Source organism: Passer montanus, unplaced genomic scaffold (assembly GCF_014805655.1).
Source record: "Passer montanus isolate IOZ18808 unplaced genomic scaffold, ASM1480565v1 scaffold18, whole genome shotgun sequence".
Taxonomy (NCBI): domain Eukaryota; kingdom Metazoa; phylum Chordata; class Aves; order Passeriformes; family Passeridae; genus Passer; species Passer montanus.
In genome coordinates this window covers 12,266,021-12,330,936 of record NW_024365381.1, presented here as the reverse complement: position 1 = coordinate 12,330,936, position 64,916 = coordinate 12,266,021, and the positions used below count along the sequence as shown (strand labels likewise).

The 64,916-nt window shown below is 44.8% G+C and overlaps 1 protein-coding gene and 1 long non-coding RNA gene across 2 annotated transcripts; both read left to right on the top strand.

Annotated features, from left to right (window-relative positions):
* The first annotated feature begins 8,646 nt into the window (after positions 1-8,646).
* VPS18 (VPS18 core subunit of CORVET and HOPS complexes) lies at positions 8,647-17,898 on the top strand. The gene is made up of 5 exons (XM_039705126.1): positions 8,647-8,782; positions 11,658-11,799; positions 11,990-12,081; positions 12,761-14,631; positions 15,335-17,898. Exons 1-5 carry the CDS (start codon positions 8,692-8,694, stop codon positions 16,061-16,063), a joined length of 2,925 nt encoding a protein of 974 aa, XP_039561060.1. The 5' UTR covers positions 8,647-8,691; the 3' UTR covers positions 16,064-17,898.
* An 11,562-nt stretch (positions 17,899-29,460) lies between these two features.
* LOC120500358 lies at positions 29,461-42,108 on the top strand. The gene is made up of 4 exons (XR_005627080.1): positions 29,461-29,588; positions 40,908-41,112; positions 41,442-41,549; positions 42,011-42,108. It is a non-coding gene; the product is annotated as an uncharacterized LOC120500358 (long non-coding RNA).
* The last annotated feature ends 22,808 nt before the right edge of the window (positions 42,109-64,916 follow it).

The following is a 64,916-nucleotide window of genomic DNA, read 5'->3' as shown; positions in this document are numbered from 1 at the left end:
GCTGTTGCTACCTGCTGGCAAAAGCCACAAAGTGTATTTTCCCAGCTGCATGGACAAGTGCAGGAGTTCCCAGTCTGCTGCCTGTTTTTCATATTCACCTCTGGTAGCTCACACACCACACTGTGCCCTTGGCAGCTAAGAAGACAGCTCCATCCCTGCCCTGAGGAGCTCACCGTCTAAAGAAGTATGACTAAACACAGGAGTGGGAACACACCACTTAAAAGGAGAGATACAGCCACACTATCTCAGCCATCACTGCGCACCAGCGTAGCACCTCCAAGTGATTGGAAACGCTGGAGGGAAAGTATTAATGCCTGCAATACCCAATATTGCAACATTAGCTTTGAACGTGGAGCTGCTTCCTAATGGAGGAGCTCAGGCTATCAATGAACAACACTCCTTTAGTTACCATGATGTCCTCCACGGTCCTCTCAGCAAGGCAGACCTGTGTGCACAAGGAAGGTTTGTGCTGCAAGGAGCTGCTGATCAGCAGTTCATGAGTTTGTCTTGCTGCAGTTTGCATCCATGCTGAGAAAGATACAAAGGTGTTCCACCTACAAAATGTTGAACTTGAGAAGAAATCTTTAAGTCAGGCACAGTCCAGAGTGCTTTTCTCTGTGGGTGACAGAAAGTCATAAGCACTGCCACCTTTCAGGTTCAGTGGACAAAGTGTCTCCGCTCTTTGGAGACAGCCAACAAGCTTCCTGGGAGCTGCAAGAAGGCTTTTCCTCTGCAGTGTTCTCTAGCAGTTTGTTTTAATCAACTCCTTATGTGTTTTCACACGTAGCACAGCCTTAAATTTCTACAGCTACAAAAAATGGGAATGGTATTAGAAACTAGGCTGCTGCTAAAACATGTGCCAGGTAGTCTTGCTACAGCAAGAGGCTGCTATCTCAAGGGACTGGCTTGCACTAGACTGGCTTTTTCCAGTGCCATGCTCTTCAGTGCTAGCTCAGAGCCAGCTGACAGCTGAACTGCTCCAGAAAAGGCAGAATGCACTGGGGCAGGCCATGCTCTGCAGTGTGTGAGGTGTGGCAGTGCCTCCAATGGGACCAGCAAGGACACGCTACACTGCGGCTGGGACAGGCAGCACAGCAAGCAAGGCTCTTACAAAGCTCTCCCAGTGCATTTCAGACTCTGCTTGACTTTCTGTGAACTATGACATTTCCATTTAATCAGAAGAAATGAATGTAAGTGAGGGATTCTTCACCAAATTGTTCACTGTTGGCAGGGACAAGAGATGGAGAGGAGCTGACAGTTCAAGTTCCCTATTTGCTGTTCGCTTAGGAATGTATCTCCCTTAAGAAGATACACTGTTGCCCCACTCCACAGATCCAGCCCTTTTTCTCCTTTTCTTTTCCTAAAATCTCTTCCTTCTGGGACTATGCTCCTTTTTCCTTGCACTTTCTGACAACTGTTGGTTGACACACACTTAGTTTGTCAATAAGCTTAAGTGATTTTTAATCTATATTTAAACAAAGTGATTAAGCAAACAAACAGGGCCGCTCCCATGGATTCGTTTCTCAGGTCTTGAGAAAGAGAAAGGTCTTGTCTTGGTCCTGACAGCTAACAGTGGATGCAGATTTAGTTTCACAATGCAGACAGCAGTCAGATATTTTGGGTTTGCTAGATATTTTTTCGCAATTCTGGCTTTTTTGCAGTGAAAGCCTGTCCCATTCCCAGAGCTGCTGAACCAATAGCTCTGGGGACTGCCTACTCTGCCCATGGAGGTAGCAGGTACATTAGGAGAGTCCCATTGAGTGCTGCTTGCCTGACGTGCTCCTCTGCCAAAATCAGTTGTGCCTGAGTGGGAAATACACAGTCTTCAAGGCTGTATTTGGCCTCACTCCCAGGAATTATAATTAGTACAAATTATGATGGTATTTCTCATTATGTGAATTCCTATCCAGGAACTAAGTGCAGAAGATCAAACTCTTTCCAGGCAGATCAAATACAGATTTCAGGTCCTGTTAGTGTTTAACCATTACTCAGCTGGGCTGCACTATCTAGGCTGCACAGAAAAGCTGCGCCATGAAAGTGATTTACAGTGGAAATAGATTTCTATATTCAGGCAGTGTGTGACTGTCACCACCAGTTTGTATGAAACAAACTTCATACATCTGTACAAAGTCCAGATGTATTAAAAAACCCAGTTATTTAGAGGAAGATGCTTTCTGTCTTGCCCATTTCTATCAATTATAATAATTTTTCTCACTGCTGCTGTGGCCAGGAGAAGTCCAACTATGGACCAAATCAATAACAGTACATAAGCCAGTTTGGGTGAGGAGGACACATGGGCTTGTGGGGATGAAACTTGTGGGGATGAAACTACAGATCAGCTCAAACTATTCCATATAATTTCCATTCTGAAGTGCAGTATTATAATACAGGGAAATAGTGACACGGCTTTTTAGCAGATAGTGGTCCTTTCAGTGGCTCCTGAGCAATACTTGACCTCCAGCAACCTTGTATTCTTTTCGTCTGACAACATTGTTTTCTGCCTCCTTGGCTGATATTCTGCTTCCCGGTCTTGTCCGAACTCACAGAGTGGAAGCCATTCTCATTTTTGCAAAGCCTAGCAAATTACTCACGTTGCCTCAGAGAAAGCATTCTGTGTTATGGGAGGTGGCAGTTTTAAAAATATCATGGCTCCCTTCTCACCAAGGGAAAAGAAAAAAAATTATCAGCCCCTTCTAACATGGCAGTGAGCAAACCCAGCCTTCAGCGTTACCTGCATTTGTACAAGTGGGCTGCATTTGTCAATAGGGCTCCTTGGCAAATGGTGCCCTGGGATCCCACTTCTGGGTCTGTTCACAGCGCTGCACAAGAGAAATCTAAACAGTGAGAAAGGGGGGCACAGTGAGAACAGCGACAACGCCAGCACGCACAGGACAGGTGGGTGGGCATCTCGATTGAGAGGGGACCTAAACTGGAGTGCAGGTGCCAGAGCAAACTGGATCCCGTGATGTCAAGAGACACTGAAGAAATCGAGGCACAGCCGCTGCCCAGCTGGTCGAATTCGTAATTGCAAGCAATGACACAACCAGTTCTGAGTCACCCAGCGTTTGTCATGCACCTGAGTGTGCTTCCTCCCTGGGAAAATCAGGCTAACTATAATTACCACTTAAAAGGAGTGACAGACAAAAGGGTGAAGACAAGAGCCCGAGCCTGGTTTTCCCTTGTGGTGTGCCCTGTCTTCCTTGTAGCCTTCAGGAAGTGATGTCAAACGCTTCTTTGTATCATTTTCTATCAACTTCGCAGAGGCAGAAACGCACACAACAGAAAGTCAGTGAAACATCAGGCTGTACCCACTCATAGAAAAATTATGTCAGGAGAAATCCAAGAAAGAATTATTCTAGTACTTACTTTCCTTTATAGAGATTTTGATTGATAGGAACTTCATAGTTCCAGAGTCTTCAGCAATAAAAATGCTTTACAATTCTATAGCAGCTAATGGATACTTCTGTTGTGAACTGGAGATGTGTGCTTTCGAAACGTCTTTGGGGGGGAGGGGGGGTGGGAAACAAACCCACCCCCCCCCCCAAAAAAAAAAAAAAAAAAAAAAACCACCAAAAAGAGAGAGAAACAGTGTTAGAATAGTTAGAATACAGCTCCCACCATCCTGGCCTCTGAACTACTTCATTGCTCTTTGGAAATAAAGGCAATACCTGGGAGATGGACGGAGAGGTTCTGGTTCATCAGTTCACTGCCACTCTGGTTAAATGTGGAGGCAAAGAGCCACAAGAACAGTATTATACTACATTTTCAGGTTAAAGAATAATAAGTTTAAATGATACAACAATGCCACTAGCTTCAAATATATTTTCTTGAATGTTCCAAAGCGAGACAAGCACCGTGTTGCACTAAATCCCTTTCTCAAACTCTACTTCATCCCCTGACTTGCTTAGGAACTAGTCCTACCTCTCAGACATGCTGTGAATAATTTAGAAGTGTGTTGCCATCTGCTGGAGAAAGTACGTATTTTAATACATGAGCTGATGAATGTGAAAGAACAGGCAAAGTTTAAGGCGTTCAAAGACTTTCTTTAAATCTGGAAGAGAAACAGTACATTTCAGACTAAAGACAGGTTGGAAGTCTGAGCTCAATTTCATTATGTCACTCAATCGGACGTTTTACGCCAAAAAGAGGCGCTAATGTTTAACAGGAATGGGTGAGGGAATTAGCAAGAGAAAGGTGATAAAGTTCCTATCCCTCCCTGTGAAATAAGGAAAGGCAGGCAGTTAACACTAAACAGTGAAGGGCTGGGTTTAAGAGGGATCGGAAAACCATAAAATGCCCTAAGATCACTGTCTCTGCCAAGTTATCAGTTTCAGTTCTCAGGCTTATCATTTATGGATCTCCCTTGAGGATCAAAACGGAGGGATTAGCCACAGGGTGCTGGTGATAGGGAAAAGGTTTTCTCACTGCAAAAGCATGTCCCCATCCTGCTTTTTTCACACTCTGGGACAGATGGGTTACGCCCTAGGGTTTCCATGGGGGCACTCGGTGGCTTTACAAAGGGCAGCCTGCTCTGGAATGCTCATGCAGCATCAACAGTCATTGGTAGTTCACCTGTGGGAACACAAAGTGTCAGGGGAACCGCGGTCTGCAGGTCTGCAATTGCTGCTCGGGCAGGACACAGTTCCACCCAGCGCTTACTGGTCTGCGCAGTCTGCTTCTGACAACGGGTTTGAAGAGCTTGGGAGGTTGGTTAATGGTTAGGAGGCGGGCTCTGGCAAGATTTTGAGCTTTGATCTCTTCGAGGGTGAATTCTAATTGTTGTATGGCTCCCCGTGTGGGTTCCAGTTCAGGTTCTCATGGGTAACTGTGATACCCAGGGTACACAGCCACTGTAATTCTGTTTACTGCATTAAATTTGTATACAGCATTCAAAAGGTCACTGACAAACGCTGTTCCTTCTCTTGGGGCAAGGTCTCTTGACTGAGTGGGGGACACAGGTATCTGCAGCATTCTCCTCAATGCAGTTACAGGGGTGTCTCATAGCCTGGAATCTGCTACACCTTTGTTGGTATCTTATGGAGGCCTTTAGGGAGTTACACCTATTTGCCTACATCTTTTAAGAATATAGGGTGCTTTTAATGCTGATCACTCTGAAGGAATATTATATATATATACAGTGAGGTGGAGTGATGATCAATACCATCTGTAGTGGAAATCTGTGAGGAAGTCCGGGGTTTAATTCAAATTTCAGTTGTGTCACTAGATTCTGCCCTTACTTTTTCCTACAACCACATCTTCCTGCCCTCTCCTCTGCACCAGCATTCATGTTTAGATCATGGATCACAGAGTCATTTGCTGCAGGGCAATGAACTGTCTCACTCTGCAGTCATACACACGCTGTTGCGCACCAAGCACCAAGGGGTTGGACAGGGCAGCCGGGAGTGACACAGACAGCATTGAGGAAGCCCAGATTTACACAGGGTTTATCTGCTGGGAGTCTGAATCTTGGGCACATTGTATGTTTGTCAGTGCAGTTATCTAGAATTACCTGTTCCTCTGGGCATTTGAGGAGAATAACAAGCCATGCAACACCTACTTGTTGATAGCTGTGTCCACAGCTTGGAGAAAGTGTTAACTGTTTCAGTCAAAATTACTGCAAATTGCTGCTGTGACCACAGCCATACCAAAGCAACACAGGGATTTAGGTTACCAATCCAAACACATCACCAAAATCTCCAAAATTCTCTCACAAAAGTCCCTCTTATAGACTTATACCACTGCTACACACAAAATGTAATCATCTGATTCTCCACACATTCCTGGTGAATCAAAGAGCTAATAAATCTTTCATCTGCAAGCCTTGCTCTTCCCTTCTTTTCAGAATGCCAAATCTGTGAATGTAGCACTGGGGTATAATTATTGCACATGTTTGTAAATTAAATAATCATAGCAGATGATAATGCAGATGGATGGAGCAGGCTTGTGGGCTTGGGTTAACTTTAGGCTGATGTTTTATTTCCAAATAAGGTGAAAATCTGGCTTCCAATTTAACCACATTAAAATCAGACAGGTTTCTTTCTCATGAGGTATTAGCCTTAACAGGCAATAATATCTGCCAGAATGAGAACAAAAATCTCTTCTATTTCTAGACCTTACCAAGAAAAAAAGAACTTATAAAACATGGCCTGATCTGGGCTTTGAGTGGAAAGAGCCCACCAAGCTGCACACTGAAAGTTTGTGCACAAACGTCAACTTACCCTAATATCTAGATATATTTCAAGACATCTTATTTCCCTCTTACCAAATAACCCTTCCATGTCCTACTGCTAAAAATATGACTACAAAGAGAAAAAGTAGAAACATCATTGCTGAAGACAATGGGGGAGACCTCATCTCAAATGAGAGGTCAACTATGCTCATCCCTGTGACATAAACATGAGCTGAAGCTGCAACCAATGTAGAGAATTGCAGGATGCTCCAAGGAAATAATCATCTCCTCTTTTTGAGAGAAGTCAATAACTTCTTGGTTTGATAAATCCTGGATTTGGTACATCCAAATGAAGGCTATGATTGGTGACGATTTTTGCAGAGGAAATGAAAGCTCAATAATGTCCTGTATACTAGAGATCAGTGTTTGAACAAGAACAAAAGGATTCAGACTAGCCACGGCTTATGTTAGACTGGAAATCACAGCTTGAAATCATGGGAGTGTTTGGAACAGGTATGAGCTAGAGCAGTCAGGGGAAAAATACCCACACTATCAGACAGAGCTTGACAGGAATAGAGAAAGGACTATATGATGTGGTATCTGCAAGAGTGGGAGAATGGATCTGATAGTCCACAAAGTCCCTTCCTACCTCATTACCCTAAACCTCATGTAACTTGTTTGTGCCTTTTGAGGTGCTGAAAGAGAACAGTCACTGCTTATGAAGATCAGGATGATTAGACAGCAAAAGAATGTGGTTTTGCTATTTTGGCTCAGAGCTGCCACATAAAGAGGGTAAACAGCAGAGGCTGGGACTGGTGCTTGCAGGCAGGCTAGGTCAGCAAAAGCCATGTTCTGTTTTTAGCAAAGCAGGCAGAGGTGACCCTGTGGAGGCGTGCCATGGGAGCCTCCAGGAGCCCAGCGAGTGGGACCTGCACGTCTGGCTCAGCACTGGGGAGAAGGCCTGAGGCTGACTGATGCACACCACAGCCCTGGTGTACAGGTAAGAGCTGTCCAGTAAGAGCAGAGAAAAAGGAGGTGCAACTTTGTTTGTGAGAAGCCAACCACATGCAACTGCTGCTTGTGGTGCCTCACTGCCACCTGATGTGCAAACTAAGTTTGGGAAGACCTCTTGTGTCTTGTAATGGATGCCTCCCTGTTGCAAGCTGTCCTGTACCCTGAGAGACCTTTCCCCATTGCTTCCAGAAAGTGAAGCTTGCATCTCATATGCAGGATACAGTATACTCACAGTATGGTGTATGGCACACATAGAGTGTACACATATACATCTCTGTTCATTTTATATAGGATGAAACCCAAAGGGTTGGGTAAGAGACCAGTCTTTTTGTTAATGCCGTTGTTATAAATTCTGCTAGTTTAAGCTAGAGGGTAAAATAGTAAATAACAGTTATTGGCACACCAGAACATAAGAAAACTCCAGGTTATAAATACTACTTAGTGACACAGAAACCTGGGATAAACTTGCAGAGCAAGTCTAGTATAGCTCAAGGACTGCCTTGTGCTGGATCCCCTTATGCTGTGCCTCAATGATCATTCCAATGATAAAGCCAAGATTTTTCCACCCAATGCTACATGAGAGCCACAAGACTGGAGTTTTTACAGAGTGTTTTAAACCAGATAATTCCTAGCTGCAGTCAGGAGAATTGCTCTGGCTACCAGGACTGATTCTAGTAGGGCACACTGCTGCATTAATGAGGTAATTTATTGCGCATGTAGCAGCACTCAACAGGACAGTGTTGCTGAAAACTGGGAAATAAAACCTTCAAACCAGAGCTGGGAAGCTGACACTACTTTGTTACAGTGCCAGGTTAATGGAGGGGAGGGGGGTGTCTCTCTGCCTGTCATGCACACCAAGATTCACACTTCTACTACTTATATACAGTTTTTTTATATGAATATGTATTTACAATCCAAGAAGTTTACGCCTATTTCCAAGCAGCCTCATACGCATGCCAATTAATAGTGTAGGTGTTATTAGACACACTCATGTACTGGGGAACGGTCCCCGGTGGTGACCTGAGGGCTCTCATGCTCCTGTGGGATGGCACCCGCCTCTTTTTAGCCAAATCCGAGTTTTGATGTTTGGCAAGGTTCTGCTTGTTATATTCGACAACTAACTCAGAGCGTAAATCCCGCCTGGAGGAACTTGTGGTTATTACGGGCGTACAAAAATGCCGACTCTGTTTATTCGAGTGTTTGTTTAGTTCGACTTTCTTAATTCGACACAAGCCTTTCGGTATCCGCGGCAGTGAGTAGAACCGGCGGGCACCGCGCGGAGCCCAAGGGCCGGCAGCATGGGCACAGGGTGACCGGCCAGCTCCGGGGGAGCACCGGGGACAGGAGCGCCGGGGACCGGAGTACCAAGGGCAGGAGGCTCGGGACACACCCGGGCCGCCCAACCCCGCCGCCATTGCTGCGAGGCAGCGGCCCCGCCCCGCCCGCGCATGCGCAGGCGCACGTGCGGCAGGTCAGCTGAGCGCGCCGCGCTGGGGCCGCGCTGGGCCATGGCGTCCATCCTGGACGAGTACGAGGACGCCCTGCACCGCTCCGTGTCCGTGCCGCAGAGCCGCGCCAGCGTGGGCATCCCGCACTCCGGTACGTGTGCGCCGGGGGCTCCCGCCTGCGGCCTTCCTGCTGACAGGGGGAGGCGCGGCGGCAGCTGCGGTGGGGAGCGGGGCGCTCCGGGCTGTGCTGCGTGGAAGAGGCGTGTCAGTGTGCGTGTGTGGGGCAGAGCGTTCGGCTGCGCGTTGTTGTTTCCACGGCTCGCTGTGGCAGGTGTTTGGGGACGGGCAGCGCTCGGTTCCCGGCTGGGCAGGAGGTGGTGCAGGCCGGCCCGGCGACACCCGGTGCTGTTTCTGTGGGGGAGGCTGTGGCTGAGGCGCGGTGCGGGCAGTCGCAGGTGCCGGTGGGGTCACAAGTTACACGCAGCCCTGTGCCAGCTAGCCCTGTGCTAGCGCCTGGAGAACATCCCCTGCTTGGCTTCTCGTTTCTGCTCCTGCTGAGGAAGCCGTGCTGTGCTGTGTTAGGGGTGTGCGCACAGCTGTTCTTGCACGGAGTTCCTTTCCCAGCTCAGGCGCAGTTCAGCAAAGACTGCGTTTCTCTGGAGTGGTTCCTTTAGGCTGACTACACCATGGCAAGGTGACCAACAGAGCAGTCTGTATCACTGCTACGTTTTTCTATCAAGGAATGTGAGGCTTTGGTTACTGTGCTGTTCAGGGCAGTGTCACATCAGTGTCAAGTAATGGTGTGATGACCAGTCTGTTTTTCTCTCATGTCAGAGAAATTTATTCTATTATTATTCCATGATAAATTCAAGCTATATTAGGTTCAATAACCATTTTCTACTAGATTTCACCTCTCAATGTTTTTTCAGTGTGGCAGAGAAATGCAGGTTATGGGAGAATTCTACCTGGTATTGTCAGTACCAGCTGCTATGCAGAGCTGGTGTTTTTGGGTTACAAGTTTGGAAATACATGGACACATTCTTTCAAGTTCTTTTCCTTGTATAGTGTTGCCCACTGGTAACCTTTGGGGAAACCAGGTTGTGAGGCTCATATATGTGCTAAGAATTGATAAATTCTGTCATGCTGTGTATACCGTGGAATATAAATACACTGACACAGTTACTCTGAGTCTAGATACTGAAGTAGGTATGTTCCCCTTGTTTGTTTTGACATGCATGGTTATTTCATTGTGCAATGTTAGATGCAGAATAAGTGGCCTGAATAGGTGCTGTGCAGAGCAATGCTAGGACAAGTCATGTAATGGAAAATAATTTTCCAGGACTCAGCTTTTCTTCTTGACTGCTGCAACACTGTCTTCAGTCATGGCTGTCTTAGAGTTGAGAAATCTGCCTGCTTGCTCACAGTTGATATTGGCAGAGGAAGTTTGGGAAACTGCTTAATTGCAAAGGCACAGCCTAATTAGGAGTTCAGTTATTCTTAAATCAGGCCACACAGGCAATTTTTAATAAAATTTGGGTTGGTAAAAGTTGTGGGCAATCTGAAATTTAAGTAAATTTATTTTTTAAAAAGATACAAGAGTTACCTTCCTGAAAGCAGTCCTTATGGTTAGCTTTGCAATTTTGGAAGATGTTGAAACTTACTCCTCAGTTTCAGGGAGTTGTTCCCTGTGCTTGTTAAACTGCAGGTACTTTTTCTCAAACTTGTAGATAAACAAGCAGTGACTCTGTATCCAGCCTAAAGTCCTGCTGCATTGTGAACTTCAAGTACTGTAGCTCCAGCTTTGAAAAGCATACTTTGATCCACTGCATCACCATACTGGTGATCTTCCATCTTTCAAATTAAAAGGTCTGAGGAAATATGCAGCCTTGCCCAGAAATCAGCGTGTGAAATGCTGCAGTAGAATCTTGATTAAACAGAAGAAGGACACTAGGGACAAGATGAGGGAGGAGACTGTTTGAAAGGAATGAATGCTATAAAATAGACATCTCCTTTGTATAGAGAACTGTGTATTAAGGAAGCTCATCCTTCTATTAGGGGCAATAGCTAAAATCCTCATGTTAACAGTGATGATCCTGTGGGTGTTATAAATGTAATGGATACAGGCCTAAAGAGCCCAGAATGCTGAAACCCAATACTTTGGCTTGAACTACGATGGAATAAACCATAAACAGCTTCTCCTTAACACTAAACCCTTACCTCTGTACATGTGCTATTTGTTCCCTTTCCTTCCTGCTTCTGAGTTTCCTTGCTGAGGAAGCTTTGCTTTGCCAGATGACAGTCTGAAAAAAATTTGAGATCACCTGCATGAATGTGACTTGATGATCTGGTAACATGTGGGTTTTCCAGAGTAATCCTTCCCTTTCATATATATGTATATATATAAAAAAATAGGTATTTATTGGTTAGCTGTGATATCATGTGAATCTGTACCTTGGGAGCCTTTTGTACGTGTTTTGAATTGCAGTTCATACCAGCAAATTTAAACTATGGCATTGCAGGTCCCTAATCTGAAAAGAAGAACATCAGTTCTACCTAACTGCAAGTAAAGGAATGCACACTTGTATAAATGGGTAGTGTTTAAGCTGTGGATCAATGTGTAAAAAAAAAAATCATGTGCTAAGCCAAAGGCTGCCTACTCAAGTTGTGGTTGCTTTGTCTCTTCCTGCATGTGTATCTTTCTTCTGGAAAAAGTGTATTTTAAGGATCCTGTGGCTGGTCTAGAGGTGAGGCAGAGGCAAGGAGAAAGCATTGGTGGAACAGACAATTAAAGGGTTTGTCTACTAGTAGCAGGCTACTTTCCACTACTACGTTGTCTTGGTCAACATCAGTAGGGCTGGAATTAGAGGTTTTTTTCCTCTGTGTTCCTGCTTCATGGAGCAGACTTCCTTTTCAGTAAAACTTGGAGCAGGACACTTTCAGTCTTTTAGTCTGGATTTTGATGTAGTTTGGGGTTGTTGTAGGGTTTTGTCTTGTTCAGTTTCTAAGTGTTCACATTCTTTCTTCAGGATATGTCAATGCACGACTAGAGAAGGAAACACCAATATTTAACAAGCAGAGGATTGATTTTGCACCTCCAGAGAAAATTAACAGCTTAGTGGTCTCCTCTAACCAGCTCTGTATGAGCCTTGGGAAAGACACCCTGCTCAGGTAATGCTGCCAGAATCCTGAAGTTATTCTTTGTTTTTCCCCTACCTTCTTTTTTTTTTCCCCTAAGTTGTTAGAGAACTTACATTTGCAAACTGAATAAAAAGCCACAAATCCAATATGAAAACCAGGTGAGGAGTTACAGGTATGTGAACTTTTGTTGGCAGCATGCTTTCATGGTTTCTCTTTGCAGGATTGATCTTGGGAAGCCAGATGAACCTAATCAGGTAGAGCTGGGACGCAAAGATGAAGCCAAAGTTTACAAGATGTTTTTGGACCATACAGGTGAGGCAGTGGGTGATGGATATTGAGCAGAGCCAGTGCTGGTAAAGGAGTTCTCTTTCTGCTTTGTGCATGAGGAGAACAGATGAATCTTCTGTGAGCCAGACTCTTTCCCGGGGCTCCTGCCCACTGGTTTGCCCTTTTGCTATTAGTAAAGCACAGACTTGTGCTGGTGTTGTGTTTTCAGACTCTGAAATGAGCACATGCAATTAGGGTGTTCTGAGCAAGGCTAAAGCCAATCAAAGGAAGGTTTGCAGTCACTCTCTGCTTTATGGTTTATATAGGACCTTTAAAAAGGGCCATAAAACATCTGCAGTTCACCGTAGCCTAGACCAATTAAAAAAAACTAAACAAAAATTTGGAAAGAGATGTTCATATCTCTTGCCAACTGCCAGGGATAGGAGGGAACTCTGGGAAGTGTTTATCCTTAGCACATTTATTGAAACCTTCTTGATAAAGCATCTGGTACCAGTTATTTAACGTTGCAACATATGGACTACTGTTCTGATGCAGCATGGAAATCCCCCACATTCCCATGAATGCCTGGGAAAGTCTTGGATTAAGTATGTTGATATTGGAGTTTATCAAATGTTAGGATTAGAGGCTTGAGGAATTTGGCTTGTTTAGGAACAGTCTTGATTTGTTGTGTCCTTCTCCCTCCCATACCCTCTGCTGTTGGCAGGCTCTCATCTCCTGATTGCTCTGAACACCAGCGAGTGCCTTTACCTGAACAGAAGCGTTCAGAAAGTGCGGGCACTCTCCCGCTGGAAAGGACACTTGATTGAAAGCGTGGGCTGGAACAAATTTCTTGGTTCAGAAACCAACACAGGGCCTATCCTGGTGGGGACATCCCAGGGGCAGATCTATGAGGCTGAAATCTCTGTCAGCGAAGGAAGCCTCTTCAGCACTAACCCTGACCAGTACTTCCGACAGGTCTACACTCTGGAGGAGGAATCTGGACCTGCCCCAGTCTGCTGCTTGGAAATTGAACGAGGGCTAGAAGGGAAATTTTTTATTATAGCCACCACTAGGAAGAGACTCTTTCAGTTTGTTGGCAAAGTGCCTGAAGGGACGGAGCAGCAAGGCTTCAGCTCCATATTTGCTGTGCATGCTGACCATCTGCCCAGCTTTCGGGAGTTTCCAGCCAACTTGGGTTTCAGTGAGATAGCCTTTTACACTCCAAAACTGCGCTCCAACCCACGCTCCTTTGCCTGGATGATGGGAAATGGAGTTCTGTATGGGACCTTGGATTATAGTCGTCCTGATTCAATTCTGAGTGATGAAAGGGTCTGGGTTTATCCTCCTGATATTGACATAACTGTGAACAAGCCAATATCCATTGTGCTTACCCAGTTCCACTTTCTGTTGCTGCTGCCTGACCGGGTGAAGGCTGTCTGCACTCTGAATGGACAAGTTGTTTTTCAGGATCTCTTCCTGGAGAAGTTTGGCTTGCTGACACGCATGATTAAAGATCCCACAGTCCAGCAGATATGGATTCACACTGAGAAAGTAGTGTTCCGCTACCATGTCCAGCGGGAATCTAGAGATGTGTGGAAGATGTATATGAATATGAACAAATTTGATTTAGCAAAAGAGTATTGTAAGGACCGTCCAGAGTGTCTTGACATTGTGTTGGCCAAAGAGGCAGAGCACTGCTTCCAAAACAAGAGGTATCTGGACAGTGCCAAATGTTATGCACTGACCCAGAACTACTTTGAGGAAATTGCTCTGAAGTTCATTGAAGCCAAGCAAGAAGAGGCCCTGATGGAGTTTCTGATTAAGAAGCTGAGTAACCTAAAGCCTTCGGAGAAGACACAGACTACTCTGCTGACCACATGGTTGACAGAGCTGTATCTGAACTGGCTGGGCATATTGCAAGGAGATCCCTCACAGCGAAATCTCTATTTAGATACACGGGAGAAGTTCCGCACTTTCCTGAGCAGTCCTAAAAACAAAGACTGTCTTTTTAATAATCGGGCATCTATTTATGAGCTGTTGGCAAGCCATGGCGACACAGAGCACATGGTCTACTTTGCAGTCATTATGCAGGATTATGAGCGTGTAGTAGCTCACCACTGCCAGCATGACGAGTACGATGAGGCTCTAAATGTGCTGTCCAGGCACAGAGATGAGAAACTCTTCTACAAGTTCTCTCCAGTTCTCATCCAACATATTCCCAAGAAGGTCGTTGATGCTTGGATTTCTATGGGCTCTAGACTGGATGCCAGGAACCTCATTCCAGCCCTTGTTAACTACAGCCAGAGTGCCAGCACCCAGCAGATCAATGAAGCAATCAGATATATGGAGTTCTGTGTCTACCAGTTGGAGGAAACCCAGCAAGCCATTCACAACTACCTGTTGTCTCTTTATGCTTTGTGTCGGCCGGACTCACTGCTGTCATACCTGGAGCAAGCAGGAACTAACCCAAACAGGATCCACTATGACCTGAAGTATGCACTGCGCCTGTGTGCAGAGCACGGGCACCACCGTGCATGTGTCCACATTTACAAAGTGATGGAATTATATGAGGAGGCTGTGGATCTCGCCTTACAGGTACATGTGTATCTGTGCATGCCGTGGTACAGGGGAATGTAGCTTCTTCAAGTTACCTTCAACAGCAGAGCATTGAGAGGAGCTGGACAGACTCACTGGTATCAAAGCGGTGCAGCTGAGGCTTGGAAGAAAGACTTCACTCTGTTAACATTTTTCTGGGCTTTCACAACTGTTTCAAGTAGGCAGCTGACTGATAAGACATAACTGAGGGTGGAGGCATGGAAAGTACAAGGAGGAGTACTACCTGTCTCAAGCTCAGTCTCTGGCATAAAATACCTTTAACGTATCTACATTTATGCAAGATTTGTATAGCTGTTAAGGATTTTAATTACCTATTCCTAGCTTTGATAATTTGTCAGCTTAGTCTAACCTTCAGGGAGATGCTGTATTTTTTTCCTATTGGAATTGCTGTGTCTTTGCTGAAATGTGTGGCCAGCAAAGATAATATAACATGAATTTGCCCTTTCTGTGCTGGCCTTTGTTCTCTGTTGGGTAGCAAGCTAATCTTCAGTGAGGAGTACTGGTGGAGAGGAGAGGTGTTTGCCATGGAAGCAAGGAGCAGGCCAGTAGTGCATCCTAGGCAATAAGATAGCAATACAGGTTTTCTAAATGCCTCTTAAAATGGACAGCAGGCTTTGAAGTTGAATGGTGGATAAACAAAGAGGGAATCTTAACTCTGTTTCCTTGTCTGTCCAACTTCTAGGTGGATGTTGATCTTGCCAAGTCCTGTGCAGATCTTCCTGAAGATGATGAGGAACTCCGGAAGAAGCTGTGGTTGAAGATTGCTCGCCATGTTGTTCAGGAAGAGAAGGATGTCAAGAAGGCAATGGCCTGCCTCTCGAGCTGTGCTCTGCTGAAGATTGAAGATGTGCTGCCATTCTTTCCAGACTTTGTCACTATTGACCATTTCAAGGAGGCAATCTGTAACTCCCTGGAGGATTACAACAAGCACATTGAGGAGCTGAAAAGGGAGATGGAGGAAGCCACTCAGAGTGCCAAGAGGATCCGAGAGGACATCCAGGAAATGAGAAATAAGTATGGCTCTGTGGAGCCTCAGGAAAAATGTGCTGCTTGTGACTTTCCCCTTCTAAACCGCCCTTTTTACCTTTTCCTGTGTGGTCACATGTTTCACTATGACTGTCTCCTCCAAGCAGTTTTCCCTAACCTTCCTGCTTATAAGCAGGCAAAACTTGAAGATCTTCAGAAGAAGCTGGCAGCTACCAGCCAGCCATCCAAGAGCCACCATCGTCCCAAGGATGCAGACACCATTAGCCTGGGGAAGGGGCAGCAGAGCCGGGAACAGATCAAAGCTGACATTGATGATATTGTGGCAGCTGAATGTGTGTACTGTGGTGAGCTGATGATCCGGTCCATTGACAAGCCTTTTATTGATCCCCAGAAGTATGAAGAGGAGATGCAAAGCTGGTTGTAATTTTCCAAATCTTCAACTCTCAAACAAATGGTGAAGCTTCTGTGGTGGGGATATAACCTCCAGGAGCAGGAACAGTGATTTCTGTGCAACTCTAAACAAAGGGTAGTGCAGTCTTTTTACCAGGGTTAGGGAGAACTGGTCTTGAGAAGTGGGGAGATACAGCTGTGGTTGTCTAAGAACTTTAACAATACTTAGAACTAACCTACTGGAATATATTTAGCAGACGTTTCTGCTTGCAGTTCTTCTGAGGTTCTCAGTGTGAAGCTAAATGGTGTGCCTTGTTGTCCAGAGAGAATTGGGAACAGCCTGTGATTTATCTGCCCTGTTGTGTGGTATTTGTTTTTGTGAAGACAAGCTGAAAGAGAAAGGTGGTGAAGGCCACTAAGCAGTGTAGTCTTCATTCATCATTTTCAAAGCTAGAATTGCCCTCTGTTTCCTTTTTGTTGAGAGGCTATAACCACATACATAGAACATGAAAGGACAGAAGCTCCTACATATTTATATTTTGAAAACATCATGCTACACAAATACATGTTTCTACACAATGGCATACAAGAATGTGTATAATTTTCAATAATTCAATTATACAATTTTGCAGGAAAATTATAAAAGTAATTTGCCTGCAATTCAAGGTGTATAATTCTCTTTCTCACAAGCTTTATGCATGAGACCAGACACACTTAGATTTTCTGTAGTTACTATTTCTCAAAATGCCTGTTGACCACTCCGCTTTCCATCCTGTTTCTACTATAACTGCCTTTGTGTAGTGGGTCTTGGTTTTCTCTTCACCCCAAACCAAAAGTGATAGATGCAGTAGTGAGGTTTCAGCTGACACTCTGCAAGCAGGAGCACAATCTGTTTTTATATCTTGCTGTGGTTCTCTTCCAGCTGCGCTTGAGCATTAGACTCAAGATCTAGTCAGAGGTTTGCTCAAGGGTAGTCTACAGCAATGATCTGTTGGTGTGAAATTTGCTTTGCCCTTTGAAGCTAATACCTTGTGCCTAAACAGTCTTTTGCCTTCCACTTTTTGGAGATGGCTGCAAGTCAATGCATCTATCTATTGCTCCAACTTGGAAAATTTTTCCCAGAAGGTAGCAATCACTACGTTGTGAGTGAGAGAAGAAAAAATTGTCATTAACAGTTTAGCAAAGGTTCCTTGTTTTGTTTTAGGAAAATAAGATTTTAATTAGGTTTTGCTGTTTGGGACTGAATCGCAAAGGTAGTAATTGACAGAAGAATTGAATGTTCTAAAAGAAAAAATACAATTCTTGTAATTAAGGCAATAGAAAATACTGTCTTCTGAAAAACCACCTCAGTTCTTTCACATGAATATGTGTGCTTGTTTTGAATACCTCTCTCAATCTCCTAACCACTTACCCTGTTTGTAGGTTTGTAGAAATGGGTCTTCATGTTGTTGTAGAAGAATATGTATTTGTTTCCTCAAGGATCTGACCTAAGAATTCTGAGTTCAGAACTTCAGAAGAAAATCTCTGTTTTTGTTGGGAGAATCAGCCTGGAATGAATTAATTTTATCTGTGTAAAATGACACGAGTAATAAAAAACAGATATGAAAGTAGGAAGATCTGGGGTTTCAAGATCCTCTTTTCTTTGGTGGAGCCATGGGGTAGGCAGTCCCATTACCACCTGGTGTTGTGTGTTTGCTGGCTTGTCAGAAAGCATTTTTTTGGTGGTTCAAAAAACCCACATGCTGTAGTTTTCTTTGGCTCTGCACAGCCTTTTGCTTTGAATAAGTTGGTGGGTCTGGCAGAAGAATTTGCGATGAAAACTAAATGTGATGTCTTTCGAAGTTTACCATTAAACCTGTTATAACTGGCCACTCTTGTGAATCATCATCTTTTCCTGTAAGCAGTGTGATATTTAGGCTGTACATGTCATTGTAAACCAACAGTAGCCTCCCACCCAAAGCAATTCCTGGTCAAAGGCAAGTGGCTGTTTCTCTGCCCTTTAGCAGAACATGGGTATCAGCTCATTCTGATGCAGGGGTAATTTCACATCATTTTGACATGTTCTTAACACTTGTTCCATTTCTTTTGGGTTTTTACAGGATGCTTTCCTGGTATATTAGAATTACTATAGTCCTCCATTCTTTTCCTGTTTGTGCTAGAGAAGTCACATCACTAAATAGACCATTGCAGAGTGGTCTGCTTGTCCATAGTATTGGAAGAAGCTGTGGGGAATGAGGCATAGCAAGTAAATAAAAACCCTCTAGTCTTTGCCTGAGGTTGGGTGGTGGGGAAAGGCACCTCTGATTCCAGTCAGTTAACAAAACTAGAACTAGGTATTTTTTAATGACTGGTATGCAATATTCTCTGAGGGCTGTAGGCACATGCACCAGATACATAAATCTCATTCTTCCTCCCCATTGATAACTGAAAAATCATTTAAGTGATTTGTTGTCAAGGATATAGGGAATGTTACTGCTGGCAAAGACCGCAGTAGTGATTAAATGACTAGTGCCAGTAGTACATAAAGGTACATAAAGGTATCTTCTTTACATTGTCACATGCTTCAAAAAGTTTCAGTAACCACTTACCGGTGCTTCTTGGCAATTTTGCAACATCATTCAGTGAAAAAGGTAAGAGGTGTTTTTTTTTTTCCTTGGGGTGGGGGTGGAGTGGGTTTGTGGTGGTGGAGGGAAGTGAACTGCTTACTGTTCTCTCATAAATCTAATCTGCAAGATCTCTTCCTCTTTGCATTCAGAATAGCATTTTTATCTTTTCTCCTTGTAACTTCAGCACAGTTACATTTTGGAACTTGCAGTCCTTTGTATGTATTTTAAGCTATGAATGAACTGTACCAGCTGTTAAAAATTGTGGCCTTGGGTCTTGTCCTTGTCTGTGTGAATCACTCCTACCATTTAGCCAAATGCAGCTGAAGAACAGCATAACCAAAAGGGTGAGTAGAAGCCCCAGCCCTGTGTACCCAGAACAAATATCTAGCTACATTTGCACTGAAGAAATTCAGTTTTGCAGGCAAGACCTAGAGCAAACTTGTGCCTACTACATGACCTCTCCTAGGCTTTGAGCAAGGGATGGGGGAAATGCTCTGAATTGCGGGAGACAGTGCTGTGTGTTTTGAAAGAGTTTGTAGAGAATTTCGGGTGCACTTCCTCTAGCTGGCAGCAGCTAAGTGAAATGCTGAAAGCAGCGGGTTCTGTCTCCTTTCTGAAAATGAATGCCCAGGCTGGGAATTAGAAAGGCAAACTCTTAACCAGCCACTAGATGTCATTGCTGTCCGTTTAATGCTGGGGTTTGCTGCAGGCAGCTGAAAGCGTTCTGTAGCAGAAGGAAGAATGGCACAAAAGTGAGGAACTGAAGCAGGATCCCAGTGCCTTTGGAGGAGTGTGCTGGGTGCTTGGAGACACAGCCTTTGGTGTAAGGTAGCTTGGATTTGGTGTAAGGGTTAAAGGTAAAGATACTTAAAAATTGTCTTTAACTACATCGCAATTTCAGCTCACAGATTACTGATTTTCATGTTTTGAACATCAAAAGCTGGATTTACTCTGTTAATAAATGAGTATCATAGAATTGTAGAATCATTTAGGTTGGAAAAGACCTTTGAGATCACTGAGTCCAACTGCAAACCCAGCATAACCAAATCCACCACTAAACCACATCTCCAAGTGCCACATCCATATGTCTTTTAAATGCCTTCTCTGATGGTGGTTCCAGTGCTTCCCTGCACAGCTTGTTCCAGTGCCTGACCACTCTTTCAGTGAAGAAATATTTTGTAATATCCAATCCTATTCTCCCCTGGCACAACTTAAAGGCCATTTCCTCTCATCCTGTTGCTTGTTGCCTGGGAGAAGAAGCCAACTGGCCCCTTGTTACAATCATGTTTCAGGTAGTTTCAGGCTCCCCCTGAGCCTCCATTTTTCCAGTCTAAACAACCCCAGTTCCCTCAGCCACTCCTAAGAGTTGTGCTCCAGACCCTAGTTGCTCTTTGGACACCTTTTGGTGCTCCAGCACCTCAGTATCTGTCTTGTAGTGAGGGGCCTGAGACTGACCATGGCATTTGAGGTGCGGCCTCTTTTGTTTAACTGTGTTCTAGTGTAGGTGCTCTATAGACCTGGCTGATTCAGTAAACTGCAGAGAGATCCCTGGGCTTGGAGTTGCAAAATCTGCTGGCCTTGGGTTTGGTCATCTTTGCTTGCTTCCTCTTCATGCTCTCATGACAGCAGAGTGTAAGCCAGCTCCTTAGTTGCCTGAGTTCCCATTTAGTTTGTCTTGTTAAAAGCACCAGTAAAGCTGGGTTTGCAATGTGACATTGGACACTGGCTTGCATAAACAGATAAGCTAGTGTGTTTGCTTTTTCCTTTTGAGTTGTGGCATCATAATCTCCGTAAAACAGCAAGTGGGAGTAGGTACATCTTGTACTCCAGCAAAATAAGATGTAGATTGACTCAGACTGCAGTCATGTACTAGCATGTATTTATTGGAATGGGTAGTTCCCGTTCACCCCTGCCCTGTCAATGCCAACATATAGATTGTCTCTGTTTGCAAGTGCAAAGTTTCTAGTGGGATTTCATGGAAAGCCTGTTCCTTGCCTCACTTCATCCAACAGCTCTGTACTGAGCTGTGGGAAGACAGACTAAAACTAGATTTCTTACTTACAGTAAGTGTGCTGAGGTGAAGTTTGAGGTTTTAAATGTACAAGACATGGTAGTTTTGAATTTTAAGTTGTTACTGTTGAGATGGATTAAGTATTTTTCTCCAGAATAGATGGAGTAAGATGTGATTCACTGTGGTATGTGTAGTGTTTGTGAGAGAATATTATGGCATCTACAAAGCAGAGAGGGGCTGTCCAGGGTCTTCTGTTGGTCTTGTACATGAAGGAAGTGATGCACTAGAAGGGAAAGGGAGTGGTGGTTTCTGTGAAATAATTTGGCCAAACTTCATGTATCTGATTTCAGGGAAGCTTCTCCAGTGAAACTGTGATATTGATGGATCTGTGCTTCTCACAGTGAGGTGAGAAAAAAAATTCCTTTGAAATAAAGACTTTGTTAAAAGTTGAAGAGCTTAGGGCTTGAAAGAGGGACATTACAAGCATTCCTTAAATTCATTATGAATTATGCATGGATTCAGCTCCTAAATTCTCTGCTATCTCTGATTATGCCCAGTCCTGACTTTACACCTTCTGAACTCTTTGGGATTTGCATTTTATGGTAATACTATGATTTTGGAGACTTGTGATACTTCCCCCTCAGCTCACTGTTGGTGTTTTTCACTCCCAGATCTCATGGAAAGGCATCAGGCTATGTATTTAGGGTATGAATTTCAAAGCAACCTGGCCTGCAGCTGCTTTCAGGTGAAAGGAGGGGGAAAAGGATTAGACAAACTTGTTAGATCTGCTGGTTGAAACTTGTTGGGAGGGAGAGAAAAAGGGGCTCAGGCATTTCCTCTCTGTCATGGCCAGAGGTATTGGAGGCAGCTTGTTTGAGTAGGACTGGTTGCTTAGAAACAGGGAAGCTAAAGGAGCACTCTGAGGTTACGAGTACATCTATAACTAATCCTATACATTCTTTGCCATAGAGGGGCAGCTCAGAAGAGGAGTTTCCAACTTGCAGCTTGTCTGTATTGGGTTCAGACTTGCTGCAGTGCTTCTAGGCCCCTGTGGCAATGGAAGAGCTGTTTTAATTCAACACTTGAGCTGCAGAGCTTGGTAGGTGTGGGAATAAGCACAACTGATGTATCTGTGTGGTATCAGGCTATCTCACTGCACAGAGCTCTCCATCATATGCCTCCTAGCACCACAGAAATACCCTTGCTTTATAAAGGAGCATACAGGCTGTACCTGATATGTGATGGGTAGTAATTCTGGCATTTCCCTACTTTTCAGGAGTTCATACATTCCGGCTGTGTTGGCTGTGGGCTGTGTTGTCTTCAGAAGAGGATTAGATACAGCCTTTTGTTTAACGCATGGTTTGTTTGCTTCATCTGAACTGAGAATACTAGTTTTCGGTAGAGTTTTATTACAGTGTAAGTGTTCCAGAGGATTTGAACTGTAGCCTACTTCTCATTTCATGATCCATCCTGAATGGTTCATTGCAGGTGGTGGCTAAGAGGAAAAGGATTGAACAACAGGTTTGGTATCCAAAACCAGATATTCCCTTCTTCATGCAATTTAAATCCATGTGCTGGTCATTTGGCATGGGGCATGATCTTCAGAACACAGCCTGAACTTGGAGGCTGCTGGACTCTGCTTAAGCAGACATCTGTGTTTTCCGATTAGTCAGTTATTCAACAGTCTTTTTTCTTCTCTTTGTGTGTACATGCTGAATAGATTTTCTAGTAAACAAATTATTACTGTGAAACTGGGTTCATAAGAAAGTTGTTCCTATCTACAGATTCTCTTTTATTTTCACATGTTTATTAGAAGTGAGGTACACAGTGTGGTTTTGAGGAATGTCACAGGCAAAGAGGAGCACAAAGGCTGATGGATTAGTTTTTTAGGACTCTTTTCTACAGACTCTGCATGACAATTATTAGCAGCTGCCCTGGCTGTGTTTGATGGCTGCTGCATGTTTTTTACTATGTGAACAAGACACTTATTCTCTGCTAAGAGCATGGGTAGTAAAAAGTTGGTCTTTGACTAATTACCACATTTGTCGCAAAATATCTGTTGTCCAATTTTTCTCACAGTAGCTATCAAGATAACAGTATCATTGATCTAAATAAAAAATTCCATATGAAGCTGAACAATATTTTGTCATCCTTGATAACAGGACTGTAGATTTAGATGAGCTCTTGTTGTTTGAGAGAATTGAACAGTGGTTGGGTGAGGAGGAAAGAGAGACTCGAGGCTTACGCTCCTAGATGCCTCAATTCTTTGTTGAATACTTGCTTGTGTGTCACAGCGTGGCTGTCTCAGTGACACCTGCATTTGTGTCACCGGTACCTTCTGCTGGGCAGCCTTTTTGGGAGAAACACATTTCCTTCTGTTCTGCAGTCTGTTTCAAACACTTACCTTCTTGCCCAGTTAACGAGATTGGAACAACTAGGACCATGTCATCTTTCTATGTTCTTCTGATAGGTTGCTTATGGTAATCCTCAATATACGCTTCAAAGATTTGCAGTGGCAGGATTTCCAAAGCAAAAAGTATTTTAGTGCAGGAAACATCTAGTAGAGGGTGAACAGAAATGTCTTCTGTGAACTTGAGTGGGTGCAAATCAATTAATGTGGACTTTTCTGTTTATAAGTAGCATCTTTTAAAACTTGTTGCTGGCTGTTGATTGGGAAATGTCTTGTTATCCTGGATGCACCTAGTATTGGAACCTACAGCCAGTCCTAGGAGACAGTGAAGTAGAACAATATGTAGCAGTGTTCAGAAGGCAGCAAGACTGGACTCTGGCAGTAGTTTCTTTGCTGGTGTAGAATCAGTTTTCTCCCTGAAGGCTGTTGTTCTTTGCAGTATGGTTACCGAAACAGAAGGGAGTTTTCAGAAAAATCTTGAACAGCCCTTGTAGCCTTATGGAGAGGTTACCTGGAAAGTGGTAACTTATGAAATTGAGTGGTTCAGTATGGTTCAGTTCCTCTCCCATGTTCAGTATGGTGTTTTAGCAGCTGTGAGTTGCTTGCTTGATGCTGTGGCAGCTGAACCAAAGGTAAAGGTGTGGATGATTTGCCTGCCAGGCATCTTGTCCTGCCCTGGGTTATGCTCTAAATTAAATCAATAATTTGAGAAATTCATGTTAAAAAGAGGAAAGAGGAAGAATTTCTGCACACAACACAGATATTGCTGCGAGTCCTTCAGCACATCTGCATTGTTTAGGTCAGAGCAAGGTTAAATGCTTGCTGTAGGTCAACAAAAATCTGTAGTTAGGGCCTAGGGCAGAAGTTCAAAGTTCTCTCTTCTTATCCTGTTCTTCAGAAATTAGGACACTTGTGGGGCTGACTACCTTCATTTGAGACCCTGAGTCAAGAGTGATGCCTAAAAAATAATTTTTATTGATTCTTCTATCACTGGGACAGGCACCATCTTAGCAGCCACCTTTGTCTCTCACTTAAATCTTTCACCTCCTTTGCTCACTGATTTAGCAAAGAACTGTTTGATTCTGACATAAATAGAGGAAAGGTTAATACATGGGGAGTGGTGAAGCTCCCTGCCACTAAGCTTGAAAACTAAGGAAGAAAGGAAGAGAATCATATGAAGAAGATAACAAGAGGCCCACTGGGTTTCAGATTTCAAAAGGATGGAACATGAGATACAGACCAAAGCTGTGCCAGGGTAGTGTGATGAATGTATTGCAATCTTTATTTAATACAGCAGAATTAGTACAGACTGTGAAAATTCTTGCTTCTGGCAAGTCTCTCTTTCCTGAAGAATGTACTACTTTTCTCTGAGTCATAGACAAGGCATCACAGGTTTGTGAAGGGAAAAGAGTTTCAGATTTTATAATTTGCAGGAGACACAGAGGATGATCTAGAAACCTCCTTTATCAGTGAAATGAGGAGTTAGAGAGTAGGACAGGGCATACTTTGGATTCAAGAGGGCCACTGGTATATAAACAGGTCTCCTAGAGGCTGCTGTCATACCTGGCTTTTAGGTGATTTTATTTCATAAACAGCACTGTGTATATATGGAAATACTCAGGATCTTTAAATTGCTCTTAGATGCTTGCACAGCTGAGTCACTCCTGAGGTGCCAGCAGGACAATTCAGTGTCATGTGTGAACTAATGCCACCGCTGGCATGTCCAGTGTAGCTGTGCTGAAGTGTCCCAGTAGCAAAGCAATGGGATTGCAGTTTTAGCAAGGGTTGTGATTTAAGCCTACAGAGATTGCCCACAACAGCATAGTCATATTGAAGATCTGAGTCTGGACTTTTCTGGTATTTTTTACTGCTTTTTCAGTGCCACAAAGGACATGTGAAGAGGATTTGTCTTTTCACTGTGCTTCCATCTTTCTGACTTATACTATCAGTGAGTATGGGAGGTTCAAGATGGCTGGAGAAACTATTCCTCCCACTGACAAACAGGTATCTGATCTTGCAGAGAAGTGGCTGAATTGTTCTCCCCCTTTCAAGATGGGCCACACAATATCTCTTTAAAAACAAAAACAACCCCCCAAAAAAGCAGTGTGACAGATCTCTCTCAACCAGCTTTATTTTTCTTCCCTCTCTGAAAGTTTTAAGTTAGCTAATTTGGGTTACAAGCTGTACAAAACCCTTGGGTTTTGGTAGCAGTCCAAGTTGGTAGCCTATGAGAAGTTATTGTGTTCAGATGCCTTCTGAGTGGGGACGTAAATGCAGCATGTTGCAGGCTGCAGCTGTTAGATGGAGATTGTAGTAATGTCCCTGAAACACTGAATTAAAAAAAAAAAAACCAAACAAAAAAAAAAAAACAAACCAAAGAGCAAAGTTGTTGGATTTGAATAAATGGGGGTGTTGCTCTCTGCCCTTATGTAGTCCAGTACATATCAAAGGCCCCCTTCCTTTAATAGCAGGAAGGAAATAAGATCTGTATCTCTTGGGAACATGCTTCTAAAACCAACTTTCACTTGCATTCCTATGTCTCCTTTTAGTCCCTCTGAATAGTAAAAATTCACATTGTCACATTTTAGTCACCCCAGCCTGGATATTAGATCACTCAAGGGTGTTGGTTTCTAGTCACAGTCTTACTAACATCTTAATTTGGGTGTTGGTGTTCCTCTCCCATGTTCAGGTGCCTAATATGGATTCTTATCACCCCAAAACAGTGAGCTTGGATCCCAGCCCAGCATGCGTGGGCACTGGCAGCACTTGGATATTTATAGGGATTTCTACTTCCTTCTTTTCTTTGGGCCACTTTCTTACTACAAGAATTCCTGATTTCTTCCATGCACCAATGAATGCAACCTTTCTAGGGTGGTGTCTGGGCAGGGGATGTTATGTATGTACCTTCCCAGCTGCCAGGGCCAGTGCAAACAGGCATAGCACAGCACTGGCCTGCAAGGCACTGAGGGGAAAAAAATGTACCACCTTTTTCACACCCTTAGATCTAGTTTTGGGAGATTACTCAGCCTTGTTGATTTATTGTGTCATTATTAAACTCGGCTATCTTGACATCCCAAGCACCATTACAATGTGGTTAGAGAGGGAGAGAGAGTCAAATGCCCTGAACCTTTTTCTGATTGGTAATTTCCTCTGGATCTACAGAGTGGCAGAAGGGTGGAACTTTCAAACAGTACTGTACTGATTTTGTTTTGATCTATTCTTTGAAAGGTGAATCAATAACATCTGATTCTTACAGAAATCTTTAAATTGCCACTTGAAGTTTCATCTTCCTTCCTAGGTGATCATGGTAGAGAAGGACATCAGCAGAGGTAGCTGCTTGACAGGTGCTGATGTGCAGAGCAGCTCAAAGCACTTGCTGACAGACCAGCCAGCTGACAATGGGAATGCAGAGCAGTAAATTCCCTTTTTCTTTCCCTTGCTGGTGATTCTTTCTAGGTTTCTCTGTTCCACTCAGATGTCATTTCCCTCAAAAAATTGTAAGAATCTGGTAACTCTGCCTCATTCTGAAATTTCAGTTAAAATCTGTGAGTATGTCTCTGTTGGGAGCTCAGCACCAGAAATGTGATTTTAGAAGCTTTGTTTCCTTTGGAAGCCAGAGGAATAATGTCAATATTAGACCTGAACTGCTGTAGTCAAGACTTGGGACTATGGGGAATGGAGCAGAACCCTGAATGCATGGCTGGAGAAGGAAAACCTGCAGTGGACATATTTGAGCATTTCCTGTCAGAAGGCTCTAAGAGACTGGATAAGGAGCCATTACTTGAATGAGTCCATAGCATCCTCTGTGTCTCATTAACAGATGGTTCTAAAAGGCAACAGTGGAAATGCAAACTCATGCATGTTTGTGCTTGCTCTGCTTGTGCCTCTCCTGGCAGCACTTGCTGGCATAATCTGTCAGGAATTAACCTTTTGCTTGAGGTATTGTTACACAGGCTGGTATAATTCCTCCCATTGCCTGTGACAAATCTCTGTCTCACCCCTCCACACGCTTCCAACCTAGAAGGAATTATGTCAGAATGGTAGAGAAATGCTGGATGTAGGATCTCACCTTTGTAATGGGCAAACTTTCTTCTCCCACTCTAAGTTTTTCTGTGCTTTCATTGCCAGGATTGTCCACACAATCCTCTACCCCAATTACCCATTGATTAGGGCGCCTCTGGTAATCTGCCAGATGCAGGTTTGTTACCAACAGATGGCAGAAAGCATTTGAGGTAATGAGAGAAAGGATAATGATTGCTGATCTGCATAATAATCAGCTTGTGAACAGGTTTCATGGTTTTTTTCCATTTCCACTGGCTCAAAGATTGCACTGTCAGACAACCAGGCACCTTCTCTTGAGTTAAAGAAATAGTAAGGGAGGAACCAATTTCTTCCAGCTACTGTTAAGATTTCTGGAGGTACACACACACTCCACCACACAGATTAAGATTTTAGCCAGAGTCAGAGACTGCACCAGGATTGCTAGGAATGAATGCTCAGTCCTCTTGTGATCAAGACCTTTAACTGACCAGTCTGGTCAGAAGTACTTTCATTTTTCTGTTTTTTGAGACAATTTCCCCCACTTGTACCACAAGGCAAGAAGATCCCCATCTCCCGTGGACCAGCATCACCTTTGCACTGTCTAATACCTAGTTTGAAAAAAATTACTTCCCACTTCCCTGTGTTTTGGAGTTCTTCAAACAAATTCTACAGCTTTGCACATTGACACAGCCTCATCCAAGTCTACATCTAAGCTACTTCAGAGTCCTTGCAGGAAGAAGTCTTCTCTGGAACACTCTAGAGCAGTGTTACAGGAGTTATATGCTTTAAAACACCAGTTTCCTGTGCTGCACAAGGTCTGTACAGATTTTCACTGTTTGAAATCTACAGGGTGCTTGGACTCTAACTGTCCCTATCTGAAATGAGCCATATAACACTCGCTCAAAAATCATTTTGGTGCAATTTACTGTGACTTTTGGCAAAGGATTTGGATTGAAGAACTTTTCTCAAAAAAACCAGCCTTACACACATGGGTGCAAATGCTGGGCTGTTCTCCAGGTGGACTGGAAGACATGGCAGACATCAAACACCATTTTTTCCCATTTCCATCAAACACCTTTGCTTTGTGAAATCCCTTCCTTGGTTTAAGTTCTAGATGGAGATTTTTGAGATTCAGGCTTGATTCCATAGAATAGTAAATGCAGATTTTTCCCTGATTAACCTTTCTGTTTACTCTGGGTGCTGATAATGCAGCAGCCTCCTGCCAGTTCTTTGCAAGGGTGGTATTTATCACATTCTCAGCTGTATCACTTGTCACTATGAATTTTAGCATCTGAACCTTACAACACAATCACTATCTACTCCTGTCCATGTGTTGCAGCTGTATCCTCCCTCTCCAGGAGAGGGAGAATGTTGGTTTTTTTTGAGCTCATACTCTAAAGGACAAGGATTTACTTTTAAGTCTTGAGGCCTTGCTACAGACATTGCTGTTGGTTACAGGATTTTGCTGTCCCTTGCCTGGTTTCTAAGGAAACAATGCCTGGGCATCTGAGCTTGTGCACATTTGTTGTATCCTTTTTTTTTTTAAGTGTCTGTGGTTTTTTCTCTGTGATTTCTGAATTTATTTGCCGAATGCAATTTTATTTGGCACATACATTTATAATTACTGACTTACTATAAGATTCCTGAAAATATATGATGGGGAATGACTCTAAAGACAACACCCATGGTGTATGCTCAAAATTAGAGATACTAGAGAATCTGTATGAAAGAAAAAGAGGGGAGGCTGTGGCCAGAGGAAAAGCTGCTTCTGATGCTGGAACTTATTAGACACATGAGAGTTCAAATGCTAATTCATACAACAGCCATCTTTAATTTGACTTCTGCAATTGTTAGTGAAAACTAGTCACAGTAGTCACTGTGAGGGGAAGAAACCCCAAGTTCCTTGTATTTCTTAGAGACTGTCTATGACTGTCCTAATTTAGCACCACGGCAACACTACAGGCCAGCCTTGTAGATGCCTGCAGGACACTTATTAACATGTTCTATTTATTTTCTGGAAAGAGAATGGCTGAACCATGTCCTGCATTAGAGAATGATGTTTGTGAAGAAAGATGGAGCTTTTAGCCATTCTGTTGAACAGGTGACCCCTGATTAGTTGGGTCTTGCCCAGAAGACCTGCAGGGAGAAAGAAAAGCCAAGCCTGAGGCCTTCACATGCATCTGAGCTGGCATTTGATTCTTCTGGCTTGTGGATGACACCAGTGGGCAATAAGATCTGACAAGGTATGTGTAGGGAGAGAAGAGGTGAGAAAGGGGAAAGGACTTTCATCTCTTGGTAATAGTGAGCTGTTTAATTTACTGTGTGTCAGGCTGCTGAGAATTTGGATATGTAAAGATAATGTGTATTCCTAAGGCAGGATCTCTCTTGGTGGAAACAATAATCATGACAAATGGGAGTCAACTGCGAGACTGTGTGTATCCTGACAGCAGCATGCTGGATGAAAAACAGACTTCTTGGAACTGATCAGAGTGTAAGTAAAAACAAGTGTGTGGGGGGTGGAGGGGAGCTGGTTTTGGGTTTTCTGTTTCTCCCAAGGAGCACTGTGTGTTAATGCATCTTTACCCAGGGAGCTGCCTGGAGCAGGCTGGCTGCTACCGTGGGCAGGCTTTAAGGTGCAGTTCTGTTACAGGGTTAGGTATTCTCTGCCATGGGAAACAGAGGCTCTCTGGGGCAGGACTTGGGTCTGCACAGGCCACTTGGGACACAGTGACAGCACAGGCTGCTGGTAATGGGCAGGCAGCAGAGGCTGGGGAGGTGTCCCTTGTGCTTAAAGGGAACCTCTTGAGCTGGGTTACAGGTATCTGCATGTGGGGAAGGGGGGTTTTCCAGCAGGACAGATGGGGTCTGCGCTGTGTCCATCTCCCCCTATCCCAGATTTGTCAATCTTTGCAAAAGACAGCTGCATTTGTTAGCTGGTAGAGCAGAGTTCCTTGACTGCTGGCAGAGGGTAATGCTGCTGAGCCTGCTTCCTTCCAAGGGAGGTTGAGCAGGACTGTTTCTGCCACCGAATTCCCAGGCACCATGTGTAGATTGAGGCTGTCACACTAGTTACAATGATCCACAGAGGTACTGGAAGTTCTGCACCAATATTTTAAGTCAAGGAATGGAGAGAGTGAGGATTTATTTAGGGGACAAATAGAAGTGCAAATGGAATACAGAAATAAAGCAGAGGGACTTTAATATTTTTTTAAAAGCCTCCCTCTCCATAAGTTTCCTTGAAAGTGTTCTCAAGGCTGCTGTCACTTCAAGCCTATACACGACCAAAACTATCTCTCTTTAGCAGGTGAAACAGATGCTCAAATGAATGAGGCTATATTGCTTAGGGCAGTTATGTTCATTGAAGTAGTATCCAGGACTTTTCCTGCTGACAAAAGTGAGGCTAAGCTGAGAAGCCACTGAACTGCTGTTAATAGCTTATCACAGTTATTTTCTCTCTGCTGCTATCCTGGCTTTGACTCCTGGCTTTGGTCCACATAATAATACTGTGCATCTCCTGTGAAAGATGTCCCACACACTGTTTTTTTCACACAGCAGAGAGGTGCAAAGCTTCCTCTTCAAAAGCACTTGATTTGTTATTCATTACAGATACCTAACTGCTTTCTCTGGCCTTAGTAGTTTTTTTCAGATGAACATAACCAAAAGGAGTAAGGGGGAATAGGAAACTCACATTTCTGCATGTCCCTGTCTCATCCTAATTTGCTTGTACTTGTTCAGAGTGCTGCTGAACACCTGTGTTTGCTGCTGCTGAAATTGCATCTTGGGACTTTTTTGGAAATAAATTGCAGAGTTTTTACTATTTATCCAGTACACCTGCTTTCACTTTCTTCCTTCCCTCCTTCTCTGGGAATCTTCACCAATGCCACTTCTAAGGCTTCAGAGACAAACTACTACAAAAATACTGCCAGTGGCGCTATAGAAGAGTGGCTGGCACAAGGCATTTCTAATTCCTTGTAGTGCTTAACTAACTAGTCTGAGAATGCTGAGCTATTCATTAGCACACATAACAACAGTACTGTGTGTACTTCAAAGAGGGAATTTAAGCTCTGCAACAGTCCTACTGAGATATTTTATTGCCTTTGACTTGAGAGCCTTTCTTCCTAGTGAAGATGTCTGGCTTCACAAGTGCAGGTTGCTTTATTTACAGATGGCACACTTTTAATTCATCTTTAAAGGGGCTTGTTCACAGCAGCCCCAACTCTAGAGTGAAGCTGATTTTGTTTTTGTGGTGGATGATTCTGAGAAAGGACTGGATACTTGTAAAGGCTAATCTTTAATAAGAACTAGGAAGATTTGCAGCCACAGAGTGGTGTAAGTTTTTGAGTCCTCCACAAAGCATCCCACTCTGCTATACATCCTGAGTCTTGGTCAGGCCATCCTAAGGCAGGACACTTCATAAGTCTGTCCGTGCTCCAAAGCTCCAGAGAAGTGCTAAGAGCTGCAGAGTAGGGGTGATGCAGGTAGTGTATAGGCAATAGATGAAGCTGAGATGTCTGAACTGATTAGGATCCTCAGCTGTTCTGTCACTTCCCAAAATGGTTGATTTGCAGTGGTGTTACCTGGGGAACATCTGAGTAGAAGAGAAAAAATCATTGCTCACACTCTTAGAGAGCAACTTCTGTTCTTGAACCAGCCCAAACAGCTCTGCTGAGTAGGCAAGAGGATCTAGTGGCCAGGAGTATCTTACCTCTTGATAATTAGCAGCAGATAGCAAAAGAAAAATGACATTGTGAACTTGACTTTGATACATGATGGTGGTACAGGAGCTGCTATGGCACTTCACCTGATTGCAGCTGATCCTACAGTGAGGGTCCAGCTCCCTGCTTGAGGGAGATGTTGTGGATGGCTGCAGGAAGAGATGGGATTGTTTCATAACTATCATGGTTTAATCTGCCACCACACATGAGAAGTGCCACAATTCTAGGTTTTGTTCATCAGGGCTCCATTTTCTGCTCTCACTTTTGTGGGTTGACCAAAAGAAAGACTATTTTTCTTGGGAGGCTATTTTTAACTGAGTATTGATTTTTTTTTCTCTTCCCCTCTTATAGTATATATATAATGATGGGCTCTTCATGAAGTTAACACCTTTTTCTTAAAACTGATGCAAACCAGAACCAAATAAAATAGTTCATTAAAGGTTACCATCTGCTTAATGCTGTTGTTTTTTGAAGGTGTAAAAAACTTAGTAGATCCTCCTGGTTCTGCTACTTGCCTAATCTGTGGTTTTTTGAGTCACATAGTGGTACGAAAAAGTGAGAAGAATGATACCTGTGGCAGATGGCTGTGTGGCTATCTCAGGCTCTCAAAGCCAACAGGAGTAAAAGACAGGCTTATTTCTGAGTCAGAAAAACCTCTGTCACTGTGTCTGTAAAGTGGATAGGGAAAAGAAGGCTCCAAAAGAAAGTCTGTTGGAGGTTTTCTGTCCTCTGCCTGGATTGCTGCCAGAGCTGGTGATGGAATGAATCCTGCAACAGATTAAAGTTACACTAATCCAGATCATCCAGAAATGCGAGACCTCCAATCATGCATGGGGAGGTCAGAAAATTACACTGTTGTCATTCTAAAAAAAAAAATACTCTTTCCTAATGTTCCACTGGGACTATCATATTGCAATCCAGTGACCTTACAGTGAGCACCTAGGAAGTCCTTGGTGATTTCTTGCTGCTCTTGATTCATGTCTTTGTTCCTCAGGAACTGAGGAATACTTTGAAGGCTGCCCTATTCAGTATTGCACCTTGATACATAAGTCTTTGAAAATTGTTATTTATAAAAGCAGTACCTGCAGTGGTTCAGAGTGCAGATACATTGCTTGAGGATTATCAAACAATTATGAGCACAAAATCTCAGTAGGGCTTAGAATTACAGAGTATCTCTGAGGCAGGCAGTGCTTGTATGGACAGCTTTATTTCAATCACAACACATTTTAAATTGTGAAACAAAGTTAGTCTGTACTGGAATGACACCAGCTGAGCTCCCTTCCCCTGCCTAAAATACAAGCTTGTGGTCAGTTTTTCCAGCTTTTTTTTTCCTCTTCTTTTTTTTTTTTTTTTTTTTTCTTTTCATTAAGCCTCTTCTTGGGGTGTTTTCTGTATTACATCAGGGCATCACCTTGCATAATCTAAGACATCTCATGACTTCCTTTTTTAATCTGTCCAGTAGAACTATTGTCTCTGGCATGAAGAACAGTTTGGGCTTCAATTTGGGCTGATGCTACAGAAGAAATACAATCGTAGTGAGTCAAAATAGAGTAAGGGGGAGATCCTTCTCTGAGGACTGGGCATGCTGGAACTGAAAAACATTATGCATACACAAGAAATAGCACTGAGTGATTCACTTGGAGTCAGTCATGTGAGTTTCTTTGGCAGTCTGCTTCTGTTTTTCCTTGTTATAAAAAGTAGCAAATGCACTTCCACCAAAAATCTGTGCAGGAGTGGTTAACTTTTATTAGACCCTTAGGTACAAACAAGAGCAACAATACTGTGGAAACTTACAGATTTTTCCCCTGGGAAAAAGACAGCCCTCATGGAGAGTTAGACTATTCACCTTTCTTGTAAGCCTTCATAAAATAGGCACAATTAAAGGAGCAAAAATTGTAGGAAAGCAATAAAAGGATGTGTTCCTCTGTGTTTGTTGATATGTTGCAGGTCAGGCAAGCTCCTGAGGAAGAAGCCCCCAGGGCTTTCAAACAATCTCGCCAGCTAGAGAGCATGAGACCAAGAAATTTTGACACTCACAAAATGAAGTTCTGCTGCTTCTGTTTTGGGCCTCCAGCATTTTTCGGTAATTCTTCTATAGCAGAGAAGGACAGAAGCTAACTTTGACAATACAAGTATTTCATCACTGTCTTCTTTCAGAGCCTGGGCTTTAAAACAACATCTGAAAAGAAAGATGTGAGAGTTGTCACAGTGACTATTCCATCTTGCTTTTTCAAGCTCTTCTGTACAACTGTCACATAAAGAGACACAGCTCTGACCTAAAAGTGAAATCACAGTGCATAGCCACAACTTTGTCACGTGGCACGGCCGCACATGCAGTGTGTGGCAATGCCATAGGGCTCTCGAAGTCACTCAGACTTTTCTATTGGGCCCCCAGTCTCAGAACTTCACGGCTGTTTTCTCTGTGACTGATATCCTTTGCCTTTTGCAAGGAGAAAAGTTAATGCCTCTCCTTGTATAAATCAGTGCCATTTTGTCCTCTAATGAGCCCCTGCCAAATACTGTATCTGAAAAGAATCTTTATTGTGTGCAAATATTCGTCTGTAGCTCACAAGCTGATTGATCCCCTGTGGGTCAAGGGGAGAGTGCCAGGAAAGGGAAGAATTCAATTCTGCCTTTTCAAGACTAATCCTGAAGCACAAGTGTTTGCATGCTGGAAAGTGTTTTGGTACATTTCTGAGAATTATGAATATAATCCAATACAGCTGTTGTGCTAGCATGTCACTTCCTCTCCTCTGGCACCAGATGTGGGCCCCTGGATTTTGAAGACCTCTATAGGAAACCTCCACACCAGGTTGTACAAAATGTTTCTACTGGCCAATGAATTCAAGCAGGATTCAATACCCTGCAACAGTGTTATTGCCTTTTATGCAATAACAGAAAGTCCTGTTAAACTTTGGCCAAGCATAGGGCACTCAGTTTGGCTTCCTCTGAACCGTCACAAAGCAGAAGGAGACGCTTAGTAAAAAACCCTCACCTTTGTCTTGTTGGGGGCACTGTAGCTCTCAGTCTTTATCTGGTGTTAGGATAGTGCTAGAATTGAGTGTTGTTCTGTCTGCTATAGACTTTGTCCTGAGTGAAATTGATTTGCAAAAAGCAGTGACACTGGTGGAAGAGGGGAAGATAAACAATCCGTGTACTATTTTGCCAGGTCGTATTTGCTGCAGTTCTATGGGAATTTCTTCTTGCTTTTCTTGGTAAGAAGAAAGGGAGGGAGATGAGGGGCTTGGGGGATGGAGAGTGGAAGGGAATATCCAGCATTTAACTTTTGTTTAGTCATTTTTTTTAAGCTAAAAGAGAGATTTGGAAAACCTAATTGCTCTTGCAACCCCCACTATATAATAATTCAAGCTGCTCACAAAGCTTACAGGCTCCTCTACCTCTCCAGTGCTGTTTTTTAGCCATGGAGAAATCTATAGTTCTGGCCCTGTGGCATTTTTTAGAGGCATGGGGATGTTAATGCCAGAATCTTGGCAACTTTCCAACCAGAGTAATTACATTCTGCCGACCTGAAATTCTTCCTGCTTCTACACAAGGTCACTTTAGGCACCAGCAGAGCCAGTTGGTTACAACCCGGTGCCCTGCTTTGCCCTCCCCTCCATCCCTCTGGTCTATCCTTAGTCACCTTCTCCTCAAAGGCACAGAGGGCTCTGTGCTCACTCTAAGGTATCCAGTGCCCCGTAAAAATTGGGCAAAGGAAATGGGTCTGATCAAATCCCCTGAACTGCTCTCATTAGGTTTTGAAGTATGACCTGATATCCCATTTCCTTTGATAAGTCAGGGGCTGGTACTTTAACAGACAGTGGCTCTTTTCTTGTTTTCCCTTTGACCCCTTTGGAGCCAGTGTGGCACAGCTAATTCATGGAGGAAATTACATTATTACTTCTCCTAGCAAATGCGCCCTCTCTGCAATGTTGTTTCGTGCAGTGTAGGGCAGATGCAAGTCAGCCAGCCCATTTTCCTAATTTCATTTGGAGGGATCAAGAGACACCATGCTGGTCTCACAGGCTGGGGGCTCAGTCTAGAAAGAAAAGGCGCAGCAGGCTCCCGCATTGATGGAATCTATGGCATTGCCCCAAATGTTGGTTGTCCAACAAGAAAAAATCTCAAGGACAAAGCATATCCTTCCAAAATCAAAACAAAGTGCCTCAACAAAACCAAACCTGCCTTTGTGACAGTCCTGACTGGCAGGAAGGGATCTTGAGTTGATAAGTCAGCTGTTGTTTCAGTGTAGATCTGCTTGTGCTGACTTTACCTTCCCATCCTGCAAAGTGGAGCTGAAAAAACCCTTGACCAGGAAACTCTGATATTCAAGACAGATCTTTTCTCATGCCCTGCCTGCACAGTCTCCACTGTGGCTGTGAACAGACCTAAATCTCCAGGCACTAATCCCACAGGTCTTTGTGTATTAATTCTTTACAGTGCCTCCATGCTTGCTTTCCTCTTGTGCATGGACTCTCTTTGATGTTCCAGCTTGCAGGTTTTTAAAATGACACAACCTAGGAAGGATTTGGGGAGGGAATAAAACATATGAGAGACACACTCTGGCTAGCTTTGGAACTGGTTTTGTTGTAAGAAAAAAAATTTTTCCTCATCTACACACTCTGTTTTCTTTTTACCCTCCTTTGCTTCTGATTTTATTTTAAGGAGATGGTGCTAGAAAGAGGCATGGTAATCATGTCTGATAAAATTATACAAAGTTGGTTGGAAGATGGTCCTTCAAACTTTTTGAATTCAGCAGTGCTGAAACAAATATTACAGTACCTGTCAAGTTTGTCATTCTTATTTGAAAGTGGTAAAAAGTGAACAATCATTCACAACAAATATCTTCACCAGCTTCACTTCAGACTGAATTTAACACTTGTATGGGCTTAAAAAACTCCTGTAAAGAGTCAGGAAAAGAAAGTATAATTGCATTTCTACTTTCAAACCTAAGGCAGTTTTCTATGAAGGTTTAATCTTTTCAGTGGATGAGGCCAGATTTGAAGCTGTTTCTTGAAACACATAAGATAGAAGTGCTGGGACAAAGTCTGGTTTTCAAATAACTCTGAAATCTCATGAACAGCATGCAGCTAAATAGCATAGCTAAAGATTAAAAAGACTGATCTAATAGGGAAAGCAGATGACCACCTAATATTAAAGCTGTTTTTAAAAATGTATTAACCCAATTTCTAACCTTTCAGTCAGCTGCCTCAAAATTCTCCAGCCTTTGGCTTTGAGCCAAAGCATCACTGTGCTACACAGAATTACAATAACCTATAGACAAATTTAGAAAACAAAAGAAAAACAGAAATCAGCATATTTGAAATTCTGCTTGTGATCTCTTGCTATTGTGTTTTTATCCTCAGTATGCAATACCATTCACCACAAGCCAAGGCAGAGATAAATGGCATGTCAATGCTCTGGTTCTGGGGTTTTCAGGTGTGCCCAGCTGTGCCTCTGGAGTGCCAGTCAGAGGTGGGGTGTGGGCAGGCTTCGGCACATCGTGCTGCCTTAATCTCTGCAGCATTTGGCCCCTGCAGCTCTTCCCCTGATGACACCGTGCTTCAACAGAGAATTTGCTTGATAAAAAGCACCAGCTTAGGAAGTGGTGGGGAGACTGCAAGACTGACTAGGTAAAGAGAGGGCACGTCTGCTGGCAGGCAAGAAAGCAAGGCAAGGAGAAGGGTGAAGCCTGCAGATGGGAGAATTAGTGCCTGCTGTTTGTGGGGCAAGGGCAGAAGGAGCTCCTGCCAGAAATCTGGTGCTGGCAGAGGGATCCATACGCACACGCACACACACGGAAGGAAGCGTGTGTGTATTCATGGGTGCATATGGCTGCGCCCATGTGCTTAGACATGTGGCATGTTTATGCAGATTCCCTATATGTATAAACACACCAGGAAGGGGTCTGCCTTTTCAGAAGTGATTCACAGTTTGGGGTAAGCGAACACTTTGCTTCCGTGCAGCTTGCTTTGTCGGGAGGAGCCTCGTTCCTTGTGGCCTGCAGTCGCAGGCCCGTGAGGAGGCCGCGCAGCTCGGGGCAGTGCCCGCTGCGGCGTGTCCGAGCGCGGCCCGCGGTGCCAAAGCTGACACCGTGCTGCAGCCACGCTGAATTTTAAGAGCAGCCTCAAGGCTGGGCCTGAGGCCAACTTTGCCGACTGCCCACACGTGGGACTGGGTTGAGGGTGAACCAGTGAGCGTGTTCACAGCAAGAGCCCTGAATGAGCTCTGTGTATTTACTTGTCGCGCAGGCAGGTCCCTGCGTGCCGTGCCTGCCCCATCTGCTCTTGTGGCGATGGCACATGACTGACAGGCACACAAAATACCCCAGTCGCTGCCTCAGTTGTCACCTGCCACAGGGGCAGCTGGGATTAGAGCTCCGCTGCAGCTCAAGGCTAGTCGCGCTTCCATCGCCTCGCTGGCTGGGCCTGCTCAGGTGCACGTTTTTGCAGCTGTGTAATGTCAGGGAATGCTTTTACCCCTTCTGTAGCTCATTCACCCCTCCAGAGCCAGGTTCCTACTATCTGCCCCTGCTGGGACCTCTGAGGTTCCCAGGTGGAGGGCGTGGGTGGGACACAGCTTTGTGTCCAGCACCATGGTACCAAGCTGTATCTGCACACTTTGAATGGCAGGAAGCACTGTGCATCAGATAATCACTGCTCAGACACACTATAAAGTTTTCTAGTGACCCAGGAGGAAAGTTTCTAGTATTGAACTAAGCATAGAAGCATAAATATGATAATTTACCATAAGATGCATGAACTGGAAAATTTGCATGTCAGCCAAATCTTGTCTGGCATCAGCCTGAGGTACTGCATCAGCAAATTGTGAAATGAGGTTTTTTTTCCCTCTAAAATTCAGTTGACTTTGAAAAAATAGGCACCCTACATCTGGCCACAATTATACCATTAAGAGAGCAACAAAACAGAGATTCGAATTTTTGTTTTAGTTATTTGGGCTCAGAACTGATCACTGGTTTAAGTGCCCCAACTTTTTTTTTTAGTCTTTGAAGCTCTTAATGCCATGTATCAATGTGCATATCAAAATGGCATTGCTGTGTTACATTGGACAGGGATCAGTCTAGAAGAAGTTTACTATACTGTGATTTATGGCCCCACTTAAAGTGTTTGCTTGGAAGTACTTTGCTGAAATGGGCTGAGTTCAGTTTCATGTCCTTATCCTACAGATGTCTTCAAACTTTTCTTATTGATGGATTTGCCATGAGAAAGGGGACACCTTGGAGCCAAACACATAGCACAAGTCAAAAAATGCAGACCTGAGCAACACAGAGCTTAAAAGAACTACATCAGCAGTTAAGCACCTGTAAGGCAGATAAAAATAGGCAGGGATGGCATAAGAGTATCTGAAATATCTCTTTCCAGCCCTGCGATGCACCCTCATCTTTTTCTCATGCTGAAACGGAAGCTTTGTCACTTGTCAAGAGTCCAAAGCATTCTTGTGTGCTGCAGACACTTACGTTGAACCACTTCCACCAGAGTTTCAAGCTGCTTTCAGGATTGCAGCAACACTGCAGACTGCAAACTCTGCTTGCTTGTCCACATGGAAAGTGCAGCAGCAGCAGCAGCTTCCTGGGGCTGAAGGAGTGCAGGGAGACACAGGCAGCCCTGAGCTGTCTAACACGTGTTGGGTGGTTGCTGGCTTGTGGTATTCCAAGGCCCTAGAGCTGACGGATGATTGTGAAACAGTGGTCCCTCATGAATATAGGATTCAATGCTGCCTGACACATGGAGTGCAGAGGGTGCATCCTTCAGTTTCTCCTCTAATTTATGCACATTGTAAAGCCTGTCCTCTCCAGCATCTGAGAAGGCAATGATTGTGAAACAGTGGTCCCTCATGAATATAGGATTCAATGCTGCCTGACACATGGAGTGCAGAGGGTGCATCCTCCAGTTTCTCCTCTAATTTGTGCACATTGTAAAGCCTCTCCAGCATCTGAGAAGGCAGTGGCCCCATATTCCACTGAGGACAAAAGCCCCAGAGCACAGCCCGTTCCTGTGACAGTAGAAAGGCTCAAGGAATTCTGTCTATCAATTTTTTTGGGTAGAATTGGATTTTTTGTATGAGTCTTGGTTAGAAATTTATGCTGCTGGTTTTGGTTTGTTATAAGTCAACTGCAGTATGGATTTGGCCATATTTGTTGTTCTGGGCACAGATTTTCTGGAGGCCTCCAAATGAGAGGGTGCAAGAGAAAGAATTACAGATGTTCCTATACATCTCTTTTTACTCTGTGAAGTCCCGAGGGTCATTTGAAAATCTTGAATTAAGGTCTTTGTGTTTTCTGTGCCAAGCCTCAGTTAAATTTGCCAGCACGACCCTCTGCTCTCTGGATCACTCTAGCACCAAAGACTAAAGATGTTAAACCAGCGTCAGAGTGATTTGCAACAGTATCTGTGTTATGCAGCAGACTTGGATGGAATTATACAAAATTGGAAATTGGAAGTGCTGTAGAAACTGTGAAGAATATTGCCACCCACCAGGCAGTGGGTAGAGTCCAGTTTCTGTTTCTGGCACCTGGCAAAACAAGGTGCCCTTTGGCCTCTGAGTTGGGCACGTTCTTGCTTTGAATACACAGGCATTAAAACCCAATTGTGGTAAAAAGGAAAAAATTTTAAAAAACCCAACCAAACAGGAAATATCTTAAGAATCTGTAACAAAACAACTACCAGAAAAACATCTTGCCTGTATTTAAACAGGGAGAAAAGGCCAGACACTAGCCTGGCAGAGGAAGACATCAGACATACAGGAAGCAGTGGGAGGCTTAGCAAACTTTGATGGCCAGTGGGCTGGAGACAACGCTGGGCTGAGGGAGTGCCTCCAGCCCACCGGGAAAAGGGGCTTCCAGAGAGCAGCACATGCTTCCCTGTAAAGGACACCATGGGCTGGATTTCAGGAGAGGGGACAGAATGGAGTGCTGCCTGTATGGTTTGTTCCTACCTTTGAGGCCATCAGAAGAAAGCCCTCTGAATCAGTCCCCTTCTCACTGACTGCCCTCAGGTCAGGGCTGCAACAAGATGTGTTGCCACCCCAGATACGTATCACTTATTTCCCATCCGTTCTTCCTCCTCTTTTGCTAGGCTCCTGCCAGCTGCATCTACGTCCTGGGATCAGCCAGAATGCCAAGAGCAGCTGATGTGTTTGAGCACGTATGCTCCCCCCAGCAGAGGATGGGATGCAGCGCTGAGAAGTTCCACATCACCAAAAAATGAAATGCTTCCATTCTGTGTAACTAATCTTATGTCAGACAGGAGGGATAAAGGGAAATGTGTACACCAAGCACAGGTAAGTCTGCAAGTCTCTGCATGACACTCTCCCTCTCACCACAACATATGCACAAACTATTCCCAGACTGCAAATATAGCTGATTAACTGTACTCATTATTTGTTTGGCCTAAGTAAAAGTTAGGTTGTTTGGCAGAATTCAGGAAGTTGAGTTCAGCTTGTAAACCCAGAAATTCCTACTCTCCTCTCTCTCACTTAGCTAAAATCTACCACCTATTTCTTTTCCTCCCATCCTCATAAGAAATCACCATGACCAGTACAAGCTTTGTTTTTGTTTTTCTGAACAATTTAGTACCTGTCTTCTCACAGCTCACCTAAACCATTCCCAGGTGTGGATTTGCTGAGAAAAAACACAGGATCCTGGGGAATAGTTTTGATGGCTCCTATTAAAAAGTTTCACTGTGTGGGAAAGAGCCCAATACCTATCAAGTCAGAAGGTGAGTGCAAGAGGGATTCTCATTCTACATCCCCTTGGGAGCCTAAACCTCCTTCTCTGCTGAGCTGCCTTCCTCTGTGGGAAGTGCACACTTCTCCTTTAGTCAGTCTGGGGGATGTAATTTTCATCTGCAAGGTGGAGCAGTCTTGTGAGGAGACTCAGTGCCTCCCCCCAGTCTATGGATCTGGACTCCTTTCTGGATGCTGGGCATCAGGGATCTAGATGTGGCTACACCAAGTCCCTTAGCTTCCTTCAGATGGGGTTAAAACTCTTTGTACATGGTGCTGCGTATGCCCTGGTGGCATTTTAGCTGTGTTTTTAGCTGTATAGAGGTAAAAATAAAGTCTAAATATTCCCTTGACCATCTTTTCCTAAATCTGATGTGTAGGACGCTTCACCTATTTCTTAGCATTGTCAACTTCTGCTCTGTCTCCCTATTTAAAACCCTTCTCCGCTTTGCAGTGGTTTGTGATGAGAGTTCGAAGGGGCTTTCTCATTTTGGAGGATACATCCCAAAGTAGCCTTAAATGAGGCATCCAGCTCCATCAGGTGAATTTGTACATGAGGAATGTCACGGAGCCAGGCTCAGACACTGGCAGGTCTAGAGCCAACTGAATCCATCCAGAGCACTGTGGTGCAAGGGAAGCCCAGGTACAGCTCTGTCCCCCTTTCCCTTTTGTCAAATCCTTACTCTATGCTCATCTTGTCTATAATGTGCTTATGTGGCACAGCAGCAGCGCTGTGTGCACACCTGATGGGTTGGGGAGTGCAGAGGAGCATTTCAAAGCAATGAGGGATCATCAGGAGCATTTTGGCTAAAGTCATGAGAGCTCCCAGAGCACAGAGCCATGCTACTGAATTTCATGTGATCCACTGTGTTGAAATGCAGAAAAAAGCATGAGAAAAATATATCTAATGGTACTAAGGTCAGAAGGATGTAGCTCAATCCAAGGTAAAACCTGGAGGTAGGAAATACAGTAGCAGTGGAATATAAGAAGGGATTTTAAATTCTTGCAAACAAGGATACCTTTTGTGACCATGGCCCTTCCTTCTGCTATATCAGCACTCTGTCTGTAACAGCTTGGGAGTCTGAAATCAGTTTCTAAACCCTTGACCTCTTCGTGTGAAAAAGCAGCAGCAGGCGGAGGTGGATTTGCTGTGGATAAAGCTCTTTTCCACAAACTGTTTATCATTTAATATCAATCTAGGGACAAAGATAGCCATAAATCTATGTGAAGCATCTATATACTGTGTCCATTCTAATACTGAATGGGATGTCTGCCAGGCAAGTGGACTGTGGGGTGGTTGGGCTCTTACTCTGTGAAGGGTTTTGCCAGAAAACTGGGAAAATTATGTTTAGGCAAAAAATCAGATTATTCAAGTAGGTACTATAACATTTGTGTTTATCATTAAGGCTCCTATTTAAATGTAAAATATGTCATTAGCTTTTTCAATTTAGGTTATCTTTTAAAAATTTATATAAAAAAGGCAAAGAAAACATGAAATATTTTGATAGATGTGATTTCTCCCACCTTTATTCCTATTTTCCTCTCCTTGTTTAAGATGGCCAATTTGCAGATACAGTTAGGATAGAATTTGTTTTTTAATTTGGAAGGATAGAGACAGGACTGAGGAGTGGAAAGTTCAGCATCATCAAGAGATCACTTTTTTTTTCCTTTGCTGTGCTGCATTACTTCCTGCTTAAGAGTGCTTACCTTGGTCCATGAGGTGTTCTGAAATGTAAATCCCAGGGCAGGTCTGTGGCTCATTTTTCCTTATGGGCTGCCTACAGAAATTATTCTGGGGATGCAAACTCCCAGATGATCAGGTCTGATTATCTTCTAGGTATCTTCTGGTCCAGGTCTCTTCCAGATCTTTCAGGTCACTTCTGGAAAATTCCAGTTCCTCGTTTCTTGGAGATCAATAGCTAACTGCACAATGTCCACCTCCAGCCTTCAAAGGCTGTTCCCTCTCGTAGGATACCTGTCTATCTCAGTTTCTAGTAGCTTTTCTAGCAATATCAGCTACTTCTGAGCCCTGTACCAAGGAGGCCTGGGTAACTGGTCTGTTTTGTGGCTGTATGCCTGTGCTTGATGAAAAGTTATGTGCAAGAGAGTGGAAATTTGCAGTTCTGGTTAGGTGATATGCTTGTGGCATTGTAACATGAATGTATTGCTGGTCTGAGGCTCTGCTTTCCTGAAGGGAATTAGAGCCTCAGAAGAATGAGAATGAACATTTTTGAGTGTCAGCAGTTGACAACTGACCATAGCAAGGGCTCCAGGAGCCACCTTCTTCAACGCACAGAAGCAAAAAGTTCAGCAGCAGTCTCCAGCCTCCTAAAGCTCTATGACAGTAACCACTCTGGGTTTGGTGGGAAGTAATCTGAGCCTTAGGTGTTTCTTGAAGCTTGGTCTTGTCTTCCCCAGTCATATTTTGTTCTGGGTTTGGGGGGTTTTTTTTGTTTTTTTTGGTTGGTTTTTTTTTTTTTTTGGGGTGGGGGTTGATTGTGCTTTTTTTCTTAATTTATTTTTTACCCCTAGCATATTTCATTGCATTACAGGTGAAATCTAAGCAAAGTGGGTCTCAGTGATCTTCCATGTCAAGGCAGGGTCATTACAGCCTCTGATGACTTTGGTGCTGGGCAGAGTGATTCCTTGGCAGCATGGATGTCTGCTCTGACCTGTTGTCTCTTGACACTTGTACCAGAGTATTTATCTACCCCTATGGAGTGTGCTGAAGCAAAGACTTGCTCTTACATTGCTCTGTCCCTGAAATGCTGTCCTAAATTGTGGAGAAGCACAAGTTGGTCATCAGAGGAGAGTTCATGACTTCCTCCTACTGCTGCTTCTCACTTCATGTGAAAAAAATCCTTCACCTCTTCCATGACACTGCAGCAGCATTCACCTGCCAACTTGTCTGTGACCAGTGCTGCATTCTTGTAATGGCATTTCACCAGACCACCCCGTCATAACAAACAGGCATCTTTGCCAAATAAGCCATGAGACTTGTGATCTGCCTAGGGCTATGTATGTCTAGCTTTCCAGGGAGCCTGCAGGGTTTTGTCTCACTATTTTCTCCAAGCAGCAGCAGACGTCTTTCAATCCTATATTGCCCCAGCTGTTGCACTTTCTTATCTCAGAATCACCTCTTTCCTCCAGGGGTTCACATGACCCCAAACATCTGGAGCATCTGGCATACCCATGTTAGCAAGACAGGACAATCCTGGGCTCTCCAGGGTGAGTGAGTTCCTGACTTCTTGCTGCTTAGCAAGCGTGGGGCTGGGCTGCTCAATGGCTTGTTGTCTGTTGTCTGCAACGCAAGCAGCATCTCCCCCTCCCCACACCCAGACAGACCCAGATGCCAGGGTCGGCAAGCGAGGGCACCACGAGGGGACCTGCCAGCTCTGCCACTGCAGCTGCTCCCTCTGTTGCTGGCAGCTGGGCTTGAATATTCATGGCAACAAAAGATTAGCACTGTGTATGCTTGGCACTGGAGACAGATAAACTTTCTTGAGGTGCCGGTGGCTCTGTTCTCATCCCATTCAAAGAGCTTGCTCCCTCTCCCCTGCTCCACTTGTCTGCTTCATCGACCAGCTGATTCCCTTGCTGTATAAATGGCCTCTGTTGGGAAAGGGAGGCGAGCAGCTTGATTAAGTATTCAGCAAAGTGGTTCAGAGTCCAGACAAACTAGCGCAGATCTTGCCAACACTTGCACTCAATTGGCACTGAGGAAAGCCAGGGGAAAAGCTCATTTATAAATAGGCAAAATTTTGCAAGGTATCACAGTGTATTTATCAGCTGCTATCCCCTGATCAAGCAATTTAGACTTTTAAGACTATCATTACCTCTGATTTCCTCTGGGGTTTAGGGGTTTGGGTATCTAAAGAACATTCAAGGGGACTTAGACTTTGCAGTGAAACTTTTCAGTTTCATCTCACACCATGATTGATAGGTTCAAAATACTGTCTGCCACTTCTTCCTCCCTTCCCTGAACTGGTCTGAAAATGAAAAATAAACAGGGAAAACAGAAAATATCAAATTTATTATTATTATTACATTATTGATGTTGGTCAGAAGTGGAATAGGAGAAACTTTGTTATTCTTCTGCTTTTGTCATCAGGTTATTGTTTGTGAAAAGAGCCTGGAGTTGTTAGAGCATAGGACAGTTGGCAGCTTTGAAAACTGTCTCAAATGTGGGGATGACCAACCTGCACAGACAGAAAATGGGAGCTGGGAGTGTGATGTGAGTGCTCATGTGCCCATCTAGGAGATGTCCTTACTTACCCTACATTTGAACTACTCTTTCATCCTTTCTTGGTATATGCCTTGGCAGTTTTCAGGCCTCCATGGGCTGGCAGGGCTGGGCCATGTTTAGCCCAGAGCAGATTAGCTGCTCATGTTTGGAGGGGGAACCTGGAAAGGTTACAGACAATGTCTGGAGACTGAAGTAGAATGGATTACAGATGACCAAGCAAAACCATCAATGTGATACTGGTAGCTCTTTAAAAGCATTCAGAAGTTACAGGATCACAGAATCTCAGTCAGAAGGGACCCAGAAGGATCAAGTCCAGTCCTTAACTGAATGGCCCACACAGGGATCAAACCCACGTATGCAGAAACGGTTTGGCTATTGGGCTACCTTGTTCTTTCACCCAGGACTTTTTCCTTTTTCCACCCAATAAGGGTGGTGGCAGCTGGAGGCAACTGAGGTGCTTTGGTGCTTCAGTGGTTCTGCTGGGGCTGTGGTGCTGCAGCTCTCCTTGGGGAACCATGTTGCTCCCATCACATTTTGTGCTGAGAGTCAGACTGCCCAATTCAGGCTGATCTCCCTCTCCCCAGTACTTTATATTAAATGTCACACTTTCACACTGTAGTATTATTCTGACCCCCAGATGAGTGCTTTGTCAGAGTCAGCTTTTGGTAAATAGAGCAAACCTATCCCCTCGAACTGAAGAGAGAGTATCTTTTTCAGTCAGTGGAGCGAGAGCAAATAATCTGAGCTGTTCCAGCTCTCTGATTTAGGCTGAGGTGAACCATACTTTAGAAGTCCCTGATCTTTTTGGGTGTTAGAAGGGAGTCCAGTCAATGAGATCAAATATGGACATCTGTGCTCTAGAAGGGTACAGCAGCTAAACTGATATCTCCCTCATCCAGGGCCAGTAACACCCCAAGGATCATCAGCATCTCCAAAACTGTCTGGGGCCAGAGGGGTGGGCCATGTTCATGCTCTGAAGAACTGTGCATGTCATGGCTCAGCACCCTGTAATGTCGTCTTGTGCTGACAGCAGAGACTTTTCTACCTCTTCCCCAGGGCACCATATAATGAGGCTTTGGGGACCCAGCAGTAAATGCATGTCACAAAAGGCTACCTGATGGTGTCTGCTCAAAGTAGCCAAATAATTATCTCACTTTGGCAAACTACACAGGTCTTCAACTCACCACAATATTAATAGTTTATTATTTGCTGTTGTGTGGGAAATGAGAATAATTTTGAATTTTCAATAATTTGCTAGAAAATTAATTTCTGATGCCAAAAGCAAGGCCGCTGTATTGATAACCATTCTCCAAGGGTGACAGTGGGGGAAGAAAATAGCTTAGGGGCATGCCACCTGCTCCTTCTTTATCTGACACTGCCATTGTCACAGTCTGCCCAGATTTGGCTTGACAGGTCTCTGGTGAGGACAGTTGGAACAACCTCATTAGAAAAGAAGAGTAAACTGTTGAGAAATGAAAGGTAAAATTTGTGTCTGCCAGTTTCATGGGGCTACTTGGAAACAGGATCCTTGCAGTGCATGAAGTCATGTTGAAAGGTCAGTGCCGTAGAAATTCACAAGGGTTTTTCTATGAGGCAAAATAGTTAACATTCTCAGTTGGACAGGTCTGTTCAAAGCTGATGTTTTCCTCTCATGCCCTCACAAGTGAATTCCTGGTAATGATGATCACCCCTTGGCTTGATAAGTGGGAGGCCAGACCCACTTCTACGCTACATATTGTTCTCTTGTTTTGAAAATTCACTTGAGGAGATACCATATTACATTGCTCTGCTTTGTTCCCAAGCACCAGAAGGACTTTTCTCACTTCTTCCACATTCCTTTTTTCCCTCTCAGGGCCCCAGTTAGGATCTCACAAGTTTCCTTCAGACGATTATTTCCTTCTCCTTTCACTGAATTTAACAGAGTATTTAATTCTCCATTTGCACACACAAAGCATTTGCCGCCCTGTGCATTACCTGCAGCCTTCCCTGCTCCCACATTGTCACACAGTGCAGCATTTGTCACTGTTCTGTTCTCAGTCCTGGAAATAATGCTCACCTTCTCATCCATGCTGTGTGTCACAAGGTGCTCTGACTCCTTTATTTCCCTCACAAAGGGAAAGGAAAGCTGCCTCTCAGCACACCAATTTTTCTTGAATGCAAACACATGGACAAGCTGGAATTTACACTCTTTCACTGCAACACAGAGCAAACTGCCACTGCTTCACTTCCAAGTTCCCTTGAACTGTCCATCTCTGGAGTCACTGTATTGGTGTACACTGCCTCTATGGATCCCAAAGCCATGAGCATGCCCAAGCTGCTCACTGCAGCATCTCAGGTGATATGCCATCATCTGGTTGGGCATCACAACATTTTCACTGCCAGTTTCATCAGAAGAACAGAAATAAGAAAGCACCCTCTCCACGGCAGCACGGGGACACTGCAGCTCTTCCCCAGAGAGCAGCCTCAGGGCATCCAAACCTCATTCCTAGACAGAGTCACAACAACAAGTGTGTGATTCATGTGGAAAGCAAAGCCAGATCAGCCTGGCTCCTCTTGCATGAAGAGCTGATCCAGGATATTAGGCCTTCCTGCTGTTCTTGTTTTAACTAATAGCAGAGCAATCCTTTCCTAGTACAGACTGAGTGTCTGGGAAGGTCCACAATTATTCATTAGCATGAGAGGTGTCTAAGTAGCTGGTACAACCCCTCCTCCAAACGTGTGAAATATTTCCAATGGCCTTAGAGAAATGGACACAGGGCAGAGCTGAGATTTAGGACTCCCTGGTCTGAATTCTGCTCTGGCAGGGACTTTCCTGAGAGTTAACCCTGCTGTTGGTCACTTTGGTGCCATTAACAAAAAACCAGATGCTCCAGGATATCAATGCTCAATAGTTACTACAATAAGTGGAACATTCTGGGGACCCCAGTCCTAGGTATCCTTAGAGATTCTACCTACTTCTCAATAAATTTAGCATCTGGAGTTTGACCCAGGGAGCATGTGTTGTTGACTTGCTGTAAGCAAGCTCAAGCTGACTTCTCCTGGATAAAAGTTGTTCTGGCAGCTACAGCCAGTGCTCTTATCCTATTGCTGGCAGCTGCCTGGGATGCCACTGGAGAAGTAACATCATTGCCTTGCAACAGAAGGATTCTTGCACCTCTGAGCAGACATAAACAGCCATCCTTATCCAGAGCCAGAGTAGAACTTGGTAAGAAAGGATTATTGATACAATAATATTTTTAAAGCTTCACTTTCATACAGCTTCTATGCAGAGATGCACAAATGCAGAGGTAAGGAGACATTTAAAATTAAGGAGGATCTCAGAAATGAAGCTTTTTTTTACATTAATTTTGAATGCTAACAGACTTTCAGTAGACCTGAGAAATGCAGTGATGCCCTTGCTGTTGAGAAGAACTACAAGAAAATGAAGCCCTTATTTCTTGAGCACAATTATGATGTAGAGGCCCAGAGATGAGAGCTGTGCTAGAAAACCAAAAGACAAAACAGACCAAATAAAGGCACCCACTTTCCAGAGAGACCCACTTGCCAGATCCCTAGGGATCTCTCTGGGGCATTTTAAGAACTTTTAAAAGAACTTTTAAATAAGGCAACCTGGCAGTGTTAATTTGTCAGAAATTATAGAGGCAGAGGATTATTTGAAACCTTCAAACTAAACAAATCTACTTAATGACTTTTCTGACAAAGTGCCCCACCACAGTCAGCATTGAGAGACTGCTTAGTCCATAGAAATGGCCTGGATTGTAAAAACACAAACAAACAAAAAATCTCCTTGCAGTCTGCATGAAGATTGCAGAGATAAGGCTCTCTCAGAGTACAACAGGAAGCTCTGAGCTGGCAGCAGACCTTCTCCTATAAGGAATCTTGGAAGAGCTTTAAAGAGGCAGAGTGTTGGGACACAGGAGGGGAAATGAGTAACAAACAGGAACCTTGCACAAAAACAACTGCCTTCTGTGGGCTGTGACGCTGGTTTTTCTCATGCAGCATGGGGAGGCAAGGACTCTTCATTCTTAAACTTTCACCTTTGACAACAGCAGGCTAAGCATCAGTGTTACGTAGCAAACCATTGCATTTTCAGCAGTTCTCTCCTTACATGTCCTCTTCCTTTCCCATGAACCAATTATCATCTGTGAATTGATCTTACTGGAAAAGAGATGGTGGTTTGCAGATTATGGGACTCTGTTTTCTTTGGGGTAAGCACAGACCCTTCTGTGACACTGGCAGGCACAAGTGCTTATGTCCCATTAGGGCAGCGAAGACACACGTATTAAATGTCAGTCCAGCATTACGATGTAAGTTGTGATATTGTCTCTATAATTGGAATATGATTGGTTGTGATGAAGAAAAGATACCAGCTTACCTGGTGAGGGTAGTAAATTGTGTGTATGAGTAGAGATGGAGAGAAAACCTGGTACACATGTAGAGAGTATTGTATTAGATTGCACCATGTAATTGGCCCTTGTTAGCCACAGGTTTCTCATTTAATAACGGAATGCCTTGATTAAAAATGTGACCTTCTGTTGGAATGAGGTGTAGCAAAAGAAGAGGGTTGCACACTTGGAGTATTGGTCTGCACTGCTCTCTAGACAGTGTTGTTTCAATTGCAAAGCATGTCCCTCCTTGTGAGCCCACTGCCCAACACTGGGTAAGCTGCTGTAACAGCATCTCACTGCCATGACTTGGATTTTCAGCTGGAGGACACAAGCCCAAAATGGTCCAAAACATTACTCTGTGTCTTTTGTTAGGAATAAAGGGAAAATATCTTTCAGGCTGTCACCTTGATTACACAGCTAGTTACTCATGTTCTGAGAAGGGGAGGGAAATATAGCACACAGTGGGTAAGATACAGATATGGAACAAAGAATGGGCAGTTTCATCTGCCCTGTATTCTCCCGTGAAGAATTGCTACAGGCATTTCTCATACCTTTTGCAGAGAGGATAAATGACACCATTCTGCACAGCCACCAACTGCTGATTCAAAGGTTTGACAATCAGATTTATGACTCCAACTGCCCATCCTGTTCCCATGCCAGAAGCTGCCATCCCCACCATGACATGTACCTGCTTCTGCACTGGGAAATATCATGTCTTAGCTCAACCCTCCCACCAACAGCCTCGGGACCTGGAGAGGAGTTGTGGCACCATGTTAAGCACAGGGCTGCAGCAGAGGAACCGGAGAGCGAGAACAGCTAAAGCTTCTCTGGGCTGTGACTCCATGCTATGCACTAGGACTGATCACAAAACCTTTGCTTACTTCTGAAGCTGAAGCTTTAGGAGAGGGAAGTCCAGCTGTAGCTAATCTTTCCTGGCTTTCTAATGGCAACAGTAGTGATTAACCTTGAAAGAATGTCTGAAAATACATAGAAGTAATGAGCTTACATGGTACTTCTGTCTGAAAATTGGGCAAAACTCACAGGTGTCATTGTCTATTTCATCCCATATCAATTTAAGCAGCTTGACATGAAGTCTCTGGAGGAATGAAGCTGCAGAGCAGAGGCACCAGACTTTTCATAGGAAAACACAGGGATTCAATCTACAGGAACTCCACAATTTTTCCAAGCTAACACTTATTAGAAATATTTACCCAGACTGCCTGCCTCTTACCAATGAAAGAAAATAACAATTTCACCTTACAGTTTTTCTTATGGCCAGTATAAGTCATCATCGTTCCCTGACTGCACTAAGGGACAATATTTTACACCCAGCTTTTCACTTGGGTTTCCAGAGTGGCCAGCATGGGGTCATGAATTGTTATCTTCTTAGCACTGATGAATATTTTGTAGCCACAGCAGCATTTCCAAGTTAACTGACTAAGACTGAATGAATGGAAGCAATTTGGGTTCAAATGGATTGTTCATTGGTATCCCAGAGGAGACTCTGTCATTTTTAGACCTCAGAGGAACAGAATCTGGGGCATTTGTACATACTATTCGGCAGACTGTCAGCACGGCACACTAACAAATTCATAAGAGCTGCCCTTACGTGAACTATTAGGAGGCCAAGTGATTAATAGGTTGATTTGTTGAAACTGTTAACTTCCTAAAATCATGACTGAGTGGACTCATTGCTTACGATACAAGAAGCTGTTATTAACATTCCAATAGCTGGTTTTCGTTAAAGACATCTGTGACCTAGAACTGTGAAAGCCTGTTTGGTTTTGCATTTGTGTCATAAATAAACGAAACCCTGCATTTGTATACCCAGCACATGTTTCCTGTAAGGGGCTTTCTTTGAAAGCAGTCAAAGCAAAGCAAGTCATTGCCTGGTGGCAAAGGCAGCTGATGGGGTACCACTTTGCAGCTCATGGGCTTTCATCTCCGGTGAGGACAATGTGACAATGGGAGACGTTGAGGTCCTTCATGCAACGTTCCTTTTCCATGCCAAGATGGTACTCTGCTTTTATGCAACATGTGTACCCCAGGCACTTGGGAACTTGCTTTTTGGCAGCCATTTTTCTAATATACAAATACTGCAGAAGAATTTCTCCCTACCCACCCACAATGCCACATATGTGCTTTGTGCTTGTACCGCCTTCTCCAGCTGTTGTGGAAAGCAAACTGAAATTGTAATTACCTCTAAAAGAACTGATCTTTTGAAACTGTCAGCAGCCTAGGAAAGATTATGAAATAACAAATGGCACAAAGACCCAGGAAAACACAATGGTTAAAGACCTATTTACCCTAGGCAACCTGATTTTGGAAAACTGATGAATCACCTAGTCTTAGATCTAGAAAAGGGCTTGGGTCTGGGTAAGGATTGGAGCCCTCAAGGGTGAATCATGTGTTGCAGAAATCCCACTCACCTAATGTAGCCATGCCACTGATGCTCTGAGGGCACTGTGCATTCTGATCTATTTGTAAAATAGCAGTTGTTATACAAAGCACAAACTGCTCAATTATCACAGTCTGAACCATCCACCCCTCTTTCCACCCAGGAATACTAACTACTTGAGTGCTGCACATGTTGCCTGCTCTCTAGTATTTAATGATTCCTAATGATTCCTTCCACAGGAACAGCTGGAGGAGTTTCTCTCTCTCCTGGACCTGCATGTCTCAGGCAAATGCTCCACCTCTTGGAGCATTTGGAGAGGAAGGGCACTCTTAAACTCTTAGGCTGAAGCTGTTTCACTCGTGTGACTAGGCAGAGACTGTGATGAATAGCAGCATCACAAATAATTTAGGTCCTCCTACTTCAGAGGAATTGGGGTTGGAAGAGTTTGGCTACTGAATCCCCCTTCTTCCAGGAATCTTCAATCTTAGCCTGGAATTATATGTGATAAAGCAAGAAACAACCCAGAAAAAGAAATGAACCAGAAACAAACCCAGAACCAGACCTAAGGACTTCACACTGTGATCACAGGAGCTGGGAGATCCTCACAGAGATCTTTGGATAGAACAGCTACCTCCTGCTCGGGCTGAAGGAGTGAAATTCTCTCATTATGCCCACAGAGGAATTGTCACAGCTTGGCTCTGCATGGGGGGAAGTAGGAGAGCTTTGGGGGACTATCTGCTGTTGTGAAAGGAATGGCATTTTACAAGAAATTGTCACCCTCCCCTGTGTTCAGGGAATCTCTTGTTTAGGATAGGAGGTTGGGACCCTCCAGGCTCTGTTATACCAGGGCCTCTATCTACACACTTCAAGAATATACAAACTGCACAGAAGAGAGTGGATCCATCGCTTGGGTCAAAAGGGGAAGAGCAGTAGCTGACAGAACAAATTTCTTGCAACACTGGGCAGGACATGGATGGGAAGCTGTTCTCCTGGTATGGGAAGATGTTTTTACTGAAATAGATGAGAGTGCCTTGAATTTTCAATTACCAAAACTGGTACTTGAACTGCTAAATTACCAGGAAACTGGTTTCTTCAGCAGATGGGATGTCTCACTTCATATTCACTTTTGTTACGTCTGTATTCAGATCCCACTTAGTCTTCTTTTCGTGAATCATGTTTGTAAACTGTATGGTTCAGCTATTCAAACATTGGACAGGGTCCTGCCGGTTTCTGTATGCTGAAAGCCTGGAAACGATTAAAATAATCTGAAATGTCCAAAAAGAAACTATTTTATAACCTGAAAATCCTACTGATGCCTTCCAGGTTTATCTATCACAATTCCTGCTTCCTTGAGGGCAGTTTTAGATCACGTACTAAAATGTTTCAAATGATCAGCACAGACTGGAGGTACCACGTGTCATAGCTAAAAGGTGCAGCATGTTTTAATTATTGTTATTTTGAGTGAGGAGATGCCTGTGCAGCTCTCTCCAAACACATGTGGGCTGTTTCTTTCCGTGCTTTCAGTGGACTGATAACTGTAAATATGATGAACATGACATCAGGGATTCCAGGGAGGAGGAGAACCTCAATTCAGGTTTGTCAATTCTATTCCACAGTCATGAGCCAGATTCCTGCTTTTAATAACCACATCAGGGAGTGAATATAGTCTGTGGCTGCTTACAAAGGACCATCTCATGATGCTCTCATCTGACATCCTCCCCATGGATCAACTCTGGCCCATGGGAAGCATGGTGATGAAGCATGCACTCCACAAACTAAACAGCCACTGTTTAAATTGCAAGGACTTGATTCTTTTCTTACTCACAGCAGATGGAGGAGAAAACACAACAGTCAAGGACTCAGTGTAAATGGAGCTGGCAGTGCTTTCCTGAGACAGCAGACAGCTTGAAACAATGGCTCTGAGAAGTGCGTCCTGCCTTCATTCATCGCACTAGGAGACTTGCCACCGAGTCCCATGGAAACAATGTGAACAGCCATATTCAGGGTTTCACTGCTGATTATTTTAGCAGACAGGATGGGGACAGGGTAGGAATGAAACCCATATGGGAAGTGGGAATTGCATGGTAGGAAGTAGGGAGACAACACAGAAAAAAATCAGGGAAGGGGGAAAGAAACAAAGACAGGAGAGGGTGAAAGAATAAACCCTCAAGGGCAGACATGGTGGTGATAATAAGGTGCTTGCTGTTTATCTCCAAGTGACACTGGACCCAGTTTGGCAGGAACAGAGCTAACAGGATGAAGATAACTGGGTCATTTCTTCCTCAGTGAATGTTTCACTTGTCTGCTGTGTCCATATGCTATGGGGAGAATTGTTCTCTGGCTGGGGGACACAAATCACCCTTTTGGCATATGCCAGCCCATGTGCTGTGAGAAAACATCTCCTTTCAGCCAAACTCAGATTAGGCACCTAGCATCGGCCAAGATGGGAAGAACCACCTCCTGGAGGTGTCTGTCCTCCTTCACCCTTCTGCAGGGAGACAGAGCTGTTCTCAGGAGAGGTGAATCCCACCCCAAGGATGGGTAGGAAGGAGTGTGTTTGCTGGACGTGCCTGTGCTGCTCAGTGGTGTGTCAGTCTCTGCTCTGCTAAACTGAATGGTGAGCCACCTTCCTCCCAGGAATCAGATGCTTAGGACAGGTAAGAGGCCCGTGTTCCTTTCTTCCAAGAGGCAGCAAATTACAGCTCTGGAGCCATATGGTACATCTGTACTATTGAATTAAATGAAAACTATTTTTTCAGCGCTGAGGCCAGGTAGCATTGAACCATTCATGTCCATATTGTGCTAATTCCTGTGCCATGCCTGGAGTTGCTTCACAGGACAAAACTGTGCAATAGACACTTCTATTTGACAGAGTAGGCAATATACCAGTGCCTGGCACCATTAGTTTTACTAGGATAGAGGAACCTTGATCCTAGATTACCCCAGCACATCACTGTTTTACAGGTGTCTCATAATATTCCCAAAGCGCCTATTCCCAAAGCGCCTCTGGCTGCTGTCCCAGCTATGGACTCTGGAGCAAAGCAAGGAGGCAACTTCCCCATCCAGGAGCCACATTGGCACTCACACTTGCACCACCTGACCTGGACCAAGGCCCCTTTGTGGTGACACAGCACCCCCCCCATCCCAGTCAGACCAAGTTTCCTTACCAGCTCAGCCCCAGGTTTCCCCATAGCAGACTCAGATGTCAGGATCCTTAAAATAATTTAATCATGGTGCAAAAACAAAATAACAACTTGAGCTGTGTGCCTCCAAGGAGGGACCCCAAAAAAGGAAACCCTCAGCTTTTATACCCTCACAGTTTAAGTGTGCCAAAGCCTGGCATCATTGGCTCCTGCTGTCTCTGAGTGTTCAGTCACTCGCCCTTCAGCTGCACACCAAGCTGACAATACCAAATGTATTCCTCAACAAGTGCAAACATCTTGGCACAATCTAAAGGGATTCAGCAGCGTCTCTTCACAGAGCCCTTGCTTGTGTCTCATGAGCTTTGAAAGCAGAAGAGATTGCTCAGCTCTGCAGGGTGAGGGACTCGAGTTGTTCCTGTCAAGGGAAAGAAAAGAGAATGTCAGGTTTATATCAGAAGTGGTTGGGATTGACAACAGCCTGATACCACGCAATGAGGAAGAAACCTTAGCACTGTAAGCAGGATGTTTACTACCAGGGATCCAGAGAAACTATCAGAAGGGGTTGTGATAAGTGGATCTGATATATTTCACAGCCCTTGAGGGCCTTTTCCTAATTTGCCATGTGATTTATCAACCTGTTATTGTCCTCTAGTGCTTTCCACATATTGATGGCACTGACCTTGAAAAGCCCATGGCCTAATATGTAAATGATATTATTGTGTGTGGAAGGACAACAGCATTCTAGGTCAGAGAAAGGAGGTGGACATGTGAATGCGGAGACTGAACAAGCTGCAGACTATTTCCAAGTGCCAGTTTGTGCAGGACAAGGTCTCAGAAGGATACACAAAGCAATATCTGCATCCTGGCACTGCTGTCACTGCAAGATAAGAGTAGTGACTCTCTTCTTCTGAGCCATGCACAGCTGAGCTGCTGGGAAATCCTACAGTGTAATGCAACTATCTAGTTAAATCACAGTGGGGTCTTGCAAAACATGGTGCTATTGTGCCTGCTTTACAGAGAGGAAAGTGGGAAGTGTAAGATTGTAGAGTGTACCGATGGCAGAAGGAAACAGCAATCCCTCAAGACCTACTTTTGCCATTTCAGATGTGGTTCTCCAAACAGGGAGATTTGAGAGAGGTTCTCATCCTACCAGAGGCATTGTCTTGGGAACATGCCCCTCCTTATGGAGTCACTCCTTGGTTTCTTATAACTGCTGCAATAAACACTGACCCAAGAGGTCACTTCCCCTCCTGCTCACAGCCAAAGTAACTCAGGATATTTCTTTATACAGGAGAATATGACTTGAAAGTGTTTAATGCGCCAATTGGGCTGCAGTTTCTGGGTGAAATGCAAGCATGGGTCAGGTCAGCAGGCAGTTTTCCATGCATTTCCAACAGGACATCCAGTCTACACATCCTTCAAATTAAGGCTAAATATAGGCTGTGTTAATGAAATTCAAAAGCTGCTAGGTAGAGAAGAATGCTCCTTGGACTTCTCCAACTAAAAATGTCCACTTCAGATCTGAGTAGCTTATAGATGATTTATGTTGCCTAAGCAAGAGGAATGATGAAGATGAGATGCCTAACAGGTCAGGAATTAAAATAAGACTCAGCTCTGCTCTTTGCTCTAAACAAACTGCAAAATAAACCCTGCCCCAATCCCAGTTTCAGACAAGGCCCGTTCCACCATAGCTACACACACCTACTTTGTCTTTCAGAGGAGCTCCCTGACTGCATTTCTGAGCTGTTTTCAACTACAGTAAAAGAAGCAGGGAAGAAGATCTGTTTTTCTCACTCATCAGTTGAAAGTTTGCTGAAAAAGCAAACACTAATTAGAGTCAAGGGGTGGTAAATGAGTGTTAGAGTGCAGTCTGACCTGGAAACCAGCCTTGCACAGGAAGAGGCATTCTCCCTTGCAGAAACCAGAGCAGTAGCTCCAGCAGCATGGTTCTTGCAGCCCACAAAACGACCAACAAGAAGGGGACGGATGAAACTTCCCTGTGTGGAGATGTCAGGGTCTGGCCCATTTGGGAGAGCACAAACCAGCGAGACATAAACCAGGTTGTAAGATCACTGGTCTCCTCTTGACTGGAGACATCTGAGAGATGCAGCTGTTTGTAGGACACTGTAACAGCTGAGGAGGTCATTGGGGTTGAGGTGGGAAATGCCTGTGTAGTCTCAGAGTCGTGGTGGCCAGTGGGTTTGTAGCTGTTATCACACACTGCAAGGAAAGGCAGAACCCTGCCATAGTCCTGGTGCAATCCGGGGGCCCCCCTGTGAGCCAAACACAGCCTTTCCTCCAACCCGTGCCTCCTGGGGGAACCTTCGATCTCCGCAGCCCCACCAAGGCAGCAGCTCGGGTGGGGCAGTGCCGGCAGGGGATGGAAGCACTCTCGGGGACAGCCTAGGCAGGCGGGGAGCACCGTGCCGGGGCTAACGCTCCTCTGTGCAGCCAGGGGCTCGTTGCCCTGGGCTCCTGCGGGCACAGGAGAGGACAGTGCTTCTCCCGGGGGGCTATCGCGTTTCCAGAGGCCGGCACACGGCAAGGGCCGGGTGGGCCGGGGGAAGCCGCGGCCGCTAGGGGGGTACCGAGGGCCGGGCCGGGCCGGGGTCGGGCAGGCCCCAGCGCCGAGCGCGGCTCAGGTGCGCGGCGCCCGCCGCAGCTGGGCCGGGCCGGGCCGGGCCCGCCTGGGGCCGCGCCAGGTGTCCCGGGCCTGCGGAAGGACGGGACCGAGCACGGCGGAGCGGTGCCATCAGCCTCTGTTTCCTCAGGAAACGGCTGGGACCCGTGAGCAGCCCGCAGCCAAAACCTGCTTCGGATTTAAACCTTGCCCTAGGAAACGCAGCCCGGGATTCCCTGGCACCTCCGCAGGGAGCTGGGAACTCACGTAGGCAGCCGCTGGCCCAGAGGCCACGGCCCCGGGCTGGGCTCTGCGGCCCCCTGTGCTCACTGCATCAGCTCGGTTTGCCTGGAAGTCCCCAGCATCTGGAGGGGAAATGGCCCTGTTTGTTCCCTCCTGAACCCTCGGGGCACTCCCGACTGACTCTTGGAGAGCGCAGAAAAGAATCCTCCCGAAAAGAAAATGCAGGGGACGTCACCAGAAACCAATGTAGTCAGGGCTTTCTTGCAAAATGTTAGGCGCTGAAATGCTCGTCTGCCAAAGAGATCAAAGCTGTTAAATCAGGAAGTTTTCAGTTTGGCAAAGGCAGCTTTGCTGAAGCCACGTACAGCATGATATTGCATATCTGCTCTGGAGACAGCACTCGTCCCACACAGCATCCAGATGTACTCACTTCGTGGGGGCTGGCTTAGGGTGAGCCTGAACCCAGACAGACCTTCCAAACATACCTTTCCCCAAGGTTTACTGCCAGGACATGATCCCTGAGCTTCTTTTACACTGGGACTAATTCATCCCATCTCTGTGAGGAGGCCACAAGCTTCTAGAAATCAGTCTGAAGTAGTGATTCCCAAAGAGGAGTGTCTATTTTTACAGTGGTGATGTGGAGATGGTGATCCTGCTTTTTCTGGCAACCCTGGAGAAATTCCTCTCACCAGCGTTGTCCACCTGCGTGCGACAATAATAGCTGGTGACTCAGGATGATGGGGCATGCGACACTTCCATCTCTCTCACAGTTGAGTCACTGGCCGGGATGGGATGGGCCCAGCTGGGAAAGCAGTGAGCAGGATGTGTCTCAAGTGTGCAGCCAAAGAGACAGGTCCTTTTCATAAGCCTGCCTGTGGGACTGTAGGTAAATAAGGATAGTTGATGTTAGCCAGAGTGAGGGCACGGCCTCAGAAGGGCTGTGTTTCCTCTCTTGTCCCTTATACCCAACCCTGGCTGTGAGGAAGTGCAGCAGCATCTTCTGGCTCCTGGGGGAGAAGGAGGAGCAGGGAGTGACAGCCAAGGCACAGCTGCAAGGCACCGTCTCACCCTGTGCTCCTCCAGCTCTGCGCTTCGCCCCCTGGAGGGCAGAGGCACAGCACCTGCTGCTCGGGCAGTGGATGGATACACTCAGGAAATCGTGTTTACCAACACCTTGCTCAGCCCACAGCTCTCCACCTGCTCCAGGAATAGTTGTAGTGAGGTCACGGCATTGGAGTGTTTGCCATGCATACTTAACTGATACTCGTTTTTCAGGAAAAGTCCTAGAGTAAGTTTTTATTTGTTCACTTCTTTCACACTCTTCCCCGTTCAGACTTTATTTTGGGCCAGGATTAAAGGTGTATACTTTTCCTAATATTTGTTATTTTGCATTTGGAGTTCTTTTATTTTTTTTAACTTCAAAATTTTGGCATTTCTAAAGTGTTATGAGGGTATTTTCTGCAGATTTTTCTTACATTTTCTCTTTAGTCCTTTATTGTATATCAGTCTATCTAACGTTGCTATTTAATCTAGAAATTATACAGTGGAAAAAAAAGCACTTCGGCATAATGTTATGCAAGTGCAACAATTAATTCAAACATTTCTTCCATGAAGGAAAACAAATTCTTCTGTGCATGCAGAAACTGAAGGCTCAAGTCTGCTTTTACTTATTCTAACATCAGTCGGGAATGACACCAACAAGTTTCATCTGGGTGGAGTTAGCAGTGGAGAACTAATCCTGGATTTTCACATGTGTAGATGTGCACTTTTCAAAGTATTGATCCTTCAGAATGTGTCCTCAGATAACCCTGGCTCTAGAATAGCACTCATAAACTCAGCAGTGGGGGCAGTGAAGATCTGGGAGAGGGAGGGCTATGGATGAACCCCCCAGGTACTAAAGCCCCATGGCAAGACGAGCACCTCAGAGTAGCTGCACACTGGAGCAACCCCAGCAGCACCACCACACCACGCCGACCTGCCAGCAACAATGCTGGGCTGGCTTGGCCAGCAGTAGCAGGCGAGCTGGAGCAACGTGGAGCTCGGCACGAGCTAAGCTCTCATGGGCTTTTCCAGCTTCTGAGCCACTTTGTAAGCTCATGCCAAGCTCCCCGTTGTTGCAGCTGGCTTGCTGTGGTTACCACACCCCTCCAAGTTGCCCAAGTGCAGCTGTTGGCCTGACGGCTGCAGCCGTGTTACAGCCGTACCTGTGCAGAGCCTCGTGCAGCTGCAGCAGCCCCCACCCATACTGCACTACACTGACACCAGCCTGCCAGGGTTTCAGCTAGGTAAAGCCACTCTAACTCTTATCTTACTTCTTGCACTGTGTGACTTGGGGTCCAAATTTTGGGACTTGCTCATTCAGCTCTTGGGAAAGGCATCAGTCATTAAGACCCAGCAACAGCTGAGCTGAGGCAGCATGAGCTGAGCCAACACAGAGCCCCTCTCTTCCTTGCTTTGCAGGGAATAAAAGCCTCAATTTTCTAGATGCAGGAAATTATGAGGAACCTCTTAAGGTTCCTCAAGAAATAACATTATTTTTCTGCCCTTTCTCTATATGATTATTCTTTTAAACAACTGGTTCCCATTCTGGTTTCATTTGCATTTTAGGCTGCATTTTGAGATTGACTTTTATTTTATTTGGATCTGACACAAATATCTGATTCCAAGAGCCTCTGAGGTTAACAACATGAGGCAGCTCTCATTTTATCTGAATGGTTTGGGCTGAGCTGAAATGTAAACTTTTGATCGGACAGTTTACTTCCCAGATGTTTCTCTCCATGTTTTTTCAGATTGCCCCACTTCCCAAAAGTAACTGGGGGATGGTCTCAATGTGGCAATGTGCCTTGGAATTTTGATGTAATCCCTTGTATATGTAAAAGGCAGGAGGTGCCCCTCCAGCATCCTTTATCAATTAAAACCCAGAGTCTGTGCAATATCTGTCCTAATTGCTCATAACTAGCATAGCACAAGCAAGGATCAACTCTTTGCTTATAGGATCAAGGTGCTTGTATTATTTTTTGTGGCTGTGGCAGGAGAGGCTGGCTGCCTACCCTACAACATCTCCTATCTCTACTCTGCCAAATACCTGCCTGTACTCCTCAGGGAAGTCCAAGAAAAAAGGCCTTTTTTTTCTGTTTCTCACAGATTTCTCCTTGGAGTTAAAAGTGACATATATTGGGTTGTTCTCCCGGCAGGGCTGTGCTTCACCATTGTGGGATCCCAATAAACAGTTTGAGGTAAGCTTTAAAATGTCTTTGCTAAAGCAAATGTCTTATTTCTTTCCCCATGCCCAGGCCCCAGTTGTGGACAGTTTTGCAGGTCTTGTGCCCATGGCCAACTTAGCCCCTCATGCCCTTCCCAGGAGCAAATTACAGCTCAGGTCTATGCAAGTGGAGAGAGAGTCACCAGCTATTCCACCATTATGAACAGAAGAGAAGATGGATTTGGGCGCAGAAGTTACCCTGGACATTTTGAACAAATAGCAGGTAAACTTGGTGCCTTCCCTTTGCCAAGCTGCAGTTTGTCAGGTGTCCAGAGGGACTGAGCAGGAGTCTAGGCAGGAATAGAAAGGTTCAGGTCACAAGCAGAATAAAGGTCACAAATCCAGAGCAAAGGCTGGGATGGGAGTGCATCTTTGAAACCCCAGCATAACATCAGCTGATTTCATGATGATGAGCACAAAGGTCACCAGGAAATTGGAGTGCCACCTTCTGGAGGACACCCCCGTTCCAGCCCTTTGACATGGGCAGACATACCTAAGGCTAAAATACACTGGTATACAGGGAGCAGAGGTACAATCTCCACTGGCTGAACCTCCTTACAGGAAATGTGTCTTTTTCCTTCAAATGCTTAGGCCATTTTTTCCTTCCTTTTTTACAGGAAAGGTGTTAAAGTGCAGTTGTCCTCTGCAAAGTGCTTTTTGCATAAGGAAGACTTGCCCAGTCTGATCCTTGTGTGCATGCAGAGTCAATCTGCTGATTTCAGTAGCCAAAAACAGTCAAACTCCTTTTTTACTCCTTTGGTCTTATCACAAATAACCAAGTGAAGCTCGGGTTCTCTTTTTTCCCCTGTGGACATTGTCAACAGACTCAGGCATGACATGAACTTTGAACAGATGGCATCTAATATGAGAACAGGCCAGTCCCTGATTCCCTCAAGCCAACTTGTTAAATTTCTTTGGGTGTGGTACGATAAGGAGCTGGACTTCTTTCACTGGACTCCAGCTCTGCTGAGGAGCCCAGGGAGCACAGTAATGTTACTTGGCAAACTGAGGGCGAGCACCCTTCAAATCATCAGCTACTTGGACTGGGGAGACAATTATTCAAAACTGGGGAGTAGGAACAGAAGATGAAAGGGGATGTTTGCAGTGCTGGCCCCAAGCCAAAACACAGGTGCTAAATTTAGGAGCGCGGTCTCCCACGCCTGTCCCTTGGGCTCAGCAGAGGGGCTGTACATACAGCGTGGGACCCAGGGGCGCTCCCCGTGCAGATGGGCATGTTTGTGTTTGTCACCTCCGTGTCAGGATGAGCCGGAGGCACGCTCCGCTCCCCTCCCCCTCGGCTTGTATCCTGTTTTCCCCGTGAAGGAAATCTGGGCAAGCAGGGCGGAAGAGCACCGGGGGGTCCCGGCAGCCGCGCAGGACTCGGGCAGCACCGGGGGTTTGCTGCTGCACACCTGCCCCACAAGGCAGGTGCAGCCCGGGAGGCTGTCTGCTGCCCATGGCCCTGGGACACCTCGGAGCAGGAGCCCCAGCCAGGGAACAACCACCCTTAGACAGCTTCATCCCCGGGGAAGCAGTGTTTGGGGAGCCTGGGAGCCCCGGTGAGGACTGTGGGAAGTGACACAGGCAGGAAAAGACCCGAAGAGCAAGCACTGCCCCAGCCAGGTGAACTTTCCTCGACCCAGTACCTTGCCTTCCAACCAGCACTTCTCAACACTGTGTGGCATAAAGTGATAAATGCTGGTGCAGTGAGGTCACCAGCTCCCTGACTGGCAACAAGAATTTGCAGAAATGAGCATTGTTGTGATGAGGGAAAAGAAAACAGATTAACCCTCTGAGTGCTACTCACACCTGGGATGAGGTGCCAGAACATGTTGGCTAGGTGTTGACAGCAAACATTGAATTCCAACGTAGAACAGTGCAAGGAGGACCCATCCAAGAGGGAAAGAAAAACAGCACTGGTGAGCCTATGAGAAGCTATTTCAGACACTATGCTGCACAGGCACCAAAGGACTTGGAAAGGTACAAAGCAGAGGAAGATGATGAAACCAGGGGGAAAGGTGAAATGGTGGCTGGGGCCTTTCATAAACTTGAAGAAGTCTGTCTGTTGACCCCTGAAGTTTCGCAGGGTCTTGAGCTGCTGTTGGGAGTCATGGCAGATGGAGGGATGCAGTCCTTTCACCATTAATCTCTTGATGTGTGTGAGTGGAGAGGCCACCTGAGGGGAGAGTGGATTAATACATCCATCTTGATGAAGATCTCAACAAGGTCCTTTCAGAAGTTACAGGAAAACTCATAGTGAGGGATATTAATAGAAACATACAGCTCACCGCCTTTTATTTTATTTTATTTTTAATTTATCAGTTCATGCACACAGCTCAGATGCTCGGCTGCTGTGAATGGGTGAGCCATGAGCCGCAGCCAAACCACAAGAGGCGGATACCCTGTGTATAAGTTGGCTAAATAAGTTCATGGCAGTGAGACACCGGTTCCGGATGTCATCACAGATAGATTTCACTGTTAAGTCAGAGATAAAGCCCTTCGTTCCAGAAGAATCTTGAGCACATACTGGGGTTGCTTGGGGTTGTATTTGATTTCCAGAGGTGGTACAACCAATATGTTCATTTTTTTTGAGCTTCAGGCTGATGGAATATCCGTAATAGCTATACTCCCCGCCCCCAGTGGCTCTGCCTGTGTCCGCACATAAACAGGTCTGGGATGCTGTACACAGATGAGTGTTTGCAGGAAGAGGGCTCTTCCACACAGGAAGGATATTTTTATAAACGGGAAGTGTATTCTCCTACCAGATTTACTTCAGTGTCCAGTCCTGGTTTAGATGGAACTGTCTTATCAAGGAGAAGAAAACAAGAAGTTCATTCACAGGATGGCAGAAGTTAGCACATGATAGAAAAACACACATCAGCCTGGTTCTGTTCTCAATACTGATTTTGGAGGGGGAATTATTCCACCAAGTTTAGTGAATTGACTTGAGCTACATTTGGTAATAAAAAATCAGAAGGGACTGACTGACTTCATCACTGTTCCCAGGCTTTGAGGTGCATGAAAAGGGAGGATCGTTGCCATCACACCCTCCTCAGCACA

Coding starts and splice junctions, on each gene's coding strand:
- VPS18 (XM_039705126.1), top strand. CDS start 8,692: ATGGCGTCCATCCTGGACGAGTACGAGGACGCCCTGCACCGCTCCGTG. Junction 12,082..12,760: donor GATGTTTTTGGACCATACAG/GTGAGGCAGTGG, acceptor TGCTGTTGGCAG/GCTCTCATCTCCTGATTGCT. Junction 14,632..15,334: donor CTGTGGATCTCGCCTTACAG/GTACATGTGTAT, acceptor TCCAACTTCTAG/GTGGATGTTGATCTTGCCAA.